The 69,912-nt window shown below is 44.2% G+C and overlaps 4 protein-coding genes across 4 annotated transcripts; 1 reads left to right on the top strand and 3 right to left on the bottom strand.

Moving 5' to 3' along the window:
* Positions 1-18,453: 18,453 nt before the first annotated feature.
* On the top strand, positions 18,454-30,639 carry LOC139321178 (cell adhesion molecule CEACAM3-like). The gene is made up of 6 exons (XM_070949818.1): positions 18,454-18,568; positions 21,435-21,803; positions 24,231-24,599; positions 27,984-28,082; positions 29,032-29,093; positions 30,265-30,639. The coding sequence occupies exons 1-5, from the start codon at positions 18,517-18,519 to the stop codon at positions 29,061-29,063; spliced, it is 921 nt and encodes a 306-aa protein (XP_070805919.1). The 5' UTR covers positions 18,454-18,516; the 3' UTR covers positions 29,064-29,093; positions 30,265-30,639.
* Positions 30,640-36,231: 5,592 nt separating this feature from the next.
* On the bottom strand, positions 36,232-45,500 carry LOC139321329 (cell adhesion molecule CEACAM19-like). The gene is made up of 8 exons (XM_070950000.1): positions 45,459-45,500; positions 42,640-42,676; positions 39,858-40,223; positions 39,155-39,377; positions 38,900-38,976; positions 37,870-37,952; positions 36,681-36,722; positions 36,232-36,279 (listed from the first exon to the last, which is right to left on the bottom strand). Exons 1-8 carry the CDS (start codon positions 45,498-45,500, stop codon positions 36,232-36,234), a joined length of 918 nt encoding a protein of 305 aa, XP_070806101.1.
* A 298-nt stretch (positions 45,501-45,798) lies between these two features.
* On the bottom strand, positions 45,799-51,188 carry CEACAM19 (CEA cell adhesion molecule 19). The gene is made up of 7 exons (XM_070949804.1): positions 51,126-51,188; positions 49,570-49,935; positions 48,482-48,698; positions 48,122-48,174; positions 47,295-47,377; positions 46,248-46,289; positions 45,799-45,846 (listed from the first exon to the last, which is right to left on the bottom strand). Exons 1-7 carry the CDS (start codon positions 51,172-51,174, stop codon positions 45,799-45,801), a joined length of 858 nt encoding a protein of 285 aa, XP_070805905.1. The 5' UTR covers positions 51,175-51,188.
* Positions 51,189-61,912: 10,724 nt separating this feature from the next.
* LOC139321328 (uncharacterized) lies at positions 61,913-67,461 on the bottom strand. The gene is made up of 4 exons (XM_070949999.1): positions 67,349-67,461; positions 65,669-65,794; positions 63,310-63,680; positions 61,913-62,219 (listed from the first exon to the last, which is right to left on the bottom strand). Exons 1-4 carry the CDS (start codon positions 67,459-67,461, stop codon positions 62,017-62,019), a joined length of 813 nt encoding a protein of 270 aa, XP_070806100.1. The 3' UTR covers positions 61,913-62,016.
* Positions 67,462-69,912: the final 2,451 nt, after the last annotated feature.

Here is a 69,912-nt window from a genome sequence, read left to right as displayed (position 1 = left end):
GTGCTACAGAGCTGGGAAGTGCGGAGATATCTCAAGCCAAGTAAGTTCCAGATCTGAACTATGGCACGTAAACATACCAGGATTTCATTTTGGGGGGGGTGGGAGGAAATAAACCTCATTTCCCATTGAATTTACATGTCAGAAGGTCACAAAAGGTGATCGCATAACTGTTCTGTCCCCGTCTCACACACGCACACAAACAGTCAGCCAGGAGTTAATAAAGTCAGGAATTTCTTTGAGATAACAGCATTGGCAGCAACCCAGTAGCTGCTTGCCAAAAACTTTACTTACAAAGGGAGGTTTTCCTCCTCCGTCGGATAAACCAAAGTAAGTTCACAAAACCAAAGAATTGTCAAGTCCAATCCATAATAAATCCAAGGAAGGCATATAACGAAATTCCAGAAATGCAGTATGACTTGTGTTAAATTAAAATCTTCCATTATTTGCTCGTTCAATTTATAATCCTTCATTATGTGTGGATGTAACTTCGAATGGTCACTAGCAATAGCAACAGCATTTATATACACCACTTCGTCGTGCTTCTATAGTCCTCTCTAAGCAGTTTACAGAGTCAGTAAAATTGCCCCCAACAATCTGGGTCCTCATTTTACCCATCTCGGAAGGATGGAAGGTCTGAGTCAAATTTGAGCCAGTGAGATTTGAACTGCTGATCTGTAGCTAGCAGTCAGCTGAAGTAGCTTGCAGTACTGCACTCTAACCACTGCGCCACCTCTGCCACTAAAGGAACTGTTGTAACCCTTACCTGGATTTTTGGTCTTGTCTGTACAAGCAGACCGGCTCAAGGGAGATTCTTGGGAAAGGATGAATAGAATAGAATAGAATAGAATAGAGTAGAGTAGAGTAGAGTGTAGAGTAGAGTAGAGTAGAGTAGAGTAGAGTAGAGTAGAGTAGAGTAGAGTAGAGTAGAGTGTAGTGTAGTGTAGAGTAGAGTAGAGTAGAGTAGAGTAGAGTAGAGTAGAGTAGAGTAGAGTAGAATAGAATAGAACAGAATAGAATTTTTATTGGCCAAGTGTCATTGGACACAAAGGAATTTGTCTTGGTGCATTTGCTCTCAGCAAGAAGAAGGGGGGAGGGATTTCTTTTGAAGGCACATCTCTGAAAATCCATCTTTCTCTCACCTCTTTCATAGGATAGAAAGCCAGATTGGAAGTCAACAGAGATTAAGTACTCAAAACATTCTACCTGGGTAAGTACAAGGATATAAGTACAAGGCGTTTCCATTTCAAGCTCTTCCTGCCCATTGCTGGAGTAGATGCTTAGCTCATCTGAAAACTCTAACTGGACTTAGGTGTTCTGTAGCCCATGGTGCTGTCCCTAATCATACTTGAACAACTTGTGACTGGCTAAGTCAAGGATATAGTTGGGTGGGTGGATGGATGGAGAGAGGAAGGGAGGGAGGGAGAGAGGGAGGGATAGGTGGAGGGATGGAGGGATGGATAGATGGTGGAGGTATAGGGGATAGGTGGATGAATGGATGGGGGATGGATGGATGGATGGATGGATAGGTGAAGAGATAGGTGGAGGGATGGATGGATAGATGGATAGGTGGAGAGATAGGTGGAGGGATAGGGGATGGGTGGAGGGATGGAGGGATGGATGGGTTGGTGGAGGGATGGGTGGATGGGTGGATGGATAGGTAGAGGGATGGGTGGATGAATGGATGGATGAATGGATGAATGGATGGGAGGGATGGATGGATGGATAGGTGGAGGGATGAATGGATGGATGGATGGATGGATGGGGGATGGATGGATGGATGGATAGATGGAGAGATAGGTGGAGGGATAAGAGATAGGTGGAGGGATGGATGAGTGAGTGGGTGAGTGGGTGGATCGGCGGGTAGATGAGTGGATGGATGGAAAATGGGTGGATGGTGATCTGTCCCTGTCCACACACACACACAAACACAGCCAGCCGAGGGTTAAGGAAACACTTTGGTACACACCCAGGTCTTTATCTCCAACTTGGCAGCGACTTACACACCGTCTGCCAAGTGCATTTATTTCCACAAAACAGAAAGATAAGATACTTAGCGTACAAAAGTTCAATCAGAATAATATTCCTCTCAGCAGTTTCCGGACGAGGCTTTAGTGACTATCCAAGGTTTACTTTTGTTCGTCACAAGGATCACTGGCCACCACCCTCTATTATATAGTCTCTGGGGTGTGGTCCAGTGACTCAGTTCTAATCCCTAGCACGCCTCCTGAGCTGCTGCAATCGTTTATCACGCCTTCGGAGGCGTGTGTCCAGGAATGATGTCTCTCCCTCGCTCTCATCCGAGACACCTGGCTCCTGGCTAATCTCCTCTCCAGTGCCAGAGGGGAGGGGCCTGGAGAGGGAGGCCTGGCTGACTCCTCTTCCTCATGCTCGAAGCTTTCTTCCTCCGATGGGACAGGCTCAGAGGGCGGGGCCACAACAGATGGATGGATGGATGGATGGATGGATGGATGGATGCTTGATTGATTGGTTGGTTGGTTGGTTGGATAAATGGATGGGTGCACGGATGGTGGATAGATGGATGGATGCATGGATGATGCGCCATTTGTTATGTGGACTTCAAGTCACCACATACTGCTCGATAGATTTTCTCCACAATGATCTGTCCCTATTCTGCTTCTCAGAGGTGGGATTCGCTTACCTTCCTACCGGTTCGCAAATGTGAGCGCGCGCACTCACTTCGCTGGCACGCGCCACCTTCCACGCATGCTCGGCCTTCCGCCCATGCTCTTTGCTCTCGCGCGGCCTCCAAAACGTGGCGAAATAGGACAGCATTACATCCAGGCGGGTGGGCGTGACCTACTGCAGTCGCTGCTACGGTTCGCCCGAACCGGACAGAACCAGCTGGATACCACCACTGCTGCTTCTCCAACTCTTTCAACAGTGAACTCTTCACTGCTGTAACGATCTATCCACTGCTAGTTGACATCTTCTTTCCTTTCGCATTTCCCAACATTAGGGCCTTTTCCAGAGAGCTAGATCTTTACATAAGGTGCCTGAAGAACAGTAATTTAAACCTGGTCACATATGCCTCTTAATTTGGCCCCCCATTTCTCCCCCCCACACACACACAGGGAAGAGAATCGAATGCTGAGTCATCAGAGTTTCCTCAACGCCAAGCCTGTGTAAGTACCATTAGTAGAAGATCAGATAATGGCTCTGAGGTGCTCAACCAGTGGTGGGTTGCTCCCGGTTCACACCGGTTCACAAGAACTGGTAGTAAGAATTTGTAGTAGTTTGGAGAACCGGTAATAACATTGGCTGGTCACGCCCCCAAACCGGTTCTCGGCCAGGTCGCCACTCACTTACCCCACCCACCTCATCAAAGGCTTTTTTAAAAAACTTTTTAAAGCATTTTTTCTACAACCTCTTCAGCCGAAAAAATGCTTTTAAAAGTTAAAAAAAAAGCCTCTGATGATTGCGCGGCTCAGGTGGGATCGTCAGAGGCTTTGAAAAGCATTTTTTTCTGCAATCTCTTCGGCCGAAGAGGTTGTAGAAAAACAAAATGCCTTTAAAAGCCTCTGGCGATCCCAGCTGAGTTGCCTGATCGTCAGAGGCTTCTAAAAGCATTTTTTTCTGCAACCTCTTAAGGCTGTGCAGGTAGTCCTCAACTTACGATCACAACTGAGCCCAACATTTCTGTTGCTGAGCAAGTCAATGGTTCAGTGAATTTTGCCTTATGTGACGACCTTTCTTGGCCACCGTTGTTAAGCGAATCACTGCAGTTCTTAAATTAGTAAACCGGTCGTTAAGTGAATCTGGCTTCCCCATGGACTTTGCTTGGCAGACGGTCGCAAAAAGGGATTGCGTGACGTTGGGACGCAGCAACGGTCGTAAATCTGAACCAATGGCCAAGCATCTGAATTTTGATCACAAGATCGTCAGTGTGAAAAACGGTCATAAGTCGCTTTTTTCAGTGCCCTTGTAACTTCGAAAACTCACTAGATGAACTGTTATAAATCGAGGACTACCTATATTTGAACCTAGCTCTTTTTTGACATTTATATTTTATTGGGTTCTACCAATCTGGTTGACCGGTTAATTTATATTGCGAGTCCATGTATGATATGCCATCCGCTAAATAAATAAATAAATAGCAATAGACTTAGACTTATATACCGCTTCACAGTGCTTTACAGCCTTCTCTAAGTTTACAGAATCGGTCTCTTGCCCCCAACAATTTGGGTCCTCATTTTATCCACCTTGGAAGGTTAGAAGGCTGAGTCAACCTTGAGCCTGTGAGGATCGAACTCCTTGCAGTGGGCAGAGTTAACCTGCAATGCTGCATTCTAACCACTGCACACTATAGAAGAGAGGGAAGGAGGGAGGGAGGATGGATGGAAGGAAGGAAGGAAGGAAGGAAGGAAGGAAGGAAGGAAGGAAGGAAGGAAGGAGGGAGGGAAGGAAGAAAGGAAAGGAAGATTGCAATAGCACTTAGACTTATATACCACTTCACAGTGCTTTGTTACAGCCCTCTCTAAGCGGTTTACAGAGTCAGCCTCTTGCCCCCAACAATTTGGCTTCTCATTTTACCCACTGTGGAAGGTTGGAAGGCTGAGTCAACCTTGAGCCTGTGAGGATCGAACTCCTTGCAGTGGGCAGAGTTAGCCTGCAATGCTGCATTCTAACTGCACACCATAGAAGGAAGGGAGGGAGGGAGTTAGAAAGATAGCAATAGCACTTAGACTTATATACCGCTTCACAGTGTTTCACAGCCCTCTCTAAGCGGTTTACAGAGTCAGCATCTTGCCCCCAACAATTTTGGGTCCTCATTTTACCAACCTCGGAAGGACAGAAGGCTGAGTCAACCTTGAGCCTGGTGGGATTCGAACTGCCAAATGGCAGGCAGACAGACGGCAGTCAGCAGAAGTAGCCTGCAGTACTGCACTCTCACCACTGCTCCACCACGGCTCAGTAATACCTGCTAATAACATTGTCTTCCAGATAATGAAGAATGAAGATTACTCCAGCCTGGAGTCTTGGTAACATCCAAGTCTTAGCATCAGCCACCAGTCCCAGTGACCCCCCTGCACATCTGTCTCTCCCCCACCGCCATGAAAGATGCCATCTACAGGGACCCAACAACAAAATATGGAGGGACATTCTGGGGACTCCAAAAGTCAACAATTCTAACCCTCCAGAGTCCTCAGGAGCAAAAAAAATAAAAATGAAAAAAAAAATCCATCACCTGTATTGATGAAATAAAAGACCTCAGTGCCCAAACTTCGACTTGACCCGAACTTATTTTCCAGGAAATTTGTTTGTTTGTTTGTTATTAAACTGAAAAGCCATGCAAAGCTAACTCTAGGCTGTTTACAATCCAAGTTAGGTTTATTTCTTTATATGGGTACCGTTGTGGCCCGTCAGCAGCCTGTGCAGCTAGTATCTGAATCCGACAGCGAGGAGGCTGGTGTGGTGCTGCGCCAGCAGCCTGTGCAGCTGGCACTCGAGTCAGACAATGAGGAGGCTGGAGAAGATGTGGTGCCAGAGACGGGGATTCAGCCAGGACCTTCAGAACTTCCAGAAACTTCCATGGGTGAAGAGGAAGAAGAGGAGGAGCCTCTTATCAATGCACGGGCATGCAGAGCTGCCAAAAGGCAGGAGTGGCTCCTCAGGAGAGGTCTCCTCGAGAGTAAGGCTTGGGGCTAATTGGCCATTCCCTTAGCCTATTTAAGGACAGACGACAACTGAGACAATTTGCAGGGAACAACTTAGTTCACTCTCCTTCGCGTCTGGATCTCAGTTCTTTTATCAGCTTCCTGCAAATTGCTTCTGGGCTTTCTGCCAATCCTAGTAAGATTACGATTATTTATTCTTTGGATTCTTGTAGGCTGTTAAGAACGTTAATTAACAGCCTTTGTTTGAAAAAGACTGATTTAATTTAGTAAATTAAGGTTTGTACAGACTTTGTGTGTGCTGCGTTCTTTGGGGTCCGTAGCTGGGGCAGAACAGGTACGTCTGACTTATGACCACAACTGAGGCCCAAATTTCCGGCTGCTGAGCACATTTAGCAACAGTCGTTAAGTGAGTTTTGCCCTATTTCACAGACTTTCTTGCCCACTCACCCCCATCGTTCAGTGAATCACTGCCGTTGTTAAGTTCGCCACATGGTCGCTAAGTGGCTTCCCCCTTGACTTTGCTTGTCAGAAGTTCGTCGAAAGGGGGTCACTTGACCCCGGGAGAATGCAACCATCATAAATACGATGTCAGTTGCCAAGCATGCGAATTTCGATCCCGTGACCGCAGGGATGTTGCAGAGGTTGTAATCGTGAAAAATGGTCTTTTTTGCAGTGCCGCTGTAACTTTGAACAGTCGCTAAATGAATGGTTGTAAATCGAGGACAATCTGTAGGGTGGTTTTACAGAAAGTTTATTTGCGCTGTTTTTGTTGTGGTCCTTGGAGGAACTCTTGACTTCTCGTCATTCCCTGCCATTTTGTTGGCAACTTTTTGGGAAGTAGTTTACCTTTTACAAGGTTGATTCAGCCTTCCGTCCTTCCGAGGTCAATAAAATGAGGACCCAGATTGTTGTGGTCTAAAATTTAAACCTAAACCTAAAATCCAAACCTAAATCTAATCTAAGTCTAAATCTAAATCATCTAAATCTGAGTCTAAATCTAAAATTTAAATTTAAATCTAAAATCTAAATCTAAAATTTAAACCTAAACCTAAACCTAATCTAATCTAATCCAAGTCTAAATCTAAATCATCTAAATCTGAGTCTAAATCTAAAATTTAAATTTAAATCTAAATCTAACATCTAAATCTAAATCTAAAATCTAAACCTAAATCTAATCTAAGTCTAAATAATCTAAAATCTAAATCATCTAAATCTAAAATCTAAATCCAAATTCAAATCTAAGTCTGTCTAAATCTAAATCATCTACATCTACATCTAAACCATCTAAAATCTAAACCTAAATCTAAATTTGAATTTACGGTTGAATCTACTACATCTGAATCTAAGTCTAAATCTATTTACAATCTCCCTAAAAATAGACCAACATTTCATCAAACAGATCCCTGGGATGTCAGCCTATCCTCAGCCATATGGCTTTTGAGAGATCCGGGTTCAAATGCTCATAGCTGGCCTGGGCACCTCCAAAACAGAGGCTTAGCTCACACCTCTGCTTTATTACCTCTTCTTGTGACCTGGAGGGAGGGGGGCTCAAGGGTGGGGAAGGAAGATGCTGCCAGAAAAGATCCGGAGAAACTAAGTGGGCAAGACTCCCAAAGAATCCTCCAGCATGTATAATATTCTCCGGTTCCCTAGAGAGCCTGAAGCATCAAGGAGAGGTTGCTTGGAACGAGGCTGGTCCTTTAGACAAAGAAAGCTCTGGCCAGCAATGCTCTTGGCAGGTAAAAGAATGGGGCTCTTTGGGGGTGGCTGGCTGTGGTCGAGGACAGGAGTCTCCCAACCTTGGCAACTTTAAGCCTGACGGACTTCAACTCCCAGAATTCACAATCTTCCTAAAAATAGACCAACATTTAGAATTCTGGGAGTTGAAGTCCTCCAGGCTTAAAGTTGCCAAGATTGGAGACCCCTGGTCTAGGGTGAAAGACGGTTGGCAGAAAAGGGCAAAACCGAATAAATAGGGGCCGTACCACATCTTACAACTGTTTGTTTAGTGACCGTGGGAAGTTACAAGGGCGCTGAAAAAAGGGACATGACAGTCTTTCACCCTTGCAGCCTCCTCGTGGTCACGTGATCAAAATTTGGACACTTGGCAACTAAATAAATCACATTTATGACGGTTGCAGTGTCCTGGGGTCATGTGATCTTCTTTTGGGAACTTCTGACAAGCCCTAAACCCAAATTGGCAATCAATGGGAGGATAGATTAAATCTCTCTCTCTCTCTCTCGTTCTCTCTCTCATTCTCTCTCTTTCTCTCTTTCTGTCTTATTCTCCCCCTCTCTCCATCTCTCATTCTCTCTCTCTCTTTCCCTCATTTTCACATTCTCTCTCTCTCTCTCTGATCTGTCTCTCATTCTCTCACTTTCATTCTCTCATTCTGTCTTATTCTCCCTCTCTCTCCCTCTCTCATTCTCTTTCTCTTCCCCTCATTTTCTCATTCTCTCTTTCTGTCTTATTCTCTCTCTTTCTTTGTTTCTCTCTCTCTTTCTCTTTCTCTCTCTCTCATTCTGTCTCTCATTCTCTCTCTTTCTCTCATTCTCTCTTTCTGTCTTATTCTCCCCATCTCTCATTCTCTTTCTCTCTCCCTCATTTTCTCATTCTCTCTTTCTCTCTTATTCTCTCTCTCTTTCTCTCTTTCTCTCATGCTCTCTTTCTCTCTCTCTCTCTCTCTCTCGTTCTCTCTCTTTCTCTCATTCTCTCTTTCTGTCTTATTCTCCCCATCTCTCATTCTCTTTCTCTCTCTCTCTCGTTCTGTCTCTTATTCTCTCATTCTCTCTCTCTCATTCTCTCTCCCCCACTCCCCCTCTCTCTCTCCGTCCTCATAGGTTATCTTCTGGGTTCGTCTTGCATCTTGGTGTCTCAAGCTGGCAACACTTATATTGCCGTCAGAATCGAGCCACCCAGACCCTTGATTGGGAGGGAAGTCATCTTCATCCCAGTAGGAAGCATGGAGAACATCTCTCTCTGTTCGTGGTTCCGAGGTCGCATCCAGAAGGAGAACAAAATCGTGACCTACCAAACATCCCCCATACTTAGAGTCAATTACAGCAACGCTTACACGGGCCGGGAGCAGATACAACTGGATTGTTCTCTGAGCATCACTAATTTAACGTTGGGGGACGCCGGTTTCTATGTCATCCTGATAAAAGGAGCTGCCAAAAATGCCAACGAAAAAGGGGAAGTGTTGTTAGAGATCACAGGTAAATAGATAAGGGATCCTTTCATAACCTCGACAGCAGGGGTGTCAAACTCAAGGCCCGGGGGCCGGATCTGATCCACGGGGTACTTAGATCTGGCCCGCGGGGCCGCCCTGGAAACAGTGAAAGATTGGCCTGCGGTGCTTCTGCCAGCAAAAACAGGCTCCCGAGCTCCGTTTTCAGCTGCTACAGCCTCCTGCAATGCTCTGCCAGTAAAAACAGAGCTCCGTTTTTACTGGCAGAGGGTTGCAGGAGGCCGCGACAGCTGAAAACGGAGCTCGGAAGCCTGTTTGCTGGCAGAGTGTTGGGGCCATGACAGGCGCCCCCTCCCCTCCCGACACAACTGACGTTCAGCTGGCCACACCCAACCTGACCACGCCCACCCCATCCCCGTGAGATCAAACGCAACCAATAATAATAATAATAATAATAATAATAATAATAATAATAATAATAATAATAATAATAATGTACAGCAAAAACCACTGGGAACATCAGGTTGAGAAAGTTTTAGAGAATGAGAAATTCAAGATCTTGTGGGACTTTAGGATTCAGACTGACAGGCACTTGGTCCACAACACACCTGACATAACAATAGTTGAAAAGAAAAAAGTATGGTTCATTGACATTGCAATACCTGGTGATGCACGAATTGAAGATAAGCAGCAAGAAAAAATCACAAAGTACCGGGACTTACAAATTGAAGTTGAGCGACTGTGGAAAAAGAAATCGTGTGTTGTCCCGATTGTAATTGGAGCCCTTGGAGCAATACCCAAAGGGCTACCCCGCTATTTAGAAATTCTAAATTTGCCGGACTTGAACATTTTGACTCTACAAAAAACCACCTTACTCGGAACAGCTTACATCCTCCGACGATACCTTAACAGTTCCTAGGTCCTTGGTTAGGACTCGAGCTGCTGAGCTATTAACCAGCCTCAAAGGCTGTGAATCTCACTAAAGATTAACTAATAATAATAATAATAATAATAATAATAATAATAATAATAAGTAGTTCTCAGCTTATGACAGTTCATTTAGTCAACATTCAAAGTCACAATGGCACGGAAAAAAGTGACTGATGATCGTTTTCCACACTTACGACCGTTGCATCATCCCCATGGCCACATGATTAAAATTGAGATGGTTGACAACTGACTCATATGTCCCGGTTGTGGGATCTCCTTTTGCGACCTATTGACGGGCAAAGTCCATGGAGCAAGCCGGATTCCTATATCCCAAAAGGTTCTTTTTTCAAGCTCATGAGCTGAAGAAGCTTCTTGGGATGAGAAGCGAAACGTCTTCAAAAGAAAAAACAAGTGACCTGGATGACCTGAGAATCTGGACTTGCTGTCGCTTATTGCTGTGAGCCGCCCTGAGTCCCTGTGAAGAAGGGCAGCATATAAATCCGATAAAATAAATATATAGGGCCTGGTGGCTCAGCAGACTGATAGCATTGTGATTAACACCAGCTGTCTGCAATTAAAGTAAGTTCGAATCTCGCCAGGCTCAAGGTTGACTCAGCCTTCCATCCTTTCTAAGGTAGGTGAAATGAGGACCCAGATTGTGGGGGCAATAAACTGACTTTGTATAAAAAATATACAAAAGTATGAAGGCTATTGCTTAGCACATTGTAAGCCACCCTGAGTCTCCGGAGAAGGGCGGCATATAAATCAAATAAATAAATAAATAAATAGTAAATAAGTAAATAAGTAAATAAGTAAATAAAATCTCCGTAGACATCCAGATTCCTATAATAACTGTCTTACTAACTGCAGTGACTCACTTAACAACCATGGCAAGAAAGGTTGCAAAATGGGGGAAAGCTCACTTAACAAATGTCTCGCTTAAGCAACAGACATTTCGACTCAATTGTGGTCGTAAGTGGAGGATTACCTGTAAGAAATAATAAGTCTACGACTTATAACCCGACCGCTAAATTCATTCTGGATTTTTTTTTTTTTAGACTCTTCCGGAAAGGACACAGAGGCTTGGAATATCATTCTTATGGGAAAGGAAACAGCAGGAATAGTTGTGGGTTCCTTACTCGGATTCCTTGTTTTTGTAGGCATGTTTTCATACTGGAAGTTGCATTCCACTCCAAGGTAATTTCCGTAATTTATCTTTTTATTAAAAAAAAAAAAAAAAAACTTTCCTAAAACTGAAAGGAGAAACTCTACCTGCCCAAGTAAAATGACCAGACTAGGACAGGAACGATCAAACAAAGGTGGTCCTTGATTTACAACAGTTCATTTAGTACAGTGTTTATCAACCTTGGTAGCTTGAAGATGGGTGGACTTCAACTCCCAGAATCCCCCAGCCAGCAGCGCTGGCTGGGGGATTCTGAGAGTTGAAGTCCACCCATCTTCAAGCTTCCAAAGTTAAGAAACACTGATTTAGTGACTGTTCAAAGTTACCACGGCACTGAAAAAGGTCACTTACGACTGTTTTTCGCAATTACGATCTTGGTAGCACCCCCTGTGAACATCTGATCCGTAATCAGATGCTTGGAAAGTGACTCATACTTATGACGGTTGCAGTGTCACATGGTCATTTGATTCCCTTTTGCAACCTTCTGACAAGCAGAGTCAGTGGTGAAGCCAGATTTACTTAACCATCATGTTACTACCCTGTTTCCCCAAAAATAAGACATCCCCTGATAATAAGCCCAATCGGGCTTTGGAGCACATGCGCTAAAATAAACCTGCCCCCCGAAAATAAGACCTCCCTGAAAATATTTGGAAATATTTGGAAATCAGGTAAGACAGCAAGAGAAGCCTCGTCTTACTCCATGTGCCCCAAAATAATAAGACCCCCCCGAAAATATTTGGAAATATTTGGAAATCAGGTAAGACAGCAAGAGAAGCCTCGTCTTGCTCCATGTGCCCCAAAATAATAAGACCTCCCCGAAAATAAGACCAAGCGCTTATTTCGGGGTTCAAAAAAATGTAAGACGGGGTCTTATTTTCGGGAAAACACGGTAGCTGCAGTGATTCACTTCACAACTGTGCCAAGAAAGCTCATAATATAGTGGGGCAAAATTCATTTAACAAAAGTCTCGCTTATCAACAAAAATTGGGGGCTCAATTGTGGTCGTAGGTTGAGGACTACCTGTATATATTTAAGCACCACTGTGGTCTCATGCCCTTAACCAATGCTTCTCAACTTCAGTGACTATAAGATGTGGGGACTACAACTCCCAATGTTCCCTAGTCAGCATTTGGCAGCCATATTCAAAGAAAGGAGGGAGGGAGGGAAGAAAAGAGAGGAAGGAAGGAAGGAAGGAAGGAAGGAAGGAAGGAAGGAAGGAAGGAAGGATAAAAGGAAGGAAGGAAGGAAGGAAGGAAGGAAGGAAGGAAGGAAGGAAGAAAGAAAGAAAGAAAGAAAGAAAGAAAGAAAGAAAGAAAGAAAGAAAGAGGGAGGGAGGGAGGGAGGGAGGGAGGGAAGGAAGGAAGATTAGAAACTAGCAAACCTCTACTTAAATCAATGTTGGCCTGGCCTGGCCTAAATCTCCTCCCCTTTTTAAATGTAAATTTTAATTTGTTTTTAAATTATGGGGTATTTTAAATTTTTTCAGCCAAATTATTTAATTCGTTTTTATTCTATTTTAAATTTTTGTATTTATGTGTTTTATTCTGTGGCTGTTCACCGCCCTGAGTCCTTCGGGAGTAGGGCGGTATAGAAATTTAATAAAAATAAAAAATAAAATAAAATGTTGGGGGACTGTCCCTCAAGTTCTCTTAAAATTCTAAACCTTTCCACAAACTTTCAAAATTATGTCCCTGATCTGTTTTATTGGTGTAGTAACCCAGAACAAAAATAGTTATTCTCTTAACTTCCTCTTTTCTCTTCCTTCTTTAGACATGCTATTGAAACTTATGCACTATGATTCATGGGCAGAACGAAGGCTCCAGAAATTATTTGGATATACCCCGTTTTGAAAAAAAAAAACAAACTGAAATCGCAACCCCTCATCTAATCTAGAGAAATTACGACCCACTCCTCCTTTTCAAAATGGAGTCATTGTTCGCAGACACGACCTGATGGATTACACTTCAGCCTGGTCCTTTAAAAAGTAAAATTAAAAATCAGAAGGTCTTCTACGCTCATAAGCACGTGCGATGAGGAAACGAGGGAAATGACAAAATGTCTATAGTGACTTCCCAATGTCCACCCTGTGATTTATATATTTGTGTCTGTTGTTGGACAACTATGAAAGACCAGTGTTTGGGTCATAATGCGTGACAAATGTTTGGTCATTTTGGAGCCCTTAAGGTTACTTCTCCTTCTGTTTCCATGACTTAATTCTAGAAAAACATTTTGACGTCTAAAACTGAGACTACATTCAGAAGATTGCCAATATGGTGGGGGGGGGGAGGAACTCTGCCATCCTTATGGACTTTAGGAATTATAGCTCTCCTAAAAAGAAACATGCCATCAATTTGGACATCTCAATAAAAAAATGAAAGACCTCCGAATGCAATTTGAGCACCAGGAAACCCACTCAAATCTCTTGGATCTGTTCATGAAAAGAGCTTCCATGTTCAGGAGGCACAAAAATATCAAAAAGAGCTATAAGAGAGAGAGATAAAAGGCTGACTAAAAAGTTAATCAATGATGGAATTGTAAAAAGGTTAAGAGATGATGGATAAAATGGGAAAATACAAATAGGGAAAACAGTAGTATATATATTAATGGATAATTCAATTTGTTACAACTAGTAGATGGAAATTAAGGAGTAGGCAATTGAATTGTATTATTAACATTAATAGTGTGTTAAAGTATATTGTGAATTTAAAATATTAAGGATTAGAAACTGTGGGGATTTTGAGATACCCTCCCAGGGTTGATTAAATATTGTTAATATTTGGCGTTATTAGTAATCCTACACCTTTGGAATATTGAAGGCATGTGGGGAATAACGGGTAATTTTCAAAATATTAAATAATCGTAATTTAGTATGGGATAACAAATACATGGCGCGAAGAAATGTTATCTATGCTTAAATGAATTAATGGGGGAAAATGATAAAGGATTATGAAAAGAGAATAGTATTGTTGAAGTTGGAAGATTAGGCTTACACATACTTATCTCTATTACTATTGTTAGTGTTTGTTTAAAGAAGACTTGACCCAGTCAATACATTGTCCAAAAATTATGTATGGTGTGAAAAGAAAACTGCAAATAAAACATGTTTAAAAAGAAAAAGAAAATAAGAGCTTCCAGAACAGACTGCCCACGGCATGCCATAGATTCGCCATCACGGGTATAGGGTCTCCTGGTTCCAACTCAAAAAAAAAACCAAGGGAAAAAAAAAAGAAAATCAGTCATAAATCCCTTTCTTCAGCGCTGTTGCCCTTTCAAACGGTCACTAAACGAACGAAGGACTATCTGTATGGAGCGGATGGATTAAATTTCCCTTCTGTTTTACTGCCCTCCCCACACACCCCCAGTCATCAACCCAATCTTTATTATGATCATAAACCAGCATGGTCCTGATTCACACCCAGATATCAGCAACAAGGAAATGATCCTTTTTTTAATAAGCTGTGAGCAACACCTAGAAGAGAAGAGGAAGAAGTGGGGGAGAAGGAAACGGTTGGAAGAGATCAGCGAAAGGAAATGGAAGTGAAGCAAGCTTTGCATGTTATCCTGGACAGGAGTTTGGCAATTTTTGTGTTGTAGATTTATCCTGTTTGCGATAGTCTTAGTCAACCAGGATGATACAATTCGCTCTTGTGTTTTGCAGTTCAGCTGGATCAGTGGTGAAATCCAATTTTTTTTACTACCGGTTCTGTGGGCGTGGTTTGGCGGGTGTTGTGTGGCTTGGTGGGCGTGGCAGGGGAAGGATACTGCAAAATCTCCATCCCCTCCCCACTCCTGGGGGAAGGATATTGCAAAATCTCCATTCCCACCCTCACTCTGGGGCCAGCCAGAAGTGGTATTTGCCGGTTCTCCGAACTACTCAAAATTTCCACTACCAGTTCTCCGAGTTGCTCAAAATTTCCGCTACCGGTTCTTCAGAACCTGTCAGATCCTGCTGGATTTCACCCCTGAGCTGGATGCTTAGGATGCAAGCTTAGAAGAATCCTGTGGGAGTAGAGGCACTTAGCCATGGCAGTGATTCACTTAACAGCCGGGACAAGAATGGTCATAGAACGGGGCAAAACTCATTGGAAATTTCAAGGCTCCGTTGTAGTTTTAAAAACTATAATGCGAAGAGGATCACTGCAGCTAGTAACATGGTTGTTCAGTGAACTACAGGCAGTCCTGGACTTACAACAGTTCGTTAAGTGACTGTCTGGCTTAGCAAACATAAATTTTGGGCCTAATTGTGGTCGTAAGTCGAGGACTACCTATATCTGTCCCTCCTTTTTTCCTACTATCATTTTAATATTATAGAATTAATGCTAATGTAATGAATAAAGAAATGAAGAGATGTGGTGGCTCAGTGGCTAAGATGCTGAGCTTGTCGATTGAAAGGTCGGCAGTTCAGCGGTTCGATTCCCTAGTGCTGCATAACGGGGTGAGCTCCCGTGACTTGTCCCAGCTTCTGCCAATCTAGCAGTTCGAAAGCACGTAAAAAATGCAAGTAGAAAAATAGGGACCACCTTTGGTGGGAAGGGAACAGCGTTCTGTGTGCCTTTGGCGTTGAGTCATGCCGGCCACATGACCACGGAGACGTCTCTGGACAGCGCTGGCTCTTTGGCTTTGAAACGGAGATGAGCACCGCCCCCTAGAGTCGGGAACAACTAGCATATATGTGTGAGGGTATATATATATATATGGCAAAAAGGATGCAGTACGTTCCCTCCCATATGCTGGGGCAGACCAGGTGTCTCGATAGAAAAACACTATATATATATATATATGTATGTATATATATATATATATATATATATATATATATATATATATATATATATGCAAAAAATTAAAATCTCGGGTGTTTTCCCGCGTCATGTTAAATAAGTTAGTTAAAATGTTTAAAATTCTGGTTAAAATCCTAGCTTAAAATCTTCTAAAAATCCTTACAGAGCACTCTGCAAGGTCCTTTAAAACCTTAGCTAAAATCCTACCAGTGTAAATCCTTACAGTGCTCTGTAAGGATTTTTAGAAGTTTTTAAGCTAGGATTTTAACCAGAATTTTAAACATTTTAACTAACTTATTTAACATGGCGCGGGAAAACACCCGAGATTTTAATTTTTTGCATATACACACCCGCGAAAACTTAAGAATATATATATATATATATATATATATATATATATATATATATATATATATATATATATATATATACGGGCCTACATGAATCATCTTTTTCCAGGTTGCCAATCACACGGTGAAGCAAAATGCCCAACAATCTAAACTTTTCCGCAACTCAACCCAAAACCCCACCAAAGAGGACACATTCTAACATGACGGTCAGGTGGGAAACTGTCTTCAGAGGTAGAGAAGATGACCCAACGGATTAGTCTCATCTTTCCAGCGCTTCTGACGGATGTTTTTTTTTTTTCCTGACGGTCATCAGGTCTGTGGTTGAAATGAGAGGGACGATGGATGGGGCAACGCGCTCGCTAACAGAAAACGCCTTGCTCAATCTTCTCTGCAGAGCTTGTAGCTATTTCTTGCCACACACACGGACCTCTGGCTGCAATTGTGCAACTGGCCAGAGGGTCGATGAGGAGATGAGAAAACTGGGTTGCATTTTACTAAGGTAGTATTTCTCAACCTTGGCAACTTGAAGACGGGGTGGACTTCAACTCCCAGAATTCCCCAGCCAGCATCGAAGCTGACCTCAGCTTTAATGACCCCCTAATACAGCTTTATCAACCTTAGTAATATGAAGACCAGTGGACTTCAACTCCCAGAATTCCCCAGCCACCATCTTCCACCCGTTACTTGTTATCCTGCCCTCACGTGGTTTGTAGAATAGAGATTAACAGATTAACAGAGTTGCAAGGGACCTTGGAGGTCATCTAGTCCAACCCCCCACCCAATCAGGAGACCCTACACCATTTCTGACAAATGGCAGTCCAATCTCTTCTTGAAAGTCTCAAGTGATGAAGCTCCCACAACTTCTGTTCCATGGGTGGATTGTTCTCACTGTCAGAAAATTTCTCCTTATTTCCAGGTTGAATCTCTCCTTGATCAGTTTCCATCCATTATTCCTCGTCTGCCCTTCTGATGCTTTGGAAAATAGCTTGACCCCCTCCTCTCTGTGGCAGCCCCTCAAGTATTGGAACACTGCCGTCATGTCACCTCTAATCCTTCTCGTCATTTGACTAGATGTACCTGGTTCCCTCAGCTGTTCATCATACTGTTTAGCTTCCAGACCCCTTACCCTATTTCTAACTCTTTTCTGAACTCCAGGGCCTCAGCCTCTCTTTTTTTGTGACAGGAATGGACCCAAGTGTGACCTCACCAGTGCAGTCTAAAGCGGTAATATCAACACCACAAAAACACTTAATCTCTCCCCTGGCTCAAGCTGATAAAGGGAGGAGAACTTGTGGCTCAGAGGTTAATACAACTGCCTAATATGCAGGCAGCCCAAATTCGAATCCAAGTACGGGTATGGTATGGATGAAAGCTAAATAGCTTGAAATAGATCTATACTAGTCTCCCTTTATTTATTTTCACGGGTAGGAGTATGCAAGTTTTGGTGTATTCGAGTCTTTTCCCATGTAAGATCAAGAATATCTTGGCGACGTTTCGACGAGGTCTCACTCGTCATCTTCAGGCTGGTGTCTTCGGCTTCGTGCTTGTGTGAGGAAAGCGTGATCGGAGCTGCCATCTCTCTATAAAAATGGTGGGGAAATGTGGGGTGCTGGCTTTGTTGCTGTGAGCGGGTTGGTTGCCTTTATTGTTACATCTTGGTTGGTTGATGGAGTTAATAATAAACCAGTATTTATAGAGAGACGGCAGCTCCGATCACGCTTTCCTCGCACAAGCACGAAGCCGAAGACACCAGCCTGAAGATGACGAGTGAGACCTTGTCGAAACGTCGCCAAGATACTCTCGATCTTATACGGGAAAAGACCCGAATACACCAAAACTTGCATATATATATACATACATACATACATACATACATACATACATATATATATATATATATATATATATATATATATATATATATATATACATTCAGAATCTCTGCACATGCAGAACTTCAGAGGTCTACTTTGGCCCACCCTTCCCAGTGCAAACTACGCAACAGGTTATCCTTCCTTGTCTCTCCTTTCGCAAGGGGACCGAAGCAATGCCAAGCTCACATATCCAATGGTCAAACCACATCCATATTATGAATCCAAAAACTCTTTGGGGAATCTCTGAGAGGAAATACAAGGGGATTGCTGCTAGATTTCCAGTGGTCTCCTCACGAGATGGAGTGAGGTGGCAGACATGTTAAGATTCTGCCTTAGTCATTTTAGGTGGTGTAACCACGCAAAACAAGCCAAAAGTGAGAGGAAGTTCCTGTGATCGGTGTAGCATCACCCACACCCCTTGGGTAACAGCTCTTCCTTCCTTCCCGTCCTCTGTTGACAAAAGCAGAAGGGGTTAGAAACTTTATCACATCAACACCAAGGGGTGCTAAACCACAAAGATCTCAGAAGATCCTACTCCTTGTTCTCTTGACTTTACCTGGAGGACTAAGAATCCATGGAGCCTTTCAGAAGCCATCCGGGATCTCAAACAGCTCTTTTTCTCGCAGGTCAGTTCAAAATAGCAAACTTCTAAAACCTCTTGGAGGCAAGCTGGCATTGCCTATTTTTAATTACTCTTTGGGATATGTGCATAAGCGCTGCCCATTGATTAAAGACATCTTAGTGCATCAGAATGATTTTTGCCAGATTAGCGCATCTAACAAAATTAGTATATATTTCTATATGGCTAAATGGGGGGGGGGGGATGGAAGAGATTGTTAGCATCCTTAGATGTCAAATATTTCATGTTCTGATAAAGTTAAAGAAGAATAGACTTATGAATAGAATAGAATAACAGAGTTGGAAGGGACCTTGGAGGTCTTCTAGTCCAACCCCCTGCTTAGGCAGGAAACCCTTCAGACAAATGGTTATCTAATCTCTTCTTTAAAACTTCCAGTGTTGGAGCATTCCCAACTTCTGGAGGCAAGTTGTTCCACTGATTAATTGTTCTCACTGTCTGGAAATTTCTCCTTAGTTCTAAGTTGCTTCTCTCCTTAATTAGTTTCCACCCATTGCTTCTTGTCCTGCCCTCAGGTGCTTTGGAGAATAGCTTGACTCCCTCTTCTTTGTGGAGCCCCTGAGATATTGGAACCCTGCTATCATATCACCTCTAGTCCTTCTCTTCATCAAACTAGACATACCCAGTTCCTGCAACCGTTCTTCATATGTTTTATCCTCCAGTCTCCTAATCATCTTTGTTGCTCTTCTCTGCACTCTTTCCAGAGTCTCCACATCTTTTTTACATCGTGGCGACCAAAACTGGATGCCATATTCCAAGTGTGGCCTTACCAAGGCATTATAACTTGGTATTAACACTTCTCGTGATCTTGATTCTATCCCTCTGTTTATGCAGCCTAGAACTGTGTTGACTTTTTTGGCAGCTGCAGCACAGGGCTGGCTCACATTTAATACTTTTTTTTTAATAAGACTTTTTAACAAATCTCTCTCTGTTTTGCTCTTTGTAAATTGCTCAGGGTAATTTACATTACACGAGGCGCAGAGAAAAGAGGAAGGAAATAGTGGGGAAAAATATTAAGATAATAAAACCAAAGAAAGGGAAATCAAATTAAGTGTGGTCTGCACCACTGCCATTCCTTCTCACCTCATTCTTTTCACTTACTTCTGCCATGCATTTTGTCTTCGTTTCACAAATGCACAGCGTACATATATTTACGCATTTAATCTACAAATTTAGGCATGCTTAATCATTTATTCCTTTTACATGCCAAGCTACAATCTTTACGTGTGATCCCTATGCCTATCCCAGCTATCAATACCACTTTGTAAAGCCTTAGTAAGACCTCGCTTAGAATATTGTATCCAGTTTTGGTCATCACACTATAAAAAAGATGTAGAGACTTTGGAAAGAGTGCAGAGAAGAGCAACCAAGATGATGAGGGGACTGGAGACTAAAACATATGAAGAACGGTTGCTGGAATTGGGTATGTCTGGTTTAATGAAGAGAAGGACCAGGGGAGACATGATAATAGTCTTCCAATATTTGAGGGGCTGCCACAAAGAAGAGGGGGGGGGGTCAGCTTATTCTCCAAAGCACCTGAGGGCAGGAGAAGAAGCAATGGGTGGAAACTAATCAAGGAGAGAAGCAACTCTCTCTCTCTCTCTCTCTCTCTCTCTCTCTCTCTCTCTCTCTCTCCCTCCCTCCCTCCCTCTCTCCCTCCCTCCCTCTCTCTCTCTCTCCCCTCCCTCCCTCTCTCCCTCCCTCTCTCTCTCTCTCCCTCCCTCTCTCTCTCTCTCTCTCTCCCTCTCTCCCTCCCTCTCTCTCTCTCCCTCCCTCCCTCTCTCTCTCTCCCTCCCTCCCTCCCTCTCTCTCTCTCCCTCCCTCCCTCCCTCCCTCCCTCTCTCTCTCTCTCTCCCTCTCTCCCTCTCTCTCTCCCTCTCTCTCTCTCTCTCCGCTTTCAAGTCAGCGTTGAGTTCCAGCGACTATTTGGGCAACTCCCTGCACTTTTCTTCGTAAAGATTTTTCAGGAAGTGGTTTGCCATTGCCTCCTTTCTAGGGCTGAGAGAAACTGACTGGCCCAAGGTCACCCACTGACTTTATGCCTAAAGGGGTGGGGGACACACACTAGATCTCCCAGTTTCTATCGTGATGCCTTTACCAGCAATACAAACTGGCTCTCTTTTTACCAAGAGAAAAAAAAAAATAGAGTAGACTTCGTTGCCTTTCCCTACTCACGAGACCTCCTGGCCAGTTTTTCAAATCCTCAATCCAATCAAAATAAGCTAACTAGGATCACCTAACCTGGAAAGCCAACATACCATCAACTACTAGATCAGTGTTTCTCAACCTTGGTAGCTTGAAGATGGGTGGACTTCAACTCCCAGAATCCAGCAGTGGAATAGGGATTTGAACCGCCGAACTGCCAACCTTTCTGATCGACAAGCTCATTGTCTTAGCCACTGAGCCACCTAGTCAGGTTTACAGTCTGGTGCCTTTACCACCAAAATACTAGATTTTGTTGGTTGGTTGGTTGATTGATTGGTTGGTTGGTGGGTTTGTGGAGTGGCTGGTTTATGGCCCCAAATAACTTGGCTATTGGCTTGGGTCTTTCATTTCTCCACCCAACCTGAGAGTTTATCCCTTGTTCTCTTGACTCAAGCAGTGACGTGCAATCATATGTCAAAAAATATGTCAAAACGCCAAGATGGGACTAGAAAGGGGAAGTCCAGCAGAATGGGCTGGACTGAACACAAGAGAGCATCCATATATGGAGTCCCCTTCTCAGACCTCCTCCCTCCTTTGATGGAGAACTTCAGGGTGGGGCATGGTGTGGTTAGCAAGGAGCTGCAGAGAAGAGGCTACAAGATTGAAATAACTCTGTGGTTTCCCTTCCTTTCCCCCTTACTTCTTTGCAGGTTGCATCCTAAGCTGCTTGTTGCAGCTGGTGTCAGCTCAGGAAAATTTAACTGTGGTTTCTGTACCTGAAAAACCCATCGAGGGTCAAAGTGTCCTCCTGCATGCCAAGAATATCCGGCAGGGATTTGTGCGATGCGAGTGGACGCAGCCTTCTGGGGAAAACATTGTTTTGGTCTCCGATGCAAAATTCACCCCGCCTGATGCTTCCCAAGTCGTTGTGCTGCATCAGAATTGTTCCTTGACTATCAAAAATCTGAGGTCAACGGATCGAGGAAGGTACACGGTCAAAGTCACTCTTCCTCCTGCAAAGCAGCAAGAGCCAACAGGACCAGAGATCTATATCGGTTCCATTTTTCTGACTTTTTGTGGTAAGTTTTCAAAAGTCATCTAGCAGACTGTATTCACCCCGGCAATGCCTGATCTGCAGTCTAAACGTTCGGAGGTTTGCAAAATATATTCTAAGCGAATTAAGCAAAGCTATGAAAGAACAACTCAGATCATCCTCTTTTAACGATCCCGTAATCCCTTGTGGGGTGGAGACTGGGCAACTGAATGGAGCTGAGTGTTAATTGGCCAGATGCCCTTCCTGTTGCCAATATGGAGTTTTCTTCAGCAGATATATACACATTGTGCCCAGAGAGAGAAATATCTGCCTCTACCTAGGATCGAACTCCCAGCCTCCTGATTGTGAGGCGAGAGTTCCACCTCTAGGCCACCACGCCACTCTTTCAAAAGCCATGAATGATAAGCTTTAATTGTCATGATGTGGGAATCAGGAGTTACGGACACAAACATAGTTATGAGAGATTAAAACCAGTTTCCGACCATCTAAAGCCAGTGTTTTTCAAACCTCCCAACCTTTAAGATGTCTGAACTTCAGAATTCCCCAAATAAATAACAGAAATGAAGCTGAGAGTTTCCTGGCCGGATGCCCTTCCTGTTGCCAATACGGAGTTTTATTCAGCAGATATAATCTCATTGTACCCAGAGAGAGAAATGTCTGCCTCTACCTAGGATCGAACTCACAGCCTCCTGATTGTGAGGTGAGAGCTTCACCTCTAAGCCACCGCATCACACGAAATAATAACTGAGATGTACAGTAGATATTGTTGCTAGATGTTTAACCGCCCCGGTTAAGCATGTTTGCAAGCGCACGCTCAGTGTGTTATTTAACAGGTAGAAATCTAGCTATGGGTAGTCCTCAACGTACAACAGTTCGTTTAATGACCGTCCAAAGTTACAATGGCACTGAAAAAAGTGACTGACTTTTGAGCGTTTTTCAGACTTACGACCATTGCAGCATCTCCATGGCCACATGATCCAAATTCAGATGCTCGGTAACGGTTCATGTTTATGATGGTCACAGTATCCCGGGGTCATGTGATCCCCTTTTGTGACAAAATGGGGGACGCTAGGTTCACTTAACAACCGTGTTACCAACTTAACATCAAGCAGTGATTCATTTAACAACTGTGGCAAGAAAGGTTGTAAAAGGGGGCAAAACTCGCTGAACGCATGTCTCAGTTAGCCACAGAAATTTTGGGCAACAGAGTGGTCAGTGCCTGGAATGCATTACCTGACTCCTTGGTTTCATCCCCAAACCCCACAAAACTTTCACCTTAGACTGTCTGTTGTCGACCTCACCTCATTCCTACGACGTCTGTAAGGGGCGTGCATAAGCGCACCAGTATGCCTACTGCCACTGTCCTAATGTCCCCATTTATTGGTATCCATTTCATGTATTCATAATCATGTTTATACTTATATCTGTTATCTTATACCGTGCTTGACAAATTAATAAATAGAGAAATCTCTATATATAAAAGCGAAAACCACTCACGCATTAATCACAAAATCTCCAGAACCGTAAAGCCTACAAACTTGAAATTTGCCACGTATGTTCCTCTTGGCTTCTAGGTGCCCGCTAAGAAAGGATTTTTCTAAATGACCATCAGATCATTAGTATTTCCTATATTATGATTAACACGCTCTGATGCTAATTAGTTAGACGTTCTACTCCCACTCCCAACTTGAAAATAACTCTGGAGAGAACAGGATAGCATAGGAGAGGCTTCTATGGGGCAAGTCTCGTGGGGAGAAGGGGCTAGAAAGTCTGAGGGAGAGAAGGGGATAGGATAGGAGACGTTTCTGTGGGGCAAGGCTGAGGGAGAGAACAGGATAGCATAGGAGAGGCTTCTGTGGGGCAAGTCTCATGGGGAGAAGGGGCTAGAAAGTCTGAGGGAGAGAAGGGGATAGGATAGATGTTTCTGTGGGGCAAGGCTGAGGGAGAGATGGGGGTAGGATAGGAGAGGCTTCTGTGGGGCAAGTCTTGTGAGGAGAAGGGGCTAGAAAGTCTGAGGGAGAGAAGGGGATAGGACAGGAGATGTTTCTGTGGGACAAGGCTGAGGAAAAGATGGGGTAGGATAGGAGAGGCTTCTGTGGGGCAAGTCTTGTGAGGAGAAGGGGCTAGAAAGTCTGAGGGAGAGAAGGGGATAGGACAGGAGACATTTCTGTGGGGCAAGGCTGAGGGAGAGAAGTGGGATAGGATAGGGGAGGATTCAAGCTGTAAGTGTCGATTTATCAAGCCCGATTACATAGTGAAGCACGGGGATCCAGCTAGTAAGTAAGTAAGTAAGTAAGTAAGTAAGTAAGTAAGTAAGTAAATAAGTAAGTAAGTAAATAAATGAATGAATGAATGAATGAATGAATAAATAAATAATAAATAAATAAATAAATAAATAAATAAATAAATAAATAAATAAAAAATGGAATGTTCAAATCTATTTGATTTGCAGATGAAAAACAAATCCGTATCAGAGTCGAACCCCCAAATCCCCTTGTTGGCCAGAATGTCAAGATGACACCCGGAGGCATGCCAGCCAAGAATGACCTCTGCTACTGGAAACAAAAAACCAAATCTGGAGTGCAGAAAGACATCCACGATTCTGGAGAAGAGCCTCCAAACAAAGAACAGAACCAGCAACAGAAGATCAAACAATACGGTTGTTCCTTGCACCTGAACCAGTTAACCGAGGCCGATTCTGGAAACTACTCTATTTATGTCGAAGTGTCTACAGACCAAAACTCTGGCAGAGAAGGGAAGGGAACCAGAGAACAAATCATGTGCTATCGAAGCCAGACACAGTTAATAGTCACAAGGAGTGGTATGTATTGTTTTTTTTTTTTTCTGGTCACTGAACTGAGATGAAAATTTGAGTCCTCCTCCTCCCCTCTTCTTCCTCCTCCTCCTTCCTCTTCCTCCTCCTCTTCCTCCTTCCCACTCCCTTCTAGCACTGATGAAGTTCCCTAGTTGGGTCATGGAACATCTGCAAGAAAGCAACCAAGTTCAGAGAGCATGAAAGACCCCACAGTCCTCCTCCTCCTCCCCTCTTCTTCTTCCTCCTCCTCCTTCCTCTTCCTCCTCCTCTTCCTCCTTCCTTCTAGCGCTGATGAAGTTCCCTAGTTGGGTCATGGAACATCTGCAAGAAAGCAACCAAGTTCAGAGAGCATGAAAGACCCCACTGTCCTCCTCCTCCTTCCCTCTTCTTCCTCCTCCTCCTTCCTCTTCCTCCTCCTCTTCCTCCTTCCCACTCCCTTCTAGCACTGATGATGTTCCCTAGTTGGGTCATGGAACATCTGCAAGAAAGCAACCAAGTTCAGAGAGCACCAAGGACCCCACAGTCCTCCTCCTCCTCCCCTCTTCTTCTTCCTCCTCCTCCTTCCTCTTCCTCCTCCTCTTCCTCCTTCCCACTCCCTTCTAGCACTGATGATGTTCCCTAGTTGGGTCATGGAACATCTGCAAGAGAGCAACCAAACTCAGAGAGTTCAGAGGGCTTTATATTTCAACCCAGAGCTATAAATATAAGTATCGGTGCTTTGCTTCTAGCTTGAAGTGGCCTGACAAACTCAAGTTTTATATCGTACAAATGCTGGCTTTTAAATCTATTCAGCAGTTCCATGTACCCTAAACTCCCAAGTAGTTCAAGAAAATCATCAGATGGAGCAGGGAGAACCACAAAGAAAGCAGGAAAAAGCACTGCAGGCCTTCTATCTAAATTTAAATACACTAAAAAAAAAAATGCTTCCTGATACTTATACTCACATCGGCAGAAAAATAACTGTCACTGAGTTCAATAGAGCATAAGGTGGCACGTCCGGAGTATTGCAGCCATGAAAAAATGCCTCTCCAAAGCTAATTAATCATAGTTAAATTTGCATCACTCTGCATGGGGCGGGGGGGGGGGGAAGGTAGCCTTGGTAGTACAGTGGTCTAAGGCACCCTGTTATTAAGCTGGTTATTAAGACCAGCTGCCTGCAATTACTGCAGGTTCGAATCTCTCCAAGGCTCAAGGTTGACTCAGCCTTCCATCCTTTCTAAGGTAGGTAAATTGAGGACCCAGTTTGTGGGGGCAATAAGCTGACTTTGTATAAATATACAAAAGGATGAAGGCTATTGCTTAGCGCATTGTAAGCCGCCCTGAGTCTCCGGAGAAGGGCGGCATATAAATCAATTTTTTTTTAAAAAAAAAAGGGACAATGTTTACAGAATAAACGACAGTTCTGAGCCGCAGGACACATTTCTGAGAGCTTGTTAGTGGGTGGAAACGTTCCCAGAATGGCTGCCGAGGGGGAAGGTGTCTCTATCACAAAATAGTTGTGACCCAACAGCTGGTAAATGGGGGGAGCATGTTCTCCACTCACCCCACTAATTTTGTTATTTTTCTGGACGTGTGGATTTACTTCCAGACAAAAAAATGAGGCCGCATCCACCCCTTGTATTTATTGTCTAAGAATGCCAGTGGGATCCTCTCCCAGTAACAGAATGACAGAACAACAGAGTGAAAGAGCCCTAGTCCAACCCCTTGCTCTAGCAGGAGACCTTCTAACATTTCCGACAAAACGGCGGCCCAATCCCGTTTTAATCGCCTTCTGACCAGCAAAGTCGACGGACAAGCTGGGCTCACTTAACGACCGGGTTACTAATTTAACAAATGCAAGGGTTCGCTTAACAACCGTGACGAGAAAGGTTTGTGAAATGCGACAAAAGCCACTTTACAAATGTTTCACTTAGCAACAGAAATTTTGGGCTCAGTTGCGGTCGTAAGACGAGGACGGCCTGGATTTTTGTCCCAAAGGTGTGTGTGTGTGTGTGTGTGTGTTTTTTTTTCAAGAGGCAACTGGACTTTCTGGTTTTTCTTTGAAGACGTTTCGCTTCTCATCCCGAGAAGCTTCTTCAGCTCCGAGCGGATGGTGGGGAATGGAAGGATTTATATTCCTTGTAGACAGTCAGCTGGTCATTTGCATCCTTATTAGAAAGTCGTTGAGGCCATTTGGAGGTTTATCTGGATGTCCTCAGGGTCACCTGAGTGGTGCAAATGGGTGCGGAGTCTTCTTGGACCCGTTGAAAAAGATTATGTTGTAGACTGGAGATAGATGAGATTGTATTCCCTCCCCCTCTGTTGAGAGGGGGGCAAGTGGCCTCAACGACCCTCTAAAAGGATGCAAATCAGTGGTCGGTTCCGCCCGGTTCCGCCCGGTTCCGTCAAGCCGGTAGCAGTGACAATATGACATCACCAAACCGGTTCTGCCCCCACCCCCCACCCCCGCGTTATTCTTACCTTTTATTTGGCCCCACCCCCAATCTATTGCTGCCTCCTGAGTCCCAGATGATGGCTAGAGGGAAAAAAAACTGTTTAAACTCTTGCCGCTGGGCTTCAAAGGACCGCCCTACAGCTGATCAGTGTTAAAAGAAAACAAATGAGTAGACTGGTGCCTGCAAAAATACATGAGTAGACCAGTGCCTGCAAAAATACATGAGGAGATCAGTGCCTGCAAATATAAATGGGTAGACTAGTGCCTGCAAAAATACATGAGGAGATCAGTGCCTGCAAAAATACATGAGTAGATCAGTGCCTGCAAAAATAAATGGGTAGATCAGTGCCTGAAAAAATACATGAGTAGATCAGTGCCTTAAAAAATACATGAATAGACCAGTGCCTGCAAAAATACATGAGTAGACCAGTGCCTTCAAAAATATATGAGTAGACCAGTGCCTGCAAAAATACATGAGTAGATCAGTGCCTGCAAAAATAAATGGGTAGACCAATGCCTGCAAAAATACATGAGTAGATCTGTAAGCAGTTAAAAGCCTAGTAGACCAGTACCTCTGCTAAATCCTAAATAATTGTCACATGACCATCAAGCCACGCGCACAAAATAAGCCACGCCCACAGAACCGGTAGTAAAAAAATTTAGAACCCACCCCTGATGCAAATGACCAGCTGGTCTGCAAGGAGTATAAATCCTTCCATTCCCCACCATCCACTCAGAGCTGAAGAAGCTTCTTGGGATGAGAAGCAAAACGTCTTCAAAGAAAAACCTGAAAGTCCAGTTGCCTCTTGAAAAAAAAAAAAGCTCCATTGGGACAACGGCGACCTGGATGACTGAGAAGCTCCATTGACATTTACCTGAATCCTTGTTCCATGGCAGATGTAGACAAGATGCAGACAGGCCTGCAAAACCTACCTAACACGGATTTGTCGTTTCAGGATCAGCTTCTCTGAAATATAGTGCAGGAATCATTGCTGGGGCTTTGCTTGGATCTCTCACCTGGACCAGCAGTCTCTCCCTCCTGCCATTGTTCTTCGGTAAGTAGATCCACTGCCTGGGGTGGGTTGGGGGATGTGGTGAGATAAGATGAGATGAGATGAGATGCGGGGCAGGAACCCGGGGATCCAGAGAGAAGTGAGCGAAGGATTTGTTGGAAGAAATGTCCATCTGGGTTCAGTTCCAAATGGGGAGAAAGATCCTGGAAACATGGAAGCTGCTTGGAAGGATGAATGGTTTAATGGTGAAGCACTATGCTTGTAGTCTTTCCTTCCTTCCTTCCTTCCTTCCTTCCTTCCTTCCTTCCTTCCTTCCTTCCTTCCTTCCTCTTTCTCCCTCCCATTCTTTCTCTCTCTCGTCCCTCCCTCCCTCCCTTCCTTCTTACCTTCATCCCTTCCTTCCTTGATCCTTCCTTCCTCTTTCTCCCTCCCTCCCTCCCTCCTTTCTTTCCCTCTCTCTCCTCCCTTCCTTCATCCCTCTCTCCCTTCCTTCCTTCCTCTTTCTCCCTCCCATTCTTTCTCTCTCTCATCACCCCCTCCCTCCCTTCCTTCTTACCTTCATCCCTTCCTTCCTTGATCCTTCCTTCCTCTTTCTCCCTCCCTCCCTCCCTCCTTTCTTTCCCTCTCTCCTCCCTTCCTTCATCCCTCCCTTCCTTCCTTCCTTCCTTCCCTGATCCTTCCTTCCTTCTTTATTTTCTTTCTTCTCTTTTTGCTTTCCCTGCTTCCCTCTTCTTTTTTTTCTTTCCTCTCCTCCCTCCCTCCTTTGTTTCTTTTGCAAGTTAACATGGGGAAAACCAGAGTTCCCAAATAATGCTTCCCAGGAAACAGCAAGAGGATAAATGTGAGTCTGTTCGTTGTTCTTTTCCTTTCATTTTAGAACAATAGTCATCCTCAGCTTTTTCTGAGGCTAAAATGACCTTGAAACAAAGGGGTTAGGATAGGGACACCTGAAATGGGAATTGCAATTTCTTCTCTTTTTTTTTCCCCATAGGCGTGCTGTCGCCATTCTTTCCTGAATGCTGAATTTGGAAGCCGTTCCTTCCTTTGTGAGAGGTAGGTGTGTGTGGGGGGGACCTTGGAAGGGTTAGAATTCAACTCAATTCAGCTCAGTTTTGCCCAAATGTTTGAAGAGTGACCTGCAAACCAAGAGAGAGGTAAAAAAAAATCAACTTGATATCCTTCAGAAGTTAACATTCTAAGTATTCCAGGATCTTCTTCAAGGGTGGAGTAGAGCTTAAGATAGCAATAGCCAGTGCTGGGATTCAAGTAATTTAACAACCGGTTCTCTGGCCTAATTATTTCTTCCAACAACCAGTTTGCCAAACTGCTCAGAAAATTAACAACCAGTTCTCCCGAAGTGGTGCGAACCGGCTGAATCCCATCACTGGCAATAGCCCTTAGACTTATATACCGCTTCACAGTACTTTACAGCCCTCTCTAAGCGGTTTACAGAGACAGCCTATTGCCTCCAACAATTTGGCTCTTCATTTGACCGACCTCGGAAGGATGGAAGGCTGAGTCAACCTTGAGACGGTCAGGATTGAACTGCTGGCAGTGGGCACAGTTAGCCTGCAATGCTGCATTCTAACCATTGTACACCATGGGAGAGAGGGAAGGAGGGAGGGAGGAAGGGAGGGAGGGAGGGAGGGAGGGAGGGAGGAAGGAAGGAAGGAAGGAAGGAAGGAAGGAAGGAAGGAAGGAAGGAAGGAAGGAAGGATGATAGCAATAGTCCTTAGACTTATATACAGCTTCACAGTCCTTTACAGCCCTCTCTAAGCGGTTTACAGAGTCAGCCTCTTGCCCCCCGCAACAATCTGGGTCCTCATTTTACCGACCTCGACTGAGTCAACCTTGAGCCTGGTGAGATTCGAACTGCCAAATTGCAGTCAGACAGATGCAGGTTCTTCCCACAGCTTTGGAAGTTCATTAGATGGTTCTGGATCGGTCGCTTTTTGAGATAATAGGATATAGTTTTGGATCTCCAGCTGAGCTAAGCCATCGACTTCCCTTTCTTGAAAGAGATCATTCTTTTAAAGTTATCGTTATATTTCTTCACGTTCTTATTAATTACAACAGTCATTTTAGTTGCAAAAACTTTTATCAATAATAAAATAGCATTGCTATTTTTTTGGTTTGGCTCAAGGACCGAGATCGCTGTCCAATTGGTCCTGAATAATATTGTCTAATTAATATTTCGCTTTCTCCCCGCTAAATCTTTCTACAGGTATTTGCAGAGAAGAGACACACAAGTTATCCTGCAGCTGCGTGTGTAAAGCTGAACAGCTCTGCGCTTGGATATTAAGCTTGATCTGATGCTGATTCCTTTTGAAGCTCAACTTCGCCCCAAACTGTATATTAGCTTACTTTGTTTCTGTTTATATGAAGAAAACCTTAAGTCATTCTCAACTTTAAAAGTTGAGAACGTTTGCAACCTACAAAACAGCGGATAAATAAATAAATCTAGGAGTCAAAAAATGATGGCAGATAATCAAAATATCATAAAATGTTGTATTAAGTACCTTTTTAGGAAGTCGATGCGATGTTATCCAATTTGGAACTCAACAGAAAAAAAATCTATGGATGCCCTTTATACATTCTAACATTGCTCAAAATAAAATGTGTTTTTTTCACTTGAATGAAACGACTGTCTAACGAAGAATTATTGGGTTTTTTAATGAACATTTCTGTATCGGATGGCATATGATTTATGGGGCAAGGCACCTGACCTTGAGAGATTATTAAACTACAATCCCAGCAGCCTTTGCAACTCTAATTTACGACTGCTAGAAATTCAACTCCCAACACCTCCCTGTTTTAACCCTTCTATCGGTGGTCCTCCACTTACAACAGTTCATTTAGTGACCGATTGAAGTTATACAACAGCCCTGAAAAAAGTGGCTTTTCACACTTAACGACCATTGCAGCCATCCCTGTGGTCACATGATCAAAACTCATATTTATGACGGCTACAGTATTCCAGGATCATGTTTTGCGACCTTCTGACAAGCAAACTCAATGGGGAAGCCAGACTCACTTAGTGAGTCTTACTTAGCAACAGGAATTTGGGTCGTAAGTCAAGGACTACCTGTATCCGTGATGGCGAACCTATGGCACACGTGCCAGAGGTGGCACGCAGCGCCCTCTCTGATGGCACGCGAGCCGTTGCTCCAGTTCAGCTCTGCACACGCCTCCCGCCAACCAGCTGGTCTTTGGGTCTCTGCCATACATGCACGGGGGGCAGGGGTGGGTTCTACTCACCTCTACTACCGGTTTGCAATGGAGCCGTGTGCACAGAAGCATTCTGATGATGTCGGGGTCGGTGGGCAGAGCCTCCCGCCAGTTTTACTACCGGTTTTATAGAACCGGTGCGAACCGGGGACAACCCATCACTGACGGCGGGGCAAGAGACGTGCGGGGAGTGCACGCATGCATGGGGGGCACATGCGGGGGGTGCAAGTGCATGCATGGGGGAGTGGGAGCCTTGGTAGTACAGTGGTCTAAAGCACCCTGTTATTAAGACCAGCTGCCTGCAATTACTGCAGGTTCGAATCTCGCCAGGCTCAAGGTTGACTCAGCCTTCCATCCTTTCTAAGGTAGGTAAATTGAGGACCCAGTTTGTGGGGGCAATAAGCTGACTTTGTATAAATATACAAAAGGATGAAGGCTATTGCTTAGCGCATTGTAAGCTGCCCTGAGTCTCCGGAGAAGGGCGGCATATAAATCAATTTTTTTTTTTAAAAGTGGGGTGCATGCGTGGGGGGCACGCACGCATTGCATTTGGGGGGTACTTTGGGCACTCGGTCCAGAAAAAGTTAGCCATCACTGACCTATACTATCTTTTTGCAACATTACTGGCCCTACCCGGACAACGAGAGAAAGAGTAGTACGAACAGTAAGAACGAGACATATTTTTTTTTCCCTTTCAAGTCAGCAATGAGTTGACGTTTGAGCTGCAACCTAACAGTTTTAGGGACTTTCTCGATCATTCCTTAATCTGAGCTTTAGCACATTACAAGCATTGGCTCACAAAACCACCAATTCAGGTCATTAAAAAAAAAACATGCCATGCCTTGTGGTTACAAGAACATTTTGCAACGAGTTTGTGTGTGTGTGTGTGTGTACAAATATCGCAATCAGCAACACAAGGAAGGAATAGTCGAATTTTGAGGCTGCAAAGCCAACAGCCCCCAGAGCCGGAGAGAAAAATGTGCTTGCGCAAATACCTAGGAAGACTTTTGTGATTTTGGGATTGCGAGCTGAATGGTGAGTGAAATTTCTGCTGTTTTCAGGAGGGTCAACACCACCCTTTCCTGGGATTCGTGCCCAAGCTGAGAATTCAATAAAATATTCCAGTTGATCAGTTGAGGTAAACGAAAATATATTTATCCAATCCAAGTTTGTCGAGTCAGATTGGGTGGGGACCCTGCTTTTCTTATCTGTAAACACAATTTATATGTGTGCATATATAAAATTTATATTTGCTGATAAAGAAATAAAAGGAGACTGGTATAGATCTACCGTATTTTTCAGAGTGTAAGTATAAGATATAAATAAGCTTTAATAGAGATAGATAAAAAATGTTACAACTAGAACATTATATTCATGGAAAATTTTTGAAATGGACTTGGCGAGAACGAAGATAGAAGAGATAATAGAAAAGAAGAAGTTTTTGGAGATAACACCGAGATGTCACATGGAAGAAATGAATGATGTACTAAATGTTTGTTTGTCTTAAAAAAAAAAAAAAACTTTTTTTACAAAAAAAAAAACCCAAAACAAAAAAGGTAACATTCAGGATATGGCTGACTTCAGCAGGGGTGCTATTCAGCAGGTTCTGACAGGTTCTGGAGAACCGGTAGCGGAAATTTTAAGTAGTTCGGAGAACCGGCAAATACCACCTCTGGCTGGCTCCAGAGTGGGATGGGAATGGAGATTTTGCAATATCCTTCCCCCTGGAGTGGGGAGGGAATAGGGATTTTGCAATATCCTTCCCCCGGGAGTGGGGAGGGAATGGGGATTTTGCAATATCCTTCCCCTGCCATGCCCACCAGGCCACCCCCACCAAGCCACGCCACGCCCACAGAACTGGTAGTAAAAAAAAATTGAATTCCACCACTGGACTTCAGAGGGCTGATTGCAGTGATATTGTCAAGTTTCCGAAAGATGCCCTAATTAATTCATGAGCCATGATCCAAACTTCAAAGGAAATATAGTCATTTATTAGGAGCAACATTCCGGCAATACTCGGATGCAGTTAGGACTGATCCCACGTAGATTTACGTTCCCCTATGACCCTGTCTCTCCCTTCCTCTCTGGCCATGTCATAAATCACATTCTCCAATTACCCACTTTGGCTGGCTGTGAAACCTAACACCCTCCTTCTGATTGCGGTCAGAAAGAATGTATGGAATGCACTTCAGTTCTCCCTCCCTCCTGCTCATGGCAACTGGAAAGCTTTGCAAGTTGACAGATATCATGATAGCAGCACAATATTTGAGGGGGCAGTCATAGAGAAGAGGGGATCAACCTATTCCCCAAAGCCCCTGAAGGCAGGACAAGAAGCAACGGATGGAAACGAATCAAGAAAGAGAAACAACCTAGAATCAAGGAGAAATTTCCTGTCAGTGAGGACAATTAAACCATGGAACAACTTCCCTCCAGAAGTTGTGGGGGCTCCAACATTGGAGGTTTTTAAGAAGACATTGGGCAAACATTTGTCTGAAATGGTGCAGAGCTTCCCGCTTGAGTAACAGGTTGGAATAGAAGACCTCCAAGGTCCCTTCCAACTCGTTATTCGGCTGCCAAGGTTTCTGCTTTGTGCTGGTGCTCAGCTGCGCCTTTAAGAACAAACGACCTAATTTCCCTGATGCAGAGAAAATCGTTTCCTCCCTTTTTCCAGGCTGAGGAAAGAGAAGAAAAAAAAGCCCGCTGCACCTACATAATTTCTGCCTGTTGCCAACCTGCTCTTAAAGGCACGCATGCATTCCAAGCGTATGAGAACCAGCAAGGCGCAGCCTGCATTTTAATGATGCATCTCCCACACTGGATGAGTTCCAGTTTTGGGGACAAGCCCAGGGAGAGGACAGGTTGCTTTCCGGGAAGTTTTCGAACTGCAAGCACCGATCATTAGCCAGCCCACTAAAAAATGCAGAAGTTAAACTCTCTGGAGCATGCAAACCGAATGTGGGGAAAAGTTCAGTCGCGATCAAGATTAAGAAGTCAGAATACGGCAGTTCGATCTCAAGGGAGAAACGGTCGACAGAATAACAGAGTCGGAAGGGACCTTGGAGGTCTTCTAGTCCAACACCCTGCTTAGGCAGGAAACCCAATACCGTTTTAGACAAATGGTTGTCCAATCTCTTCTTAAAAAGATGTTGGAGCAGCCACAACTTCTGGAGGGAAACCGTTCGACTGATTAATTGTTCTCATTGTCAGGAAATTTCTTCTTAGTTCTCGGTTGCTGTCTCCTTGATTAGTTTCCATCCGTTGCTTCTTGTCCTGCCTTCAGCTGCTTTGGAAAATAGGATAACCCCCTCTTCTCTGTGGCAGCACCTCAAATACTGAAAGAGCCTTGGTACTACAGTGGTTTAAAGCACCCTGTTATTAACACAGCTGCCTGCAATTTACTGCTGGTTCGAATCTCTCCAAGGCTCAAGGTTGACTCAGCCTTCCATCCTTTCTAAGGTAGGTAAAATGAGGACCCAGTTTGTGGGGGCAATAAGCTGACTTTGTATAAATATACAAAAGGATGAAGGCTATTGCTTAACGCACTGTAAGCCGCCCTGAGTCTCCGGAGAAGGGCGGCATATAAATCAAATTAAAAAAAAAAATAAAAATAAAAAAAATACTGGGACACTGGTGTCATGTTCCCCGCTAGTCTTCCTTTCTCAGGTTCAGTCATTCAATCAGCCAGCCATGTCCTCTTCGAAAGAACACACTTCAGTTCTCCTTCCCTCCCTCCCTCCCTCTCTCTTTCTCTTTTCTTTTTTCCCACATCAATAATTCCACCTAACTGACTCACTGCAGTTGTTAAATTAGTAACACGGCTGTTAAGGGAATCTGACTGCCCCACCCAATCGGCCATGCCCACCTGGCCCCCCGAGGTCAACCACAGCCCTGATGCAGCCCTCAATGAAACTGAGTTTGACATTTCAGGATTCGACCTTAAACAAGGATTTCTCAAGGTCGCCAACTTTAAGGCATGTCGAAGTCCACACCTCTTCAAGCTGCCAAGGGAATTCTGGGAGTTGAAGGGCAACTCCCATTTTGCCCATTTTAAAGGGCAAAAGTTGAGAAACACTCCTGGCTGGGGAATTCCGGGAGTTGAGGTCCATCTATCTTAAAGGGACATATTGAGAAACAATCCTGGCCAGAGAATTCTGGGAGTTGAAGTCCATCCATCTTAAAGGGCAAAGGTTGAGAAAGAGTCCTGGTTGGGGAATTCCGGGAGTTGAAGTCCATCTATATTAAAGGGTCAAGGTTGAGAAACAATCCTGGCTGGAAAATTCTGGGAGTTTGACACCGCTGGTGTAGAGAAACAAGGAGAACATCAGATGGGCGATGGCTACAGACGTATGATGGGATTAAACACGCTTCCTCTTGGAGATAGCCAACGTTGATGAAATCCTCAAAGGTCTTAAGAGGTCCTCATTACTTTCTGGCTGTCTCGGAGCAGCCCATCTTCTAGGCTGACCATCTGGTCTCATAGCTGAGGTCAGCTGGACATCTGTGCAAGATCCGCACACACAGAGAGAGACACATCGGGGGCCCTCAGAATTTTTAAACAAATCGCACGATCACAGAATAACAGAGTTGGAAGGGACCTTGGAGGTCTTCTAGTCCAACCCCCGAGCAAGTCTACATAGAATGACAGCCCCAGCTGTCCGTTTCTTCTTCCATCCCTCTAGATCTTCTAAATCGTAGGCCACATTTTGGGTGAATGATGATGGCCAACTGACTGCCCAATTCTGTTTGACTCCATTCCATCAAGAGGCAATCTTGGGTTCAATAAAATCTGGATTTAACGATAGGTTAAAGTTATTTTCTGTATTCGCAGCCTGGCAGAGAAAAGACTCTTCGATCCCATAAAGATAGAAATATTTGAATTACAGTATTTTGTTTTTGTCCTAACATTTTTGGATGGGTCATTATCCAAGATGACCCAAGAATCAGGAATCTCTCAGCAACAGTATCATCTCTTGATTTCAGAGTAAACGGACTCGGCTCTGTAGAGTAAATCCTAAAAGAAAAAGGAGAGAAAGAAAAATACATCAATAAATAAAGTTGCACACCTTTGGCATTGACAAAATCACCATCAGTCAATTGCAAAAGGCAGCTTTATTTTGATCAGCTTACATCCCGGGATGACAACTTTTAACACCCTCAAACAACAACAGCTGCCTATTTTCAGATCTTTGGGAAGGACTCGATAGGTGGATAAAAATGTCAAATCCAGTCTAAACATTTGGCTGACTTTCCAACCATCAATAATTTATAGGGATCTGTTGGAAAATTGGTTGAAAGATTTCTTACCACACCTCAACCTGTGGCTCCTTTTCATCTCAGGTCCAGTTTTGTGATTATTATAAATTAAGCCACATGAAAGGTCTGCTTAGGATAATCACCTGAGTTGAAACGTACCGTATAGTTTGAGTCCAACTTGGGGCAAGTCCCTGGAACAGGCTGCAAAGAGAGACAAATATATAACCATGAGGGGGGAAATTCCTTAAAGCTGGAAAACGAAGATTCTTTTTTTAAAAAACAAATAAATTCTTCTCTTCCCTTTCCTTTTGACTTTGCATTTTTAAGAGAAAAAGAGCCATTAAACCAAGCAGGGGGAAAAAAAATCAAGATGGCAGCCACATGGTGCAATCGAAGCTCCACCCATTTTATGTAAATTGCCTGTGCAAATTTTAAAATGGGCGGGGCTTTGATGTCCCTGTTTGACTTTACATGGAGACATTTTGTGAAGGCTCTTTTTTGGCAGTTAACAAGGAAGGGAGGGAGGGAGGGAGGGAGGGAAGAAGGGAGGGAGGAAGAAAAAAAGGGAAGGAAGGAAGGAAGGAAGGAAGGAAGGAAGGAAGGAAGGAAGGAAGGAAGGAAGGAAGGAAGGAAAAAAGGGAAGGAGGGAGGGAGGGAGGGAGGGAGGAAGGAAGGAAGGAAGGAAGGAAGGAAGGAAGGAAGGAAGGAAGGAAGGAAGGAATGAAAAAAGGGAAGGAGGGTGGGAGGGGAGGGAGGGAGGGGAGGAAGGAAGGAAGGAAGGAAGGAAGGAAGGAAGGAAGGAAGGAAGGAAGGAAGGAAGGAAGGAAGGAAGGAAGGGAATCCTACTCCCACAAAGAAAGAATGGGAAAACAGGAGTAAATCCTAAACCCAAACATGCCTAGAGAACAGTGTTTCTCAACCTTGGAAGACTTGTGGACTTCAACTCCCAGAATTCATGCTGGCTGGAGAATTCTGGGACTTGAAGTCCACAAGTCTTAAAGTTGCCCAGTTTGGAGACCTCTGCTGTAGTGAAAGTGAAAGTGAAACTCAAAACCAGAAGTTGCTCTTTGCATCGGAGTCATCTGTTCTTCCTGTGGGAAAAAGAGGACATCGTCTGTGGCAGGGGCCTCCAACCTTGCCAACCTTAAGACTTGTGGACTTCAACTCCCAGAATTCCTCAGCCAGCAAAGCTGAGGAATTCCGGTCTGTGGAACCTTCTTCTGTGGACCTTCTGAGGTCACCAGCTTGAGAATCTGGGCCACGTTGATTCGGCCCATCTCCTGATCCATCAACCTCCTTCACTGTTCAACCTCAGAAGAAACAGAGGAGAAGACAGGTGGAAACTCACCGGAAGAGGGCCAGAGATCGGGGGCAGATCCTTTGGTGATTCCACTGGAGAATCCACCACCTCATAAATGGGTTCCTTGTCATCTGGAAAACAGAAGAAAAAGGTGTCATGTCATTACTAACATACATGGAGAGTTGTAACGGTATGTGGGAATGACCTTAAGAAAGGAAGACCACAGGATGGCTACAAAGTCCATTAGTATTATTTTTACGGTATGGGTAGTCCTCGATTTACAACCGTTTAGTGACTGCTCAGCGGCACTGAAAAAAGTGACTTATTGTCACTTGTTCACACTTACGACCATTATAGCTTCCCCGTGGTCACGTGATCAAAATCCAGATGCTTGGGAACTGACTCACATTTTTGACTGTCGCAGTGTCCTCGGCGTCACATGATCTCCTTTTGCGATTACTAATTTAACCGTCGCAGTGATTCGCTTAGCAACCGTGGCCAAAAAGGTTGTAAAACGGGGCAAAATTCACTTAACAGCTCTCTCGCTTAGCAACAAATATTTGGGGCTCAATGGTGGTCGTACGTCGAGGAGTTAGTTTTATCGTTTGTAAGATGACCAGAGTGGTCTCTGATTTATTTATTTATTTATTTATTTATTTCATTAAATTTCTATACCGCCCTTCTCCCAAAGGACTCAGGGCGGTGAACAGCCAGAGGATAAAACACAGAGATACAAAATTTAAAATAGATTAAAACAAATTAAATAATTTAGGCTGAATTTTAAAATACCCCATCATTGAACAAATTAAAATTTGTGTTTAAAATTTAAATTTTTAAAAAAGGAGAAGATTTAGGCCAGGCCAGCTTGATGAAATAAAAACGTTGGGATGGGTGGCACATAAATTTGATGAATGAATGAATGAATGAATGAATGAATGAATGAATGAATGAATGATTGACAACTGCCCCAAATGCGATCACATGACTGCAGGGAGCAGGCAGTCATCGGAATTTTGAATCTGGGTTGTAAGTACCTTTCAGGAGAAGGGGCATCCATCATAACGTAGCGAATGCTTACCATGTATAGATGGCGGCGACATTCTTGCTCCTAGCTCCAATTTTCCTTGGATTTGGGGGGAGGGGCACTCCTCCTTCCTGGAACCGAACCTGAAAGGCATAATTCTCCCTCTAACCTGAATCCTGGCAACGCTTGCCCAACCACCCTGTAATTTCGAATTTCAACATTTGGAGACCTGATTAGAATCACGACCGAAACCGTTGGGGAAGGGGAGGGGCAGGAGGAAGGGAGAGGGGGAAGTGGGGAAACTCCTACTCTGTGCCGGGTTCCGATTTCCATAATACAAACCGATAAATTATAATGACACCGAGTGCCCCGCACAGCAAAACGCCAACCAGCAAACTGGCCACGACCAAGCCCAACTCCAAAGGCTCTTTGGGAACTTCCTTAATGGGTGAGGTTCCTGTTGCTGCTGTTGTCACCGTTGTTGTTGTTGTTGTTGCCATTGTCGCCGATGTCGCCGTGGCCAGAGGTGGTGCTAGAAGGGAAATAAGGATGGAAGGGTCAGGGGTCAACCATTCCTGACCCTATAATAGCCGGCGAGGCTTTGAAGTTGTTTTAGATGGGACTCTTAGCTCACTCAACTTTTAATGGCTGTAACACAGCTAAAATTTCCTGGACGTTCACCACCTTACAGTTAGGTGAGAATTTTGGTTGCCTCTGAGATGAGTTTTATTCAACCACAGCGATGTTAAGATGGGTGGAGTTCGATTCCCAGAATTCCCTAGTCAGTGCACTTTAAGATGAGTGAACTTCAACTCCCAGAATGCCCCATCTAGGGTATTTTAAGATGGGTGGACTTCAGTTCCCAGAATTCCCCAGACAAATAGGTGGACTTCAACTCCTAGAGTTCAACGGTCATAATCTGTATGAAAAATGGTCATGTCATTTGTAACTCTGTTGTAACTCCGAATGGCCACTAAACAAACCTTTATACAAGTCAAGGACCCATACTTACTAGCCAACCGGAGATCAATGGAGGCGTTGAGGATTTCTTTGGGCCGGAGTAGAATCACAACGTTGTACTGGCCGACGTCACTGGCCTTGAGCCCAGTGATCTGCATAGATCCATTGTGGAAACCAAATTCTCTGTTGGTATATTGAACCCAATTGTGCTGAGGATGATAATTTCCGGGGAAAAAACTGAAGATCCGTGAAGATCCCTGAGAGTCCATTCCTCGGAACCAGTCGACTTCACGGATGTCGCCCTGCACTCTTTCCACGGAGAAAGTGACATTCTGGCCTTCGGCAGGGGTCTCCGGGATGGACACTATATTGATCCTGCTTGCTTGGACCAGAATAATCCATAGGGCCAGGAAAGAGACTGTCGGGAGAAAAGAGAGGAAGAATTGTATAGGGCAGGGGTGTCAAACTCAAGGCTCATGGGGCAGATCCGGTCTGCAGGGTGCTTAGATCTGGTCCACGGAGCCATCCTGGAAACAGCAAAGGACTGGCCCTGGTGCCTCTGTCAGCGAAAATGGGAGGGTTTTGGGCTGCGACGGCCTCCTGCAGCACTCTTACTGAAAATGGAGCCCAAGCTCCATTTTCTCTGGCAGAGGGCTGGCAAAATAAACTAAAAAAACAAAACAAAAGGAGAAATGTTTCACCTTTTGCATTTGAGCATGCAAGAAGGGACAGGAAAGGAGAAAGGGAAAGAGGAAAGACAAAAGAAAAGATGGGAAGATGGGAGGAGAACAAGGAAGGAAAAATGAGGAAAGAGGAGAAGGAAGGAGAAAGGAGAATGAAGAGGGAAGGAAAAAGAAGGAAGGAAGGAAGGAAGGAAGGAAGGAAGGAAGGAAGGAAGGAAGGAAGGAAGGAAGGAGAAAGGAGAATGAAGAGGGAAGGAAAAAGAAGGAAGGAAGGAGAAAGGAGAATGAAGAGGGAAGGAAAAAGAAGGAAGGAAGGAAGAAAGGAAGGAAGGAAGGAAGGAAGGAAGGAAGGAAGGAAGGAAGTTATAATGAGAGGGAGGGAGGGTCTGAGGGAAGTCCTGCCTTAGCACAGGTGCCCCCATCACGAGTGAAGTCGAGCTGCCCACGCCCCCTTTGACCACACCCACCATGATCCCCCCCGAGGTCAAACACAACCCTGATGCAGCTCTCAATGAAAGTGAGTTTGAACCCCGGTATAGGGTCTCCTGCAGAGGGCTGGACTAGAAGACCGCCAAGGTCCCTTCCACGCTCTGTTATTCTGTATTCTGCTTACTATCTCTTTTACAAGAGTGCAGCTGGGTGCCTACAAAGGAATTTGTCCCTGTCTTGAAATAAATAAAAGGCTTTCACTCATTAACAGGAGGGTTTGCAGCTTCTGAATTTGATTCGACTAACTTTCCAAGTTGTTGGAAATCTCCAAGAGGTCATCAGCGGGTTTCATCCCATATCATGACCACGCAGGTTTTCCACCAAGATTTCTCATCAACGACAAAGATGATTAGGGGACCAGAAGCTAAAACGGATAAAACTATAATCATAAAACTATATATCAATGGAAAGATAATTTAATCAACACTGTAATGCCATAACTTTTACGAAGGATTTGCTATTAGAATAGCAGTTACAGTATAAAGAAGAGAAGTGAAACACGTCGAAAAAACGAGATATACAAAAATGATCACCATAGGAAAAAAACGAGATATACAAAAATTGTCACCATGTCAGTTAATCCTTCGTTGGGTAACCTTTAGCATGAATGACGGCCTTACAACGTCTTCCCATGGAGTGAACCAAGTCTTTGAGTTCTGCAGCTGTTATCATGTGAAACCAAGATTGAAGGACGGCTTCTATTAACTGGGTTTTATTGCTGGGTCACTTCTGACTAACCAGTTTCTTTAGTCGGCTCCATAGATTTTCAATTGGGTTAAGAAGGTCTGTGTTATTCACAGGCCATTCCAGCAGTGGAATAGGATTATCTTGAAACTCCCCCCAAAAAAGTGGTGTTATTAGCCATCAAATCTCAAAAATACACTTTTCCCAAAAGGTTTCCACAATTTGGGCCACTACTCACTCACTCACTCACTCACTCTTTCTATCTATATCTATCTATCTATCTATCTATCTATCTATCTATCTATCTATCTATCTATCTATCCATCCATCTATCTATCTATCTTCCCCAACCTCCTAGTTCCCTCCTAGTTCTCTTGAGAAGTCTGCAATACTGGAAAGGGGGAAAGAAAGAGAAGAAGAGGATGACTAGCAGCAAATGGATGGATTCGATTACATCTGATATGGATACACTACTGGAAGATCTGAAGACCAGGATGGGAACAGATCATCCTGGAGAAAAGTCATTGAAAAGTTTGAGAACACAAACTTTGGACAGGAATATTCCCAAAGGACCAAGGAAAAATAATTTGAGAAGGAGAAAGGTGGACATCAGCTGGACCCTCAACAGCTGATGTCTAGGTAGGACTGTCCTTCTTTGTTCTAATCCAGGAGTCTCCAAACATGGCAACATTAAGACTTATGGACTTCAACTTCCAGAATTCCCATGGCTGGTAAATTCTGGGAGTTGAAGTCCACCAGTCTCAAAGTTGCCAAGTTTGGAGACCCCTGTTCTAAACTTACAACCACTCTCTTTGCCCCAGAATAGAATTCGAGATCTCTTCACTGGAGTTTCCTTCTGAACGACCTAATGCTCACAAGCAGCCTTTCAAGATCCCGTAGAAACTTCCCGTTCCGTTCCAGCCCTACCCACTCAACTCTACTCCCCTCCTGCTATGGAAAACAGCTCTGTTTTCTCACCTTCAGCAAAGGAACAGAGTCTCCAAGGAGTCCCCATCTTGGGACCTTCATGGTTTGTTGTCCAACTTCATCATTATCCGTCCTCCTTCCTTTCCTTCTTGTTTTGCACCTACAGATTCCTGAGTTTCACCAACCGAACCAGCTGAATTGCAGGAGGACAACAACAGGCGGGGCAGCTGCATTCACTTGTGTGTAAGAAGAAGTCTACAGCTCCAGATACGTTCCCTGCCCTTGCACAACATGCTTAGCTGAGTGAACTTCCTCAAGGCTTTGGATCAGAAACCAGCTAAGGAGGCCGGGTTTATACAGCCAAAACACGCTGAGCCTCAGGGGGGAAAAATCTAATCTACCAAGCATAGCCTCATTTGATTTGATTTTGCAAATCAATATTTAACAGAGTTGGAAGGGACCTTGGAGGTCTTCTAATCCAATCCCCTGCTCAGGCAGGAAACCCTGTATTATTTCATACAAATTGTTGTCCAATCTTTTCTTTAAAACTTCCAGTGTTGGAGCATTCACAACCTCTGGAGGCAAATTGTTCCACTGATTAATTGTTCCAACAGTCAGGAAATTTCTCCCTAGTTCTAAGTTGCTTCTCTCCTTGATTAGTTTCCACCCATTGCTTCTTGTCCTGTCTTCAGGTGCTTTGGAGAATAGCTTGCCTCCCTCTTCTTTGGGGAAGCCCCTCAGATATTGGAAGACTGCTATCTTATCACTCCTGGTCCTTCTTTTCATTAAACTAGATATAAAATAAAATAATGAATGAATGAATAAATAAAATAAAATAAAAAGTAAAATAAAATAAACTAAGTAAAATAAAATAAATAAAAATAAGTACAATAAACTAAACTAAGTACAATAAACTAAACTAAGTACAATAAAATAAATAAAAATAAGTACAATAAAATAAATAAAACTAAGTACAATAAAATAAACTAAGTACAATAAAATAGAATAAGTACAATAAAATAAACTAAATAAGTAAAATAAATAAAATAAGTAAAATAAAGTAAACTAAGTAGAATAAAATCAAATAAGTAAAATAAATAAAAATAAGTACAATAAAATAAAATAAGTACAATAAAATATGCCGTCCTATTTAGCCATGTGTTTGAGGCTGGGCGAACCAGTGGTAAAAATAAGTGAAACCCACCGCTGTTACCGTATCCTTATTTCTATCTCTATCTCTACCTTATCTCTATCTTTATCTCTATCTCTATCTAATGCACACTCTCACACATAAATAATATTCATATATATATATGTCCGTTGTCCAGAAGAGGGAAGTGCTAGGGACAGCTGAGATACCTTCAATTTCCCAGGTAGAGGACCCAAGAATGAGAAAGACACGGACCAACCCCAGGGCTGAGAAATGAATATTTTTAATATGCGAATTATCACCGCTTTGCCAAACAAAGTCAATGGGAGAAACCGGATTTGCTCAACAACCCTCCCGACGCCTTTCACAACTGCAGAGATTTGCTTATCAATCGTGCCAAGAAAGGTTATAAAATTGGCCGTGACTCACTTAACAACCAGCTGGTTTAGCAACGAAAACTCTGGCCCCAATTTCCGTTGTAAGTCGAGGACTCTCTGTGGTCCTTGAACCCGGAGGCTGTACAACCTCTGCTCTCCTTTCCACGGTGAGGCATTCTCTCCACTGAAATGTGAGAATCTCATCTTTTTTTAACCCAAATCTCAAACATGACTTGTGACCCTTTTACGGCGTCTTTACCGTTTGACCCAGCTTGGAAATTTCCTAGCCTGAACAGAATGTCCCTTATCCTTTCATCTTCTTCAGAAGTAACGCTACAGGCGGTCAAGATAGGTGCCCCATCCTTTCTAACCCACCCACCCAAAACTATAGAATGAAAATAAATCAGTTTCAGACGGGATATTATCATTCGCAAGAGAGTGTAGAGCAAGGGTGTCAAATTCAAAAACCGAGGGCCAAATCCGGCCCAAGATGTGGTCAGATCCAGCCTGCGGTGCCATCCTAGAAAACGTAAGGGGCTTGCCCATGTCACTTCAGCCTGGCCTACCCAATGCGTAGAAGAAACATCGGGCCAGCAGTTTGGGGAGTGGTGTCAAGCTGCCCACGCCCACCCAGCTGGCCATGCCCATCCAGTCGGCCATGCCCAGTGAATGGCATCAAGCTGGCCATGCCCACCCAGCTGCCCACGCCCATCCAGTCGGCCATGCCCACTTGGCCCCCCAAGGTCAACCACAGCCCTGATGCGGCCCTCAATGAAACTGAGTTTGACACCCCTGGATTAGACCTTAAACAAGGATTTCTCAAGCTCGCCAACTTTAAGGCATGTCGAAGTCCACATCTCTTCAAGCTGCCAAGGGAATTCTGGGAGTTGAAATCTACCCATCTTAAAGGGCAAAGGTTGAGAAATAGTCCTGGCTGGGGAATTCTGGGAGTTGAAGTCCATCTATCTTAAAGGGTCAAGGTTGAGAAACAATTCTGGCCAGAGAATTCTGGGAGTTGAAGTCCACCCATCTTAAAGGACAAAGGTTGAGAAACAGTCCTGGCTGGGGAATTCCGGGAGTTGAAGTCCATCTATATTAAAGGGTCAAGGTTGAGAAACAATCCTGGCTGGGGAATTTGGGAGTTGAAGTCCACCCATCTTAAAGGGTCAAGTTTGAGAAACAATCCTGGCTGGAAAATTCTGGGAGTTTGACACGCCTGGTGTAGAGAAACAAGAACATCAGATGGGCGATGTCTACAGACGTACGATGGGATTAAACACGCTTCCTCTTGGAGATAGCCAACGTTGATGAAATCCTCAAAGGTCTTAAGACGTCCTCATTACTTTCTGGCTGTCTCGGAGCAGCCCATCTTCTAGGCTGACCATCTGGTCTCATAGCTGAGGTCAGCTGGAAATCTGTGCAAGATCCGCACACACAGAGAGAGACATCCCTCTAGATCTTCTAAATCATAGCCCACATTTTGGGTGAATGATGATGGCCAACTGACTTCCCAATTCTGTTTGACTCCATTCCATCAAAGTCTAGCAGTCTGGCAGAGAAAAGACTCTTCGATCCCATAAAGATAGAAATATTTGGATTACAGTATTTTGTTTTTGTCCTAACATTTTTGGATGGGTCATTATCCAAGATGACCCAAGAATCAGGAATCTCTCAGCAACAGTATCATCTCTTGATTTCAGAGTAAACGGACTCGGCTCTGTAGAGTAAATCCTAAAAGAAAAAGGAGAGAAAGAAAAATAGATCAATAAATAAAGTTGCACACCTTTGGCATTGACAAAATCACCATCAGTCAATTGCAAAAGGCAGCTTTATTTTGATCAGCTTACATCCCGGGATGACAACTTTTAACACCATCAAACAACAACAGCTGCCTATTTCCAGATCTTTGGGAAGGACTCGATAGGTGGATAAAAATGTCAAATCCAGTCTAAACATTTGGCTGACTTTCCAACCATCAATAATTTTTAGGGATCTGTTGGAAAATTGGTTGAAAGATTTCTTACCACACCTCAACCTGTGGCTCCTTTTCATCTCAGGTCCAGTTTTGTGATTATTATAAATTAAGCCACAGGAAAGATCTGCTTAGGATAATCACCTGAGTTGAAACGTACCGTATAGTTTGAGTCCAACTTGGGGCAAGTCCCTTGAAGGGGCTGCAAAGAAAGACAAATATATAACCACGGGGGGAAAAATTCCTTGAAGCTGGAAAACCAAGATTTTTTTAAAAAAAACAAATAAATTCTTCTCTTCCCTTTCCTTTTGACTTTGCATTTTTAAGAGAAAAAGAGCCATTAAATCAAGCAGGGGGAAAAAAAATCAAGATGGCAGCCACATGGTGCAATCGAAGCTCCACCCATTTTATGTAAATTGCCTGTGCAAACTTTAAAATGGGCGGGGCTTTGATGTCCCTGTTTGAATTTACATGGAGACATTTTGTGAAGGCTCTTTTTTTGGCAGTTAATAAGGGAGGGAGGGAAGAAGGGAGGGAGGAAGAAAAAAAGGGAAGGAAGGAAGGAAGGAAGAAGGAAGGAAGGAAGGAGAAAAGGGAAGGAGTGAGGGAGGGGAGGGAGGGAGGGAGGAAGGAAGGAAGGAAGGAAGGAAGGAAGGAAGGAAGGAAGGAAGGAAGGAAGGAAGGAAGGATGGAAGGAAGGAAAGGAATCCTACTCCCACAAAGAAAGAATGGGAAAACAGGAGTAAATCCTAAACCCAAACATGCCTAGAGAACAGTGTTTCTCAACCTTGGAAGACTTGTGGACTTCAAGTCCCAGAATTCATGCTGGCTGGAGAATTCTGGGACTTGAAGTCCACAAGTCTTAAAGTTGCCCAGTTTGGAGACCTCTGCTGTAGTGAAAGTGAAAGTGAAACTCAAAACCAGAAGTTGCTCTTTGCATCGGAGTCATCTGTTCTTCCAGTGGGAAAAAGGGGACATCGTCTGTGGCAGGGGCCTCCAACCTTGCCAACCTTAAGACTTGTGGACTTCAACTCCCAGAATTCCTCAGCCAGCAAAGCTGAGGAATTCCGGTCTGTCTTCTGTGGACCTTCTGAGGTCACCAGCTTGAGAATCTGGGCCACGTTGGTTCGGCCCATCTCCTGATCCATCAACCTCCTTCACTGTTCAACCTCAGAAGAAACAGAGGAGAAGACAGGTGGAAACTCACCGGAAGAGGGCCAGAGATCGGGGGCAGATCCTTTGGTGATTCCACTGGAGAATCCACCACCTCATAAATGGGTTCCTTGTCATCTGGAAAACAGAAGAAAAAGGTGTCATGTCATTGCTAACATACTTGGAGAGTTGTAACGGTATGTGGGAATGATCTTAAGAAAGGAAGACCACAGGATGGCTACAAAGTCCATTAGTATTATTTTTACGGTATAGGTAGTCCTCGATTTACAACCGTTTAGTGACCGCTCAGCGGCACTGAAAAAAGTGACTTATGACCATTGTTCACACTTACGACCATTACAGCTTCCCTGTGGTCATGTGATCAAAATCCAGACGCTTGGGAACTGACTCACATTTATGACTGTCGCAGTGTCCTTGGCATCACGTGATCTCCTTTTGCGATTACTAATTTAACCGTTGCAGTGATTCACTTAGTAACCGTGGCAAAAAAAGGTCGTAAAACGGGGCAAAATTCACTTAACAGCTGTCTCATTTAGCAACAAATATTTGGGGCTCAATGGTGGTCGTACGTCGAGGAGTTAGTTTTATCGTTTGTAAGATGACCAGAGTCGTCTCTGATGGGATGGGTGGCACATAAATTTGATGAATGAATGAATGAATGAATGAATGAATGAATGAATGAATGAATGAATGAATGACAAGTGCCCCAATACAGTCATATGACTGCAGGGGGCGGTGTAGCCATTGGAATTTTGAACCTGGGTTGTAAGTACCTTTCGGGAGAAGGGGCATCCATCATAATTTAGCGAATGGTCGCTAAGTGATCGGTCATAAATCAAGAACTACCAGTAGCACGCTTACCATGTTTAGATGGAGGCGACATTCTTGCTGCTAGATCCAATTTTCCTGTTACCCTAAAAAAGAGAGAGAGAGAGAGAGATTGGGCTGGATGAGAATGAAGGTCGGTCAACCCTTCTAACCTCTTGCACACTTGCACGGAAATGCAGATACTCAGCGTTGGTGGGGAGGGGCACTCCTCCTTCCTGGAACCGAACCTGAAAGGCATAATTCTCCCTCTAACCTGAATCCCGGCAATGCTTGCCCAACCACCCTGTAATTTCGAATTTCAACATTTGGAGATCTGATTAGAATCACGACCGAACCCGTTGGGGAAGGGGAGGGGCGGGAGGAAGGGAGAGGGGGAAGTGGGGAAACTCCTACCCTGTGCCGGGTTCCGATTTCCGTAAAACAAACCGATAAATCATAATGGCACCGAGTGCCCCGCACAGCAAAACGCCAACCAGCACCCCGGCCACGATCCAGCCCAACTTCGAAGGCTCTTTGGGAACTTCCTTAATGGGTGAGGTTCCTGTTGCTGCTGTTGTCACCGTTGTTGTTGTTGCTGTTGTCGCCGATGTCGCCGTGGCCAGAGGTGGTGCTAGAATGGAAATAAGGACGGAAGGGTCAGGGGTCAACCATTCCTGACCCTATAATAGCCGGCGAGGCTTTGAAGTTGTTTTAGATGGGACTCTTAGCTCACTCAACTTTTAATGGCTGTAACTTAGCTAAAATTTTCTGGACGTTCACCAGCTTACAGTTACGTGAGAATTTTGGTTGCCTCTGAGATAAGTGTTGTTCAACCTCAGCGATTTTAAGATGGGTGGACTTCAACTCCCAGAATTCCCCATCTAGGGTATTTTAAGATGAGTGGACTTCAACTCCCAGAATTCCCTAGTCAGTGTGCTTTAAGATGAGTGGACTTCGACTCCCAGAATTCCCTAGTCAGTGTGCTTTAAGATGAGTGGACTTCAACTCCCAGAATTCCCTAGTCAGTGTGCTTTAAGATGAGTGAACTTCGACTCCCAGAATTCCCTAGTCAGTGTGCTTTAAGATGAGTGAACTTCGACTCCCAGAATTCCCTAGTCAGTGTGCTTTAAGATGGGTGGACTTCAACTCCCAGAATTCCCTAGTCAGTGTGCTTTAAGATGAGTGGACTTCGACTCCCAGAATTCCCTAGTCAGTGCACTTTAAGATGAGTGAACTTCAACTCCCAGAGTTCCCCAGACAGCATGCTTTAAGTTGAGTGGACTTCAACTCCCAGAATTCCCCATCTATGGTATTTTAAAATGGGTGGACTTCAATTCCCAGAATTCCCCAGCCAGCATGCTTTAAGATGGGTGGACCTCAACTCCCAGAATTCAACGGTCATAAACAGTATGAAAAATAGTCATGTCATTTTTTTTCGGGGTCGTTGTAACTCCGAATGTCCACTAAACAAACCTTTATACAAGTCAAGGACCCGTACTTACTAGCCAACCGGAGATCAATGGAGGCGTTGAGGATTTCTTTGGGCCGCAGTAAAATCACAATGTTGTACTGGCCGACGTCACTGGCCTTGAGCCCAGTGATCTGCATAGATCCATTGTGGAAACCAAATTCTCTGTTGGTAAATTGAACCCCGTTGCGCTGAGGACGATAATTTCCGGGGAAAAAACTGAAGATCCTTGAAGAGCCCTGAGAGTCCATTCCTCGGAACCAGTTGACTTCACGGATGTCGCCCTGCACTCTTTCCACGGAGAAAGTGACATTCTGGCCTTCGGCAGGGGTCTCCGGGATGGACACTATATTGATCCTGCTTGCTTGGACCAGAATAATCCATAGGGCCAGGAAAGAGACTGTCAGGACAAAAGAGAGGAAGAATTGTATAGGGCAGGGGTGTCAAACTCAAGGCTCATGGGGCAGATCTGACCAGCAGGATGCTTAGATCTGATCCACGGAGCCATCCTGGAAACAGCAAAGGACCGGCCCGTGGTACCTCTGTCAGTGAAAATGGAGCTTGGGAGGGTTTTGGGGCTGCAACAGCCTCCTCCAGCCCTCTGACAGTGAAAACAGAGCCCAAGCTCCATTTTCGCTGGCAGAGGGCTGGCAAAATAAACTAAAAAAACAAAACAAAAGGAGAAATGTTTAGCAGTCTTCCAATATCTCAGGGGCTGCCCCAAAGAAGAGGGAGTCAAGCTCTTCTCCAAAGCACCTGAGGGCAGGACAAGAAGCAATGGGTGGAAACTAATCAAGGAGAGAAGCAACTTAGAACTAAGGAGAAATTTCCTGACAGTTAGAACAATTAACCAGTGGAACAACTTGCCTCCAGAAGTTGTGAATGCTCCAAGACTGGAAGTTTTTAAGATAGTGGATAACCATTTGTCTGAAGTGGTGTAGGGTTTCCTGCCTAAGCAGGGGGTTGGACTAGAATTTTTTTTTTTAAATTTGATTTATATGCCGCCCTTCTCCGGAGACTCAGGGCGGCTTACAATGCGTTAAGCAATAGCCTTCATCCTTTTGTATATTTATACGAAGTCAGCTTATTGCCCCCACAACTGGGTCCTCAATTTACCTACCTTAGAAAGGATGGAAGGCTGAGTCAACCTTGAGCCTTGGCGAGATTCAAACCTGCAGTAATTGCAGGCAGCTGGTCTTAATAACCAGCTTAATAACAGGGTGCCTTAGACCACTGTACTAGCAAGGCTCTTGGACTGGTTGGTCCCTTCCAACTCTGTTATTCTATTCTATTCTATTCTATTCTATTCTATTCTATTCTATTCTATTCTATTCTATTCTTCTATTCTAGTCTATTCCTGTAACCTTGTTGCTGGTATCCTTAAGATTTATATTGACTGTTTCCCTATGACTATCATTAAGTATTGTACCTTATGATTCTTGATGAACGTATCTTTTCTTTTATGTACTCCGAGAGCGTATGCACCAAGACAAATTCCTTGTGTGTCCAATCACACTTGGTCAATAAAGTGTTCTATTCTAATTCTAATTCCAATTCTAATTCTAATAATTCCCAATTCTTACCACTTACCTCTCAAGGAAAGGTGTCTATAAAAAACCTCCATTTTCTCCGTCGGCATGCTGCTTGCTGGAACGCAACTCCCCCCAAAATGCAGCGGATGAAACGAAGCTTGAAAAGGGGATGGTGGCCTTGCCAGTCAAGCCTTTGAATCCCAGCTTTGTCCCATTCTACGGGAGGAAGAATTCTTAGAAGCTACCAAGACTACATCTGCTCTTCCAGTGGTGCCACAATCCAGGCTGATATTTCTTCCTGACCGGCCTCTTAAGTTTGCAAGCCTTCAAGGAGAGAATGTGAGAACTGGCGTCAAACTCGCCCGAGCTTGACTTCTTGGCTGCCAAGGAATGTCCTGGAATATTAAAAGCTCAATTACCCCCCACCAAAAAGCCGGGTGACCGAGGGCCCCCTCCCTGACAAGAGCCAAAGTCCAGGGTGGCAAGAGATCTCCAACCTTAGGCATGGATTGCTTCCAAGATCTTTCCCAACCTCAGAAAGCTCAGATTGCTGATAGAATTCTACAGAGGAATAATTGAATCTCTCATTTTTACCTCAGTAACCAACTATCCAGTTTGGCACAGCAACCAAACAGGACAGGTACAGACTTTAACAGATCTATCATCTATCTATCTATCTATCTATCTATCTATCTATCTATCTATCTATCTATCTATCATCCATCATCTATCTATCTATCTATCTATCTATCTATCTATCTATCTATCATCCATCATCCATCTATCTATCTATCTATCTATCTATCTATCTATCTATCATCCATCATCCATCCATCCATCCATCCATCCATCTATCTATCTATCTATCTATCTATCTATCTATCTATCTATCTATCTATCTATCTACAGTAGTGGCCAAAATTATGGAAACCTTTTGGGAAAAGTGTATTTTCTAAAACTAGCTAATAACACCACTTTTTTTTGGGGGGGGAGTAGTACCATAAAACTATATATCAATGGAAAGATAATTTAATCAACACTGTAATGCCATAACTTTTACAAAGGATTTGCTATTAGAATAGCAGTTACAGTATAAAGAAGAGAAGTGAAACACGTCGAAAAAATGAGATATACAAAAATGATCACTATAGGAAAAAAAAACGAGATATACAAAAATTGTCAACATAGGAAAAAAACGAGATATGCAAAAATTATCACCATGTCAGTTAATACTTCGTTGGGTAACTTTTAGCATGAATGACAGCCTTACAACGTCTTCCCACGGAGTGAGCCAAGTCTTTTAGTTCTGCAGCTGTTCTAATGTGAAATCAAGATTGAAGGATGGCTTCTATTAACTGGGTTTTATTGCTGGGTGGCTTCTGACTAACAAGTTTCTTTAGTCGGATCCATAGATTTTCAACTGGGTTAAGAAGGTCTGGGCTATTCCCAGGCCATTCCAGCAGTGGAATAGGATTATCCTGAAACTCCCCCCCAAAAAAGTGATGTTATTAGCCATCAAACCTCAAAAATACACTTTTGCCAAAAGGTTTCCAATTTGGGCCACTACTTTATCTACCTACTTATCTATCTATCTATCTATCTATCTATCTATCTATCTATCTATCTATCTATCTTCCCCAACCTCCTAGTTCCCTCTTAGTTCTCTTGAGAAGTCTGCAATACTGGGAAAGGTGGAAAGAAAGAGAAGACGAGGATGACCAACAGCAAATGGGTGGATTCGATTACATCAATTAGAGCCCTGGTGGCGCAGCAGACTAAAGCACTGTTATTAACATCAGCTGCCTGCAATTACTGCAAGTTCAAATCTCACCAGGCTCAAGGTTGACTCAGCCTTCCATCCTTTCTAAGGTAGGTAAAATGAGGACCCAGTTTGTGGGGCCAATAAGCTGACTTTGTATAAAATATACAAAAGTATGAAGGCTATTGCTTAACGCACTGTAAGCCGCCCTGAGTCTCCGGAGAAGGGCAGCATATAAATCAAATTAAAAAAAAAAAATCAGTTATGGATACATTACTGGAAGATCTGAAGACCAGGATGGGAACAGGTCATCCTGGAGAAAAGTCACTGAAAAGTTTGAGAACACATAATCCATCAGTCACCTAGCTCCCAAGTTCCTCTTTGCGGTGGGGTCCTTGGCATTCTCTGAGCCTGGTGGTTTTCTTGCACACCATTATCCAGTGAGGTAACATCCCCAATGCTAGGAAAAAGTTACAGAAACCCTGAAGACATCACCTAGTTGGGTAACGAAATGTCTGCAAGAAAACCACCAAGCTCAGCAGACACCAAGGACCCCACAATTCAACCCCGAGTTACAAATATCGTCTTCTATCCGTGCCTCTCTTACTTTCCAATGGTTAGAGTAGCTGACATCCTACTGTGACATTCCGAACTTTCTCTGTGTCTAAGGGTGGATAATTTGGACAGGAATATTCCCAAAGGACCAAAGAAAAATAATTTGAGAAGGAGAAAGGTGGAAGGTGACCCTCAACAGCTGATGTCTAGGGAGGACTGTCCTTCTTTGTTCTAATCCAGGAGTCTCCAAACATGGCAACATTAAGACTTATGGACTTCAACTTCCAGAATTCCCATGGCTGGCAAATTCTGGGAGTTGAAGTCCTCTAGTCTCAAAGTTGCCAAGTTTGGAGACCCCTGTTCTAAACATACAACCACTCTCCTTGCCCCAGAATAGAATTCAAGATCTCTTCACTGGAGTTTCCTTCTGAACGACCTAATGATCACAAGCAGCCTTTCAAGATCCCATAGAAACTTCCCGTTCCGTTCCAGCCCTACCCACTCAACTCTACTCCCCTCCTGCTATGGAAAACAGCTCTGTTTTCTCACCTTCAGCAAAGGAACGGAGTCTCCAAGGAGTTCCCCATCTTGGGACCTTCATGGCTTGTTGTCCGACTTCATCGTTCTCTGTCCTCCTTCCTTTCCTTCTTGTTTTGCACCTACAGATTCCTGAGTTTCACCAACCAAACCAGCTGAATTGCAGGAGGACAACAACAGGCGGGGCAGCTGCATTCACTTGTGTGTAGGAAGAAGTTTACAGCTCCAGATACGTTCCCTGCCCTTGCACAACACGCTTAGCTGAGTGAACTTCCCCAAGGCTTTGGATCAGAAACCAGCTAAGGAGGCCGGGTTTATACAGTCAAAACACGCTGAGCCTCAGGGGGAAAAAAGCTAATCTACTAAGCATAGCCCCATTTGATTTAATTTTGCAAATCAATATTTAACAGAGTTGGGAGGGACCTTGGAGGTCTTCTAATCCAATCCCCTGCTCAGGCAGGAAACCCTATATTATTTCATACAAATTGTTGTCCAATCTCTTCTTTAAAACTTCCAGTGTTGGAGCATTTACAACTTCTGGAGGCAAGTTGTTCCACTGATTAATTGTTCTTAACTGTCAGGAAATTTCTCCCTAGTTCTAAGTTGCTTCTCTCCTTGATGAGTTCCCACCCGTTGCTTCTTGTCCTGCCTTCAGGTGCTTTGGAGAATAGCTTGACTCCCTCTTCTTTGGGGAAGCTCCTCAGATATTGGAAGACTGCTATCTTATCACCCCTGGTCCTTCTTTTCATTAAATTAGATATAAAATAAAATAATGAATGAATGAATGAATAAAATAAAATAAAAATAAAAAGTAAAATAAACTAAGTAAAATAAAATGAATAAAAATAAGAAAAATAAACAAAATAAGTAAACTAAACTAAGTACAATAAAATAAAATAAATAAAAATAAGTACAATAAAATAAATTAAGTATAATAAAATAAAATAAGTAAATAAAACAATAAAATAAAATAAGTAAAGTAATTAAATAAAATGAACAGGGCATTTATTTATTTATCACAAGACCACATTGTGAGTGGTCTGGTGCAGAGTGCAGCTGCGCGGGTGGTAATGGGAGCGACATGGCGCTCCCATGTGACACCTCTCCTGCGCGAGCTGCACTGGCTCCCAGTGGTCTTCCGGGTACGCTTCAAGGTTTTGGTTACCACCTTTAAAGCACTCCATGGCTTAGGACCTGGTTATTTACGGGACCGCCTACTACCACCAATAGCCTCCCACCGGCCAGTACGCTCTCATAGAGAGGGACTCCTCCGGGTGCCGTCAGCCAAACAGTGTCGACTGGCGGCCCCCAGGGGGAGAGCCTTCTCTGTGGGGGCACCGACCATCTGGAATGAGCTCCCCCCAGAGATACGGAGGATCCCGGATCTGTGCTCCTTCCGTCGTGCTGTGAAGACCTTTTTATTCCATCAGGCGGGCTTGGCCTAATTTCTTCCCTTTTTAAATATGTAAATTTTAATCTGTTTTTAAATTATTGGGGTGTTTTAATCTGTCTGGGCCAAAATGATTTAATTTGATTTTATCTGGTTTTTAAATTTTTTGTATTTATGTATTTTATTGTTGGCTGTTCACCGCCCTGAGTCCTTCGGGAGTAGGGTGGTATACAAATCAAATAAACATAAACCAAAACATCTGACCAACTTTGGCCATGTCATGCGTGTGAATTAATTGGAGAAGTCAACCATGCTAGGAAGGGTTAGCGGAACAAGAAGAATGGAGCAAAGAAAGGACCCATTGACACAATAACCTCAAAACTGATGCAAAGACAAACACCCAGCGACTGAAAGAAGCTGTGCTTGACAGGGTACCATGGAGAGCACTTGCCTATAAAGTCACCGAGAGTCGGACAAACGACTAAATCTTTAAAACAACAACATTCATTTGGTTCTTCAATTTATTTGCCGCCCATCTGGCCGGAGGCTTGCTCTACAATGGTCGCTAAACAATGGCCGGCTGAGGAATTCTGGGAGTTGAAGTCCACACCTCTTCAAAGTGGCCAAAGTTGAGAAACACTGTATTAGGGCCTTCCCAAACTTGGGGTGTGTCTCCAGATGAGCCCAAATCTTTCAGCCATCAGAGCAAGTTTCCAAACTCAGCTGGCTCTCAAAGGCACGCTGCTTGAGTTCCCGTAACACCCTTAAATAATCTGGATACACTTTTTAAAAGTGTATTAATTTATTTACCGTGTTTCCCCGAAAATAAGACCCTGTCTTATATTTTTTTTGAACCCTGAAATAAGCGCTTGGCCTTATTGCCATGCGCTCAAAAGCCCGATTGGGCTTATTATCAGGGGATAATGTCTTATTTTGGAGGAAACAGGGTAGATAGATAGATATAAATGATAGATAGATAGATAGATAGATAGATAGATAGATAGATAGATAGATAGATAGATGATAGAAAAATGGATATCTAACCCATATGGATTAGATAGATAGATATAGACAGACATGATAGATAAATAAGGGAATGGATAGAGTAGATAGATAGATAGATAGATAGATAGATAGATAGATAGATAGATGATAGATAGATAGATAGATAGATAGATAGATAGATAGATAGATAGATAGATAGATACTGTGTTTCCCCGAAAATAAGACCCTGTCTTATATTTTTTTTGAACCCTGAAATAAGTGCTTGGCCTTATTGCCATGCTCTCAAAAGCCTGATTGGGCTTATTATCAGGGGATAATGTCTTATTTGGGGGGAAACAGGGTATATCCTTCCTTTATTATTTTTCCAAATCGCTCAAGGCTTTTACTTAATACTCCTTCCTCCTCCTATTTTTCCCATAACAAGCCATCCTGTGAGGTGAGTTGGGCTGAGAGAGAGAAAGGGACCTGCCCAAAGTCACCCAATCAAATTTCATGCCTAAGGTGGGACTAGAATTCATCATCTCCTGGTGATTGGTCCAAAGTCACCCAGTGGCCTTTCTTGCCAAAAGCGGGACTAGAACTCACAGTTTCCTGGTGATTGGCCCAGAGTCACCCAGCCGGCTTTCATGGCTAAGGCAGAACTAGAACTCACCGTCTCCTGGTGATTGGCCCAGAGTCACCCAACTGGCTTTCGTGGCTAAGGCAGAACTAGAACTCACCGTCTCCTGGTGATTGGTGCAAAGTCACTCAATGGGCATTCATGGCTAAGGCGGGACTAGAACTCAGTTTCCTGGTGATTGGCTCAGAGTCACCCAGCCAACTTTCATGGCTAAGGCAGAACTAGAACTCACCGTCTCCTGGTGATTGACTCAGAGTGACCCAGCCAGCTTTCATAGCTAAGGCAGGACTAGAACTCATGGTCTCCCGCTTTCTAATCTGGTGCCTTACCCACTAGACGTTATTTTCATTTCATTCATTTTCATTTTCATTTTATTAAATTTGTATACCGCCCTACTCCCGAAGGACTCAGGGCGGTGAACAGCCATAAAATAAAACATATAAATACAAAATTTAAAATAGAGATAAAACAAATTAAATAAATTTGGCTGAACCATATTTAAAACCCCAATAATTTAAAACCAAATTTAAAATTCCCATTTAAAAAGAGGAAAAGTTTAGGTCAGGCCAGCTTGATGGAATAGGAACGTCTTAAGCGCGCGGCGGAAGGTACGCAGATCCGGGATCCTCCGTATTTTCTGGGTTCAAATCATGGATCTCCCCACAAATTAAACCAATGGCTGGAATTCAGACATCTTACTTTACCTCAAAGCACTTTACCCAGCCATTTTTAACCCAGATGAACCTTCTCCCAATTTAGCACACTGAGTCAACATGTCCGTTAGTCATTTTCTGACCTGCTTAGAATAGACTGCTCTTGTTGGCCCCGGGAATCGGTCATTAATCAGTCAAGCAAGGCCTCCTTCTTTTTACATTGCATTGGCCTGGAATGTCGTGGTCACAACTAGATTTGTGTATGTGTGTGTGTGTGTGCTTGAAAGTTGTGGGTTGCATGACTCACGAGAAATTGCACATTGGTTGCGCAGGCGTTTTTTAAGAGCACATGAACGCGATTGGAAATCTTCATTTTGTTTTCGTGCTCAAGCATGCCAGGGGAGACAAGTCATTCAGAAGCTATAGGAGAGCGGAATGCCTTCTGCACATGCACAGAAACACCCTTGCTCCTTCTGTGGGAGAGAAGAGAAGCCTGCTTTGATGTGTCCATTTTTTTAAAAAACACAAGAACAAATTGTAGATGCTTCTAGGACAGTATTGGGAACTTCTTAATGTCTGGACTTAACTTCCCAATCTTGGGAACATCTTAATGTCTGGACTTCAACTCCCAGACTTCCCCAAGCAGCATGGCTGGCTGGGGAATTCTGGGAATTGAAGTCCACAGTTCCCAAGATTGATCAGCACGGCTCTAGATCCATTCCTAACAGACAGTGTCTGCAAGGGTTTTCCCAGGTGCAATCAAGTCTCCCAACCCTGATTTGTAGTTTTGTAAACCCAGATATTAGGATGATTATGATGGAGTCCAACCAGCGAATGATTTGAGGGATGAGGAACCTCAAAAGGGGGAAAAAAATAGGTTATATATCCCAAAGGTGCTTTTCAAATGGCAACTGGACTTTATTTTTTTCCTTGAAGACATTTCGCTTTTCTTCTAAGAAGCTTCTTCAGTTCTGATGAGAAGCAAAACGTCTCCAAGGAGGAAAAAAACCCAAGAAAGTCCAATTGCCTTTTGGAAAAAGCACCTTTGGGACAGCCGTAATCTGGATGAGAGATTCCACAGAGTTGGAAGGGACCTTGTAGGTCATCTAGTCCAACCCCCATGCAAGTGGGAGACCTTACACCATTTCTGACAGATGGCAGTCCAGTCTCTTCTTGAAAGCCTCCAGGGATGAAGCTCCCACAACTTCCAAAGGCAACTTCTGTTCCATGAGTTGATGGGTCTCACTGTCAGAAAATTTCTCCTCATTTCTAGGTTGAATCTCTCCTTGGTCAGTTTCCATCCGTTATTCCTTGTCTGGCCTTCAGGTGTTTTTGGAAAATAGTCTGACCCCCTCCTCTCTGGGGCAGCCCCTCAAATATTGGAAGACTGCTTTCGAACTGCTAGATTGGCAGAAGCTGGGACAAGTAACAGGAGCTCACCCCATTACGCGGCACTGGGGATTCGAACCGCTGAACTGCTAACCTTTCAATCAACAAGCTCAGCGTCTTAGCCACTGAGCCACCACATCCTTCCCAGATATATTGGTACTTCAGCCTTTACTCTGGATACTCTTTTATAATCCAGATGGAGAACCAAGGGGGTTGAAACTCTTCTCCGTGTGCTTTTAAACCAGGGAGGGGAGACAGGCAAGCCAATATTTAACCCCAGATGGAGTCAGGAGTGAGAAAAGTTTAATGAAAGAAGGAATTCCCTTCCCTCTGACTGTAAGAGGAGAATAACCGCTGCTGCTGCCAAGCCGTAGAAATAAAAACCAGTTTAACCAGGACTGATAAACCCGTTTGGCTTGCTCCAGGCACGCATTAGCAATGCCGAGATACAGTGAAGAGATGTTTAACGTATCCTCGTTGCATCACGCGAGTTGGGCCCTGTGGGTGTGCGATGGTGCAGAGGCCGATTGTCTGGTTTAATGTGGACATTGCCGAGCAGAGAAATCTTTGTTTTTATTTTATTTTTTATTACAGTTCTACACCAGTCTCTCTCTCTCTCTCTCTCTCTCTCTCTCTCTCTCTCTCTCTCTCTCTCTCTCTCCTCCTCCTCCTCCTCCTCCTTCTCCTCTCTCTCTCTTTCTCTCCTTCTCCTCCTTCTCCTCCTCTCTCTCTCAATCTCTCTTTCTTTCACTCCTCCTTTTTCTCCTTCTCCTTCTCCCTCTCTCAATCTCTTTCTCCCTCTTTCTTTCTCTCCTTCTCTCTCTCTCAATCTCTCTCTCTCTCAATCTCTCTCTTTCTCCGTCCTCCTCCTTCTCCTCTCTCTCTCTTAACCTCTCTCTCTTTCTCTCCTCCTTCTCCTCCTCTCTTTTTCAATGTCTCTCTTTATTTCACTCCTCCTTCTTCTCCTTCTCCCTCTCTCTCAATCTCTTTCTCCCTCTCTTTCTCTCCTTCTCTTTCTCTCCTTCTCTCTCCCTCCCTCCCTCTTTCTTTTCTTCTTCTCCTTCTCCCTCAATCTCTTTCTCTCTCATTTTCTTTCTTTCTCTCCTCCTTCTCTTTCTCCTCTCTCTCTCTCAATCTCTTCTTTCTCTCCTTCTCCTTCTCCTCCTCACTCTCTCTCACACACACACTTTCTCTCCCCCCCCTCTCTTTCTCTCCACATGTTCAATGACACACTTGCTTCAAAGGCTTTGATGACTGGTGGCTATTAGCTGCTACAGGGTAGTCCTCGCTTACGACCAGAATTGGGACCAGACTTCCTGTTGTTAAGCGAAGCAATTCTCAAGTGAATAATAGCCAATTTTACCATCATTTCTGCCATGGTCCTTAAATGAATCTGGCTTGCCTGGTCAATTTTCCTTGTCAATAGCTGGCCAGGAACGTTGCAAATTGCAATAACATAACCATGGGACATCTCAACCATGGGAATTACATGCCGGTTATAAAGTCCCCATATTTTTGATCATGTGACCTTGGGGATGCTGTAATAGTCGTAAGTGCAAGGACCAGCTGTCAGTTACTTTTTTCAGTGCTGTAATAACTTCAAACAGTCACTAAATGAATGGCTGTAACTTGAGGATTACTTGTGCATATAACCTACCTGATTGGAGAGGGGGGCAATCTTAGCAAGCATTTGGCAGTGCAGAATAATGGTGGTGGAGGGGTGGAGAATGCTTGTTGCAAATTGCAACCTTCCGAGCTACTTTACATCAGCCGACACAGAAGTGAATTTGGATTTGGATCCTGAGAACCGCATTGCAAGGAGCTGCTCCTAGGAGACACGTCCGTTTTGCCAGAAAAAAATTTAATGGTTGTTGTGGGTGAAGGGAAGAAGTGAGGAAGGGAATACAGAGAAAGTGAATGGTTGATGCCTTCTGGGGATCCCCCACGGCTGACGAACTGCAGCTCCTTTGTTTCTCATCCAAAGATCAAGACGACCAAATGGACAGAAGCAGCTTCCAAGCATCTTTAGGCTGCAAGGTAAATGAGGGGATGAATATTATTATTTCTTCAGATTTGCCTTTTGGTATCGATTCAGTTATCTTCTAGCCCTTTGTTCTTTTCTTCTTTCTTTCTTCTTTCCTACTTTTGCTCTTTCCCCTCATTCCCATTTCCTTCCTTCCTTCCTCCTTCCCTTCCTGAATTCCCATTTCCCTCTTTCTTTCTTTCCTCCCTCCTTCCCTCCCTCCCTTTCACCCTCCCTCCAAGTCTCATTTCCTTCCATCCTTCTTTTCACTGCCATCTCCTTTGTTCCTTCCATCCTTCCTTTGTTCCTCCCTCCCTCCCTTCCTTCTTCCCTTCCTGAATTCCCATTTCCCTCTTTCTTTCTTTTTCTTTCTTTCTTTCCTCCCTCCCTCTCTCCCTTCCACCCTGCGTCCAATTCTCATTTCCTTCTTTTCATTGCCATCTCCTTTGTTCCTTCCTCCCTCCCTCCCTTCCACCCTCCCACCAGTTCTCATCTCCTTTCTCTTTTCATCCCCATCTACTTCCATCCTCCCTTCCACCCTTCCTCCCTTTCTTCCTTTCTCTCTAACTGTACTTCAGGCGAGTGGTGGGATTCAGCCAGTTCGCACCACTTCGGGAGAACCGGCTGTTAACTTTCTGAGCAGTTTGGCAAACTGGTTGTTGGAAGAAATCATTAGGGCAGAGAACCGGTTGTTAAATTACTTGAATCCCACCCCTGACTTCAGGGTTATCCTGTTCCTGTACTGTTCTCTTCCCTTTCGCCTCTCAGTTGCCCCTACTAATAGATTCCACCTCCTACCCCTCCCCCCACACTCAATTCTTTCCCAATATCTTCGCAGCCGCCATCTTTGGCACTTACAGGAAACTCGCAACTCTCTCCCCGCAGTTATGGGACGGGTGTCCCACTCATCCCACATGGAGACCATGTAAGGCCCAGAATCTGAAGCCTGCACCTTTCGGATGACTAAGGAGCATGCTCTCCACACCTCTTCCCGTCCTCTGTGAGCTGCTCCTTTTAGATCAATGAGATAGGATCTGTTGATTTCCACTAAATTTCGCACTGAAGATCCGTCCTTCCTCACGCTGTTCCTTCCCGCGGAACCAGCTGCACTCGGAAGGATTTTGGATATCGTCTAAGTATAGGTAGACTGATTGGCCAACCCGTGGATTCGGTGGGAATTGGACCACGCGGGAGCCTTCGGGATGGAAGGAGAAAGGCGAATCTGGAATAAGATAGAAAAGTGAGGAGCTCAACACGCCTTTGATCTCTCTCGACAAAACACCTGCCTTTGCAATCAAGCTACACCCTGTGTCTGTGGAGATTCTCAGTCATCCAGGCCGTAGATGTCTCAATGGCGTTTTTTTCAAAAGGCAGCTAGACTGTTTTTTCTCTTGAAGGAGAAGAAGATGTTTCGCTTCTCATCCAAGAAGCTTCATCAATTCTGGCAGGATGGAAGGATTAGTTCTGACATGTTGGGTGGGATGGAGAGTGGGGGGAGGTTGGAACTAATATTTCAGTTTTAAGTATCGAATGCGATTTTAGCGCACACTTTATTTGAGGTTGCCGATTGATGGGGAGGAAAGGAAAGGAAAGGAAAGGAAAGGAAAGGAAAGGAAAGGAAAGGAAAGGAAAGGAAAGGAAAGGAAAGGAAAGGAAAGGAAAAAGGAAAGGAAAGGAAAGGAAAGGAAGAAGTGGGAAGGGAAGGGAAGGGAAGGGAAGGAAGGGAAGGGAAGGGAAGGAAAGGAAAGGAAAGGAAAGGGAAAGGAAAGGAAAGGAAAGGAAAGGAAAGGAAAGGAAAGGAAGAAGTGGGAAGGGAAGGGAAGGGAAGGGAAGGGAAGGGAAGGAAAGGAAAGGAAAGGAAAGGAAAGGAAAGGAAAGGAAAGGAAAGGAAAGGAAAGGAAAGGAAAGGAAAGGAAAGGAAGAAGTGGGAAGGGAAGGGAAGGGAAGGAGGCGTGAAAGGGAAGGGAAGGAAATAGAGAAGAAGGAAGGGAAGGGAAAAGAGAAAGGGGAACAATGGAGAGGGGACAGGAGGGGGAGGAGAGGTTAGGGGAGAAGGGGAGGGAAATGAGGGGAGGGGAAGAGAAGGAACGAAGAGAAAGCGGAGGAAGGAGAAGGAAAAGAAAGAGAAAGAGGGGAAGCAATGGAGAGAGAGGAAGGGGGGAGGGGAGGGGAGGGGAGGGAAGAGGATCGGAGGGGAGGGAAGAGGAGTCTCTGAGGCCATTTTTCCCTTCCACTCCTCAGTTGCCCCCACTAATAGATTCCCAACTCAATTCTTTTCCAATATCTTCGCAGCCCCCATCTTTGGTACTTACAATAAACTTGCAGGTTTCTCACTCCAGTTACGGCACCACTTCCGCCCAGTCCCATCATGGAGACGGTGTAAGGGCCAGCATCCGAGGGCCGCACTTTTCGGATGATTAAGGAGCATCCTCTCGCCAGATCTTCCCGTCCCGTGTAGGCTGCCCCCGTTTGGTTGATCCTATGGACTCCCTCAGTGGAATCAAAATCCGCTCTGAAGATGTGACTTTCCTCACTTGTGTCTCTCCCTCGGAACCAGTTGCAGGTGGTAGGAGCTCGGTTGTCATCTAAAAATAGGAGGACCGGTTTCCCCAAACGGGGGTAGGTGGGAATTGAGCTATGTGGATGGTTTCTGAGGGTGAGAAGTTGGCAGCGAAAGCCAAAACTGGAAAGGCGGAAAGAAACACGAGGAGGTGAACTTTTTGTCTTTTCTTTTTAATTTGATTTATATGCCGCCCTTCTCCGGAGACTCAGGGTGGCTTACAATGCGTTAAGCAATAGTGTTCATTCTTTTGTATATTTATACAAAGTCAGCTTATTGACTCCACAAACTGGGTCCTCAATTTACCTACCTTAGAAAGGATGGAAGGCTGAGTCAACCTTGAGCCTGGTGAGATTCGAACTTGCAGTAATTGCAGGCAGCTGTGTTAATAACAAGGTGCTTTAGACCACTGTACTACCAAGGCTCGTTGCTTGTTGCTTCGATCACTTTTATATTGTAAGACCCTCACAATTGCCCTGAATTATGAGACGGGCAGCTTACAAATTAAACAAAGAAACAAACACTTCATACACAATCAAAATGGTTCTTGGAGAGGGGGGGAAAAAAACAGACTATCCATCCAAATTCCTAATTGGGTGATAACTTTATTAGGATCGCTCAAATTAACAAGAGGTGCCGGTTTCTGTGTTCACCAGAAGGAGGAGGAGGAGGAGGATATAGACAAGCAGGAGGAAGAGAAGGAAGGAGAGGAGGAGGAGGAAGAAGAAGAAGAGAAGGGGAAGGAGGATATAACAAGCAGGAGGAGGAGGAAAAGGAGGAGGAGGGTAAAGAGGAGGAAGAGGGAGAGGAAGGGGAAGGAGAAGGAGGGTACAGACAAGGAAGAGGAAAGGAGGAATATGAGAAGGAGAAGGGGAAGGGGAAGAGAAGGAGGAAGATATAACAAGCAGGAAGAGGAGGAGAAGCAGAAGGAGGATATAGACAAGGAGGAGAGGAGGAAAAGGAGAAGGGGAAGAGAAGGAGGATATATATAGACAAGGAGGAGACGAGGAAAAGGGGAAGGGGAAGAGGAAGAGAAGGGTAAGGAGGATATAGACAAGGGGGAGGAAAAGAGGAAGATGAGAAAGGGAAGGGGAAAGAGAAGGAGGATATAGACAAGGAGGAGAGGGGGAAGAGGAGAAGGGGAAGAGAAGGAGAAGGAGGATATAGACAAGGAGGAGAGGAGGAGGAGGAGAAGGGGAAGAGGAAGAAGAAGAGAAGGGTAAGGAGGATATAGACAAGGGGGAGGAAAGGAGGAAGATGAGAAGGGGAAGGGGAAAGAGAAGGAGGATATAGACAAGGAAAGGAGGAAGAGGAGAAAGAGAAGAGGAGGAGGAGAGGATATAGATAAGGAGGAGGAAAGAAGGAGAAGGGGAAGGAGAATGAGGATATAGACAAGGAAAGGAGGAAGAGGGGAAGGAGGAGGAGAAGAGGAGGAGGATATAGACAAGGAGGAAGAGAAGGAGAAGGAGAAGGAGAAGGAGAAGGAGGAGAAGGAGAAGGGGAAGGGGAAGGAGGAGAAGGAGAAGGAGAAGGAGAAGGAGAAGGAGAAGGAGAAGGAGAAGGAGAAGGAGAAGGAGAAGGAGAAGGAGAAGGAGAAGGAGAAGGAGAAGGAGAAGAAAAGGAGGGGGAGAAGCTGAAGGAGATGTGACATGCCCTGTGGAGCTATCAACTTTTTTCCAAGGGTTGCTCCTGTCGCTCCCTCGGTCTCTTGACCAGCAAACTTTCAACAGGGAATTTCCCACGATGCACCAAAGGACAAGAGCAGCTTTTAGGACGACGGTCCAAAGTTCACCGCTGCTCCCTCCCCCTGCATCCCACCCAGTATCCTCTGTCGGCCTCTGAGCACACCTGAGCCAATGCAAGAGCATCAGAGATACGTTTGTGGTGCCACGGAGCATGGGGCGCGGCCTCCCTCAATTCCTCTGCTCTACAGCCTTCCCAGGAGGCTCCCCCAACCTGGTGCCCATAAGCTGCGACAGTGTCATAAGTCTAGAGCCCCGAAACACCCACCCACCCCCATCCAAGGTGTAATTGGAGACCGCAGCCCATTTTAATCTTCTGTACGGTCAATGGCTCTTGTGGCTTCCTTACTTCCACCTTTCCCTTCTCACCTGCCAGGATTAAACCGATCCAGCGCATGATGGGACAGATCAGAAGTGCTGGAGAGAGACGTTCCCAAGACAAGACGAGCTTCGTTTGGGATCCAAAATGGTGGGTTGTTTTTAAACCTTATATAGCTTTAGACACTCTTTTCAAAAGGGCAGGGGGAGTTTCCAGGGAAATCCTGCCAAATGGAGGGGATATGAGAACGCCGGAATTAAAGGTTGGGCAAAAAGATAAAGAACCGTGCGTTCCTGGAAAGAAAACCTGTTTTCCAACTTTTTTGCTGGCAGCTTTGCAAGACTTTATAGATACAGATTAACACAGTTGGAAGGGACCTTGTAGGGTCCAACCCACCCCCACCCACCACCCACCCCCGTCCAAGCAGGAGACCCTACACCATTTCTGACAGATGGCAGTCCAGTCTCTTCTTGAAAGCTTCCAGTGATGACGCTCCCACAACTTCTGAAGGCAACTTCTGTTCCATTGAATATAGAATAACAGAGTTGGGACCTTGGAGGTCATCTAGTCCACACACACCCCGCCCAAGCAGGAGACCCTACCTACACCATTTCTAACAGATGGCAGTCCAGTCTCTTCTTGAAAGCCTCCAGTGATGAAGCTCCCACAACTTCTGAAGGCAACTTCTGTTCCATGGGTTGATTGTTCTCCCTGTCAGAAAATTTCTCCTTATTTCTAGGTTGAATCTCTCTTTGGTCAGTTTCCATCCATTATTCCTTGTCTGGCCTTGAGGTGCCTTGGAAAATAGCTTGACCCCCTCTTCTCTGGGGCAGCCCCTCAAATATTAGATTTAAACAATATAGGGTTAACTCTTTTTTTTTTTTTTACTTAGTTCTGGAACATTTTTTTCCCTTCCAAATCAATTCAGGGATTTCCCCCAATTCTTTGCTTTGTGTGGTTCGAGTTGCTTAATCAATGGTGACCTTTTCCCTTTTGTTCTTGCTGTTACATAAAAAATATAACAATGCCCTTATATAAAGGAATGGTGCAATCATTTTTTGGCCCAGATACAGCCATGTCTCCCACCATAATACGGCTTCTTCCCAGCTGCAAACTGTACAAAGGCCTCCCTCGCTGCCATCATCATCTTCATCATCATTTTTTTAAAAAACAACAACAGCAGCAGCAGACTTTATAAGAAATAGCAGGCAAAACTTATTTTGTGACCAAAGGAAGAGATTATTATTATGCAAAGGTAGCGGTCCCTGCATTGAAGCTGCATGAAGATCCCCAAATCTGTTGCTATGTTGGCAATTTCATTCCCTTTTTTGGGGGGGGGGGAATCTACAGGGTCTGGAATCTTCCAGGTTCGAGACCCGCACTCCGCACGACGGGGTGAGCTCCCGTTCATTGCTCCAGGTCCTGCCCACCTCGCAGTTCAAAAGCATGCGAATGCGAGTAGATCAATAGGTACCACTTCAGTGGGAACAATGCTCCATGAGCCTTCGGCGTAGAGCCATGCTGGCCACATGACCACAGAAATTGTCTTCGGATAACGCTGGATCCTTCGGCTAAGAATCGGACATGATTGACAGGGAAACTTTACCTTTTTTTACAGAGTTTGGCAACTTGGTTTCACGATTTCTGCCTTCCGGATATAATTCTTGATGGTTTTCATGGATGGTTTTTCAAATTCTCAAAATTGCAGTTTAATCACGGTGTTCATGTACCGTGCCAGGCCCAAACTACAGGATAGCTTCACATTCACCAAACGTGTGAAGACAACGGTTGTGTCTTTTTGTACCGCAATCCCAGTCTGCTTTGGTCCAGGTTGGCCAACCATCCCAGTAGATTACTTCCACAACCCTGCTACACTGCAGTGATTTGCTTAACGACTGTGGCAAGAAAGGTCGTAAAATGGTGCAAAACTCCCTTAACAACCGACTCACTTAGGAACAGAAATGTTGGGCTCAGTTGTGGTCGTAAGTCCAGGACTGCCTGTCCTTGATTCCTAGAACAGCCCAATTCTCCTCCTTTCCATGGTGAGGAGAAACATCTGACCAACTCTTGGAGATTCTACAATCTCTGCTGCCCCCTAGTGGCTGAAGCTGCCATTTCTCCCAGAGAAATCTCCCCACATCATTACTTAGGACTGCATTTCCACAAAAGATAACCTGGTTAGTTACAAACCTTTGGGCTGCATTTATTTTCCCAACATACTATGGTCAGTTATTGTCAGGGGTGAAATTCAGCAAGTTCTGAAACGTCTTCAAAGAAAAAAGAAGAAAGTCCAGTTGCCTCCTGGAAAAAAAGCACCTTTGGGACAACCACGGCCTGGATGACTACAGACTTTTAACACAGTCTAGTTCGGATGTATACATGTACCTGGCGAGTAAAACGAATCTTGCGAGTGTCTTGGTCAGGGATCAGCAACCTGCGGCCCTGGAGCCGCATGTGGCTCTTTCACCCCTCTACTGCGGCTCCCTGTCACTCAAAATAGGCAACACAACCGCCAATGTGCGACACCAGCTGGCACGCGATTTATTGAGCTTTTCAACCTCCGGTAGGCCAACCATAAATAAATCCAAGAAAATAAAAGTTTCAGAAGAAAACAGAACATTTAATTCAACTACATATGCTAGTTTTGTGGCCAATCAAGAAATAGTCAGGCACAGGAAGGGTTTTTGTGGCTCCCGGTGTTTTCTTTTCTGTGAGAAACGGGTCCAAATGGCTCTTTGAGCATTTAAGGTTGCAGAGCCCTGGTCTTGGTGTTGAGTGCCAATCCAAACCAGCCCCTCAAAAGGGGTAACACTTATTTATTTATTTATTTATTTATTTATTTATTTATTTATTTATTTATTTATTTATTTATTAATCAAATTTCTATACCGCCCTACTCCCGGAGGACTCAGGGCAGTGAACAGCCAAGATAAAATACAGATAATACAAATATTAAAAGTCCCTTAAAATTATTAAATATTTTGGCCGAAACACAGATTAAAACACCCAATTTATAAAATCAAACGAATTAAAAAATTTAAAAGTTTAAAAGAGGAGAGTTAGGACAGGCCAGCCTGCTGAAATAAAAAAGTTTTGAGAGCACGACGAAACGTGCGCAGATCCGGGATCCTCCGTATCTCTGGGGGGAGCTCGTTCCAGATGGTACTTGGGACTTGAAGCATCTATGACAGAAGAGATTCCTGTTGGCATTTTGAGGGTCCTTTTTTTTCCCTTCCTTATCTTGTTCTGGAACTCTTTTTTTCCCCCTCAAATCAATCCCGGGTTTTCCCCTGGGTCTTAGCTTTGTGTGGTTCACGTTGCTTAGTCAATATTGACATTTTGTCCTGTTCTCGCCACTGCATTTTAAAAAAAGATTAACGGTGTCCTTACATAAACGCATGGCGTAATCATGTCCTGGCAAACACCTACAGCCATGTCTTCCGCTACAGATAATCCTCAATTTATGACCACAATTGATCCCTCAATTGTAGGCTCTCAACAGCCACTCAATATTTGGAAGACTGCTATCATATCACCCCTAGTCCTTCTCTTCATTGTCTAGATGTATCTATTAAGATGTTGGATGGAATAATTGCTGGAAATCCTTTCAGTGGCTCTAACGCAGGGTTTCCCAACCTTAGCAACTTTTAACAAATGCGGACTTCCATTTCCAGAAATCCCCAGCCAGCCATGATGGTAGTTCCACATGTCTTATTTTATTCCTAAAATAGCCCAATTTTCCACTTTCCCTTGCTGTTGGGGAGAAACAGCTGCCCAGCTGCTGAAGATTCCACAATCTCTGCTGCCACCTACTGGCTGGGATTGCAATCTCTCCTGGGAAATATTCCAAGATAGCATTCACGCAACAGATAACTTGGTTAGTTGCAAACATCCAGGCTGCATTTTCACAACATGCCAAGGTCAGTTCCTTTGAATGTATTTGGCTGTAGTGGGGGTGTCTTTTCTCAGGGGAGAAAATTCAAGGAGGGAGGGAGAGAGAGAAAGAGAGAGAAAAGGAAGGAAGGAAGGAAGGGGGGAAAGAAAGAAAGAAAGAAAGAAAGAAAGAAAGAAAGAAAGAAAGAAAGAAAGAAAGAAAGAAAGAAAGAAAGAAAGAAAGAGAAAATTGGTTGGAGGAAGGAAGGAAGGAAGGAAGAGATAAAGAGGGGAAAGAAAGAAAGAAAGAAAGAAAGAAAGAAAGGAAGGAAGGAAGGAAGGAAGGAAGGAAGGAAGGAAGGAAGGAAGGAAGGAAGAAAGAAAAAGAAAGAAAGAAAGAAAGAAAGAAAGAAAGAAAGAA

The sequence above is a fragment of the Pituophis catenifer genome, unplaced genomic scaffold (assembly GCF_029215685.1).
Source record: "Pituophis catenifer annectens isolate HBS135680 unplaced genomic scaffold, rPitCat1.0.hap2 SCAF_9, whole genome shotgun sequence".
Classification (NCBI taxonomy): domain Eukaryota; kingdom Metazoa; phylum Chordata; class Lepidosauria; order Squamata; family Colubridae; genus Pituophis; species Pituophis catenifer.
This window is presented reverse-complemented; position numbering and strand designations above follow the sequence as displayed.

Coding starts and splice junctions, on each gene's coding strand:
- CEACAM19 (XM_070949804.1), bottom strand. CDS start 51,174: ATGCCGACGGAGAAAATGGAGGTTTTTTATAGACACCTTTCCTTGAGA. Junction 47,378..48,121: donor GTCGCCTCCATCTAAACATG/GTAAGCGTGCTA, acceptor TCTGTTTTCCAG/ATGACAAGGAACCCATTTAT. Junction 46,290..47,294: donor CGATCTCTGGCCCTCTTCCG/GTGAGTTTCCAC, acceptor CTTTCTTTGCAG/CCCCTTCAAGGGACTTGCCC.
- LOC139321329 (XM_070950000.1), bottom strand. CDS start 45,500: ATGGTCAGCCTAGAAGATGGGCTGCTCCGAGACAGCCAGAAA. Junction 40,224..42,639: donor ACTCTGTTCCTTTGCTGAAG/GTGAGAAAACAG, acceptor TTCTCCCGACAG/TCTCTTTCCTGGCCCTATGG. Junction 39,378..39,857: donor CATTGATCTCCGGTTGGCTA/GTAAGTATGGGT, acceptor TTTCCCTTCTAG/CACCACCTCTGGCCACGGCG.
- LOC139321328 (XM_070949999.1), bottom strand. CDS start 67,461: ATGGTTGGCCAACCTGGACCAAAGCAGACTGGGATTGCGGTACAAAAA. Junction 65,795..67,348: donor TGTAGTTTGGGCCTGGCACG/GTACATGAACAC, acceptor GAGTGTCTAAAG/CTATATAAGGTTTAAAAACA. Junction 63,681..65,668: donor GATCGGTTTAATCCTGGCAG/GTGAGAAGGGAA, acceptor CCGCCTTTCCAG/TTTTGGCTTTCGCTGCCAAC.
- LOC139321178 (XM_070949818.1), top strand. CDS start 18,517: ATGGAGCCTTTCAGAAGCCATCCGGGATCTCAAACAGCTCTTTTTCTC. Junction 18,569..21,434: donor AACAGCTCTTTTTCTCGCAG/GTCAGTTCAAAA, acceptor ACTTCTTTGCAG/GTTGCATCCTAAGCTGCTTG. Junction 24,600..27,983: donor GTTAATAGTCACAAGGAGTG/GTATGTATTGTT, acceptor TTGTCGTTTCAG/GATCAGCTTCTCTGAAATAT.